The following is a 72,089-nucleotide window of genomic DNA, read 5'->3' on the forward strand; positions in this document are numbered from 1 at the left end:
TGCGACTATCAACTGAATAATTTAATAAAATTTTCAGAGTATTTCTTTGGTTATAAAAAAGTTTTCTTATATAAATTGTGTATAATTTTAAGTATTTAAAGTATAGGAGTTGGAAAACTTTAATTAAAAATGTAACTCATTGTATAACCTTGTTATTAATACAGATGAAAGAGCAAAAATAATGTAAATAGATATATTCATAATTTTTAGAATGTGTTGCTACTCGTAATAATCAAGAACGGCAACATTAATTTGGTTCTGGTTGGTTGCTAAATGTCATTGATGCTATCTCGAGGTATCTAAAATTTGACATCAGTAAAAAGCAAAAAATCATGTCTCGGTTTTTAATAACATCTACGTATTTTATAGCATTATTATTTAAGTATTGCGGTGTAAAATATAGAAAACTGAAAGTAATATTTGTTAGCTACTAAGACATAACCAGCGACTAACGTGTTCGCTTTGAAATGAGTTTCATTTTTCTTTTTTTTTTAGATTACTACTGGCCTCAATCCTTCTTCTATATTCTTTTTTCTTCTATTTCAATACTATGGTTGTCTGGAATAAACTGCTATAAGTGTATGTACAACCATGCACATATTTACTATGTATACAATAAAGAGTTAAATTATATTAAAATAAATTTAAAAAAATAATTTAAAATTTCACATCGTTAGAAACTCTGTATATTTTAGTAGAAAGTGTGCAGACAGCCTTATTCGATTCACTAAAGCTACAGGAGGTAGAAACCGACGACACGACGGGGAGCTCGACACGACAAAGTGAGAAAAATATGGTTGTTCAATATTTATAGGATTTTTATTTCCGTCGTTTAGCTTCGGGTACACGTCGGCAGACGTAGGTAGGGGACAATGTGTGGAATCAAGATAAAACTATTCTCTAGAAACGGTAACGTTGTGCCAGTTAAGTCGGAAATAATGCATCGATCCTATTCAACACTTGTTTTGCCACCGTGAAAATGTTACTAAGATATTTAAAAGTGAGAAATTTTCTACCACAAATTTATCGCAGTTAACATATGAATCAAGTGTATTATTTTTTTGTAAAATTTCATGTTCATCACCCAAAGATAGCCTCAATGAATCTCCGTGACCTTGACTATAACATGAGTCCATCTAGCGGGTGGCATACTCACGCCGCTTCTACTGGCTATTGCTCGTCGCAAGAGAAATTTTCGGCCCCAATGGCTATCGGTTTCACGAGCGATGTGCCCGCCCAGTTACTACAAATGAGCAATTCTTCAAGGTACGTCAGTTACCGTAGTTCTTCTGCGGATCTTCTCATTTCTGATTCAATCTCGCAGCAAACCTTCTAACACCCCGGTACATTACTCTCTGAGTGACGTTGTACAATTATCAACATTTACATTAGTCAACTACAGGTACGGTTTATAATTTGAGACGGAACCGGCGTTATTCACAATCCGCACATGAGATGTTTTAGACCAGACGGCTTGATTTTTGTCAGCGTCCCATGTCCTATTTGCGTACATCAGTAGGTAACCAGAACTTATTCATGCCTAAAATTTCTAATAACATCAACAGTCCGTATATTTATGTGGCAGAATTTTACGATTTACCACATTTGGTTATAAATTATAAGACTGAAAAAAATATTACACGATTTATTTTCTTCAAAACATCACAATATTTGGAACGCTTCCAGTATCGAAACAAATGTGTTGTTTCGTGTGTTGTTTTTCTTGGCGGGTGCATTCATTTGGGCCGGCTTAGGTGGATAAATAATGCATGCGACGAGAGGGGTCATCGGTATTCCGTTGCTGTACTGACGAACTACGAACTGATGCACTTGTTCACAATTGTTGTTACATAAGCACGCCATACTTATCCCGTATTTATTTTTCGCTAGTTTTTGCAAAACAATACTAGATGTCACGATGATCGCTTTAGTTAATAATGACACTGAAACTATATGTATATATAGTAAATGATTTCACGAAAGCTAAAACTAATTTAATTATATACATAGTAACAATGACATCTCAGTCAAAGGTGAAAAACCTATTTAGAATTAAATGTGTTATATTGAGAATGACATGTTCAAATTATAATTAAAAATATCTTTATTCAAGTAGACATTTCCATGAGATATTTAAATCGTCGATTACTTTAACATTACAAATAGTAAGCTACCATAGGCTAGGTACGCTTATCGATTAACAAGAGCCGGCAAGAAACTCAAAAGTTGCTCTTTTAAATGAAATTTAATAATTTTTCACGCGTACTTTATAACATCAATAATGTAAATGAGTTATCAAACCAAGTTACACACATTTGGATGAACTAAAACCTCTTTAACGATATACTCAGAGATATTTGATAAGATACTTTTAATTTTAGATTTAAAACTATGAAAATGTAGGTTTAAAATATCTTGTAACACTAATGTATTTTCGTACACCCAGACCCACAAAAGAGATTGTAATTATGTAGACATACAATATAAAACTCAATATAGGTTCGGCTTAAATAAGTAAAACAGTGTGGGCCTTTGTTACAAATGATGATGATCTATTCGCTTACATAATACTTTCAACTATAAAGCACGTATATAAACGTATACGCACGCATACAGTTCAGAGACTTCAGATTATAGTTATTTTACATAGAATATTACTAGTGGCTTTGTAGGCATGCACTATAAACTGTCCACATGACATCTTAAGATGTTAGTAGTTGCTGAAAACCAGCGATGCTTGGAACTACCGTTCCTGCCAGCACAACCTGCATCTCCTCATTTAGACACTAATAGACTAAATTTATGTTATTATTAGTACACTATGGCAGTAAGTTGATATCATTATAATTATTATTATTTTATTAATGCGCTTCTACCCCTTTCAGAGGACCTCTCGTTCCCCTATCTTAACAACGACAGGGACTTGTACATCAATTACTTTTTATTCTTTATTACATACTCTCTCTACAACGTACATCTCAATTTCATACATTCCTCCTTCTTATATCCTTCACATTATCTATCATTGTCATCGCATCATTTATATTTCATCCATAGCCTCCCGTCCTTCGATAATTAAAAATATTTTATACAACACAACTTTTCTAAAAATTCCTTGATTTAGTTAAATTATTCTTATTTTTTATACCACAATTCTGCTATTATCTTTACTCTACCTTTATTTTGTTGCAATTTATTCGTCACATACTCGTATTACTTTGGTACAAAACCCTTAGAAAATTCGATGTCACTTCCATAAGGGAAGCGATGCTGCCGCAAGATTACATTGTTATTATATGGATTACGTATTACACGTGCTCGTGGCTTTAAACACATTTTTCTTTTACTGTTCAACCGATGACGGAACGCAGAGGAGTATTGAAAATCATTGTTTTTTTCCTCTGGGTGATTCTTGTCACTGAATCATGGCCTAATCAGATTTCACACTACTGTAATAATTTTATAAAAGGTGGTTTTATTTTTTTTAAATAGCTACACTACTCGACCTCGTCACTCTTTTGTGACAACTTCCAGTAAAAGAATTGAGAGTGGTGGGATTGAAACAGCGTTTTGATTATTGAGTCGGAGCTCGGTCACTCGTTCGATAACCATCGAAGTGATAAGTTGTCTAATGGAAACTATGCTAGTTGGCTTACAAGAGTATTAAAAGTGGAATAAAAGTATTTACGGTGCTGTGGATTGGAGTTTTTCTGATACTACTGTGGCACACATAAATTATACCTGCAAAAATAATTTTGTTAATTTTTACTGTTTATTTCGTCAATTCTTTGGATATAGGGCGTAATGAGAACTCAATGGAACATTTGATGGTGCGATGCAAAATGGATGGCAAGCGATCTTGTGGACGCTTTTCAAGACACAGACATTATCAAAACTGTGACTAATAATCGGTAAATTAATGCTCTTGCTCAACTATACACCGAACTACATGCCGAGGCTTGACCACGTTCAATCTGACAAGTCTGGACTATTTAGATTCAAATCCGTATCTAAATTGTATTGCTTTTTTATTTTAATTTAATTTGTTTGTAATTGTTTTGTATGTGTAACTGAATGTGTCATTATGATATGAAATAGATGTTTATCTATCTATTCACATCGTTCTTACGAACACTTATTGCATGAAGAGAATAGTTTAAGTAATCCTCTCCTTTAGCTAATAGCGTCTATATATAGTAACAAATATGTTAAATGTAAACTACATCTTCTTTTATAAGCTTCCTATGACACTGTAAGAAAATTAATTGAAAAATGTGACGTTTTATACGCGCAGATACATAAAAACATTTAAGTGTTATGCAGTGATTTGTCTAGGCTGCGATCGAATCTTGGTTGCGCGCCTCGTAAAAAGGCGATTGCCTTTGGCCTTTCCAACCCGCATCTGCCGATTTCCCACAAACTTCCTCGATGTCGCTCCATCTAGTGGATTGTATTTACTATACTTAATACAGCTCAATTTATTTTATAAATTCGATCGACTTGCGTATTTATAAAAATAAGAGTCGTAAATATAAAAAGGAAATGATCAGTTATTATGTATAATGATAAGATTTTCTTTCAACTGTCGATCTTTTCTTTCGAACACTGTTTCAAATCTTCTTTGATGCACTTTTTTTAAGAAAATATATATTTATTTCTTATACACATTGATTGATTACTATGGCAAAGTATTAGTGAGTTAAATGTATTTAAGATTTTATAATTAAAATGATAATTTTGTATTATAATCAAGTTAAAACAATTCTTAACTCGTACACGCATATATTTGAAGTGTATCAACGTACTTTTTCTTTTTACTATTATTATTGAGTAAAATTATGTTGTTGTACCGCAAAATCTTTATAGGGTTGAACTTATAAGTCATTTAGTTTCAAATAATATATAGTACAACCTCTCCAAAAATAAAAAGTTACAGAAATAATAAATCATTTAATGATATTTAGAAAAGTCGTTTTAAAATATGGATTACTAAATTCATTATTGTTTACTATATGCATCTGCAGAATTCGTACTGCCAGAAGTTATTGACCTGTTGCATTCCAGTAGAAAAATATTCGTGTAACGTCGTTATCATTTCAGCGGTGGGATATTCAATGCCGAATACAGGTCCCCTACCCCCATGGATTTCAATAAGACCAATTGAAGGCTTGTTGAACTTAATAAGGCCATATGAGAAGATGTTCTATGCTGTATTTGCCGGTTGGTGATGTCCATTCTAGAACCTCAAGGTCCTAGCGGCACAACAATTCTGCGCGCTGTCACTTTAACTTACCAATGTGATGAGATATCATGGTTATTATTTATTTAATATTTATTTTGCACGCTAGAAAACATTTACAAAGTTTCATAATAATATAATAAAGATAAAAGTACGATGGACGGTACGAGGGTCAAACTGAAAGTTCTTAAAAAATCAAAAACTAAGCATTCTAGCAAGTTATTAGTTTTATTATAACTTTTCAAAATAGCGTCCGTTTACATCAATACATCGCTGCATTCGATGGAACCATTGAGAAAAGCACCTTGCCCACTCGGCCTTAGGGGTCTCTTCGACGGCGTTTTGAAACGCAGCCACTGCTTCTTCGGCGTCCATAAAATGTTTTCCTCGAAGTTTTTCTTTTATTTTCGGGAATAAATAAAAATCGCAGGGTGCGAGGTCGGGGCTATACCGCGGGTGACCCAGTAATTCCACGTCTGAGGTCGCCAAATAGTCGATCGTTTGCCTGGCGGTGTGCGACGAGGCTAAAGTGTTAGGGTGTAATTAAAAGATGTTTGTAACACTTTATCAATTTATTTAACGCACGAACAAATATTTGTTAACGCTTGAGGGCGAGTAAAAAGAACGTGCATTCGCCGTGGGATCTTGGGGCGCACTGAGCTCCGCGACCGAGCGACAGCGGGCAATAGAACAAAGCTGCGCCTTTGTTGTTTGAAACAAAAGGTCTGCGCCCGCGTCACCGGTGCGTGCGCGTGCCCACTGCACTACGTCGGCACACTAGGCTCGCCCGTCGGCTCCGCTCGCCCACAAAATCTTACACCAATTATTCATCCAGACATCACATTAGCGCATCTACGACTCCCACAGTACTCCCCCGCTGAGACCGAAGGTTACTGCGGTCGATAGTGGTCTGGAAAGCGGACAGTACGTCCCGATTTGGTTTTCCTTACTGGAACGGTTACTTCTGTCAAAGTGGGGTTGATATTTTTAGGAACGGAATTGGCTAAAGTCGGAATCTGCTCGGTTCTGGTTTGTGGTGTCGTGTTGTCATCTCTGGTCATATATGCTGGTTTTAGTCGATCTATGGTAACGGTGGATTCTCTGTCGTTAACAACTATCTTAAAGGTTTTGCTTCCTCTTTCTAGAACTTTATAGGGACCTGTATATGGTGGTTCCAGTGAACGTTTGGCTGCATCTTGCCGAAGGAAGACGAACTCTGCTGTGGCAAGATCTTTCGGTACGTAAAATGTTTTCTTTCCATGTCTGCTTGCAGGTTCAGGAGACAGCCGAGCCATGTGGAGACGGAGTCGTGATACGAAGTCGGTGACGTCAGGAGAAGCCTTGTTAGGTACGAAGAACTCTCCTGGTAGTTGTAGTGTTTCGCCGTAGACGAGCTCAGCTGCTGAAGCTTTAATATCTTCTTTCCAGGCTGTGCGGATCCCCAAGAGTACTAACGGAAGCGCTTCGGTCCATCCAGTGCTTTGATGGCACATGATTGCAGCCTTCAATTGACGGTGTAGGCGTTCCACCATGCCATTGCACGCTGGATGATATGCTGTAGTAGGGCGATGCTGTGTACCCAAGACGGACGTCAGGTTGCGGAAGAGCTCACACTGGAACTGTGTACCCCGATCAGTAGTGATGCGATGAGGTACACCAAAGCGAGACACCCAGCCAGCGATGAAGGTGCGGGCGCATGTCTCTGCCGTGATGTCTGGAAGTGGGTATGCCTCAGGCCAACGAGTGAAGCGATCGATGACCGTAAGGCAGTACCTGTAACCACACGAAATTGGTAAAGGGCCCACAATATCCATGTGGATGGCGGAAAAACGTTGAGAAGGAAGAGGGAAATCGGAAATAGGGGATTGGGTATGCCGGTATATCTTGCTTTTCTGGCAATATGTGCATTCTTTGGCCCACTGCCGACAATCTTTTTGTGCTCCCAGCCATATAAATCTTTGAGTGACCAGTTTTGCTGTCGCTTTTGCGCCTGGATGGCTCAGTCGATGTAGTGTGTCAAAGACCAGTTTGCGGTAAGCAGGTGTCACATATGGACGTTGGTTTAGAGTAGAAACGTCGCAGAAGACAAACGTCTCGGAATCAGGAGCTTTAACCTTTTGTAAGTTGAGTGCTGAACCTCTCTGTATCAGTTCTTTGAGTTCTGGATCTGTATCTTGTGCTTTGGCGAGTGCTTTGTAATCCAGCGTTTGTGTTCCAATTTCTTCTATGCGAGAAAGCGCATCCGCTACGACATTCTGGCTTCCTTTAACATATTGGATATCCGTTGTAAACTGGGATATGTAGTCAAGGTACCGGAACTGCCTGGGGGAACATTTTTCGCGGTTATGGGAAAACACAAATGTCAACGGTTTGTGATCTGTATAAACCGTAAATGGTCTTGCTTCTATCATATGTCGAAAGTGGCGGATGGCGTCGTATATAGCTAACAGCTCACGATCGTAGGGACTATATTTCTTCTGTGCTGAAGTTAAGCGTCGTGAGAAGAAAGCGAGTGGTTGCCAACTGTCATCAAATTTTTGCTGAAGTGCTGCTCCTATCGATGTATCCGATGCGTCTGTAGGTGCCTCAAAAATTGAGAGGGCTTCCGGTCACCTAATTCCTCATGCATAAGCAGCTGCTTTAACTTCTTTTCCTGGGAGGCTGACAGCCGTTTAATCAGCTCCGTTTTCAACTTGAGGAATTTGTTTTCTTGCGGCGGGGCTATTATAATGTCTTTCACCTCAGCGGCATATTGCTGTTCCAGTTGGGATATCACATGGTAAAATTTTGTTGCATCAGATGTGATTCCAGAAACCTGGAATTGGCCTTCCACTTGTGCGAACCACAGTGTTGGTTCCTCGGGCCAAAATGGCGGTATTTTAACACCAACTTTAAAAACGCTGACCGCTCCGTCTGCATTGCGCTCTCGACTACCGCTTCTGGATTCCATCTTAATACTTGCTGCGTTCGTTTCGGGGTCACCAGTAAAGTGTTAGGGTGTAATTAAAAGATGTTTGTAACACTTTATCAATTTATTTAACGCACGAACAAATATTTGTTAACGCTTGAGGGCGAGTAAAAAGAACGTGCATTCGCCGTGGGATCTTGGGGCGCACTGAGCTCCGCGACCGAGCGACAGCGGGCAATAGAACAAAGCTGCGCCTTTGTTGTTTGAAACAAAAGGTCTGCGCCCGCGTCACCGGTGCGTGCGCGTGCCCACTGCACTACGTCGGCACACTAGGCTCGCCCGTCGGCTCCGCTCGCCCACAAAATCTTACACCAATTATTCATCCAGACATCACATTAGCGCATCTACGACTCCCACAAGGCATTGTCGTGATGAAGGAGGATCCTGCTGCGAGGTCGTTTCTCTCGAACTTTTTCCAAGACAAGTGGCAAACAGTTGTTAGTGTACCACTCTGCATTAACCGTTTTCTGATCCTCTAAGACAACTGTCGCGTAATGACCTGTCTTTCCGAAGAACGAGGCCACCATCTTTTTTCCAACACTTCGACCTCTCTTCACTTTAGTTGGCAACTCTTCGGAAGGAAACACCCACTGAGCAGACTGTCTTTTGGTTTCCGGATCATAACAGTAAATCCAGCTTTCGTCACCCGTTAGTATGTCGAACACAGCATTTGAGTCACCTCCGTTAAATTTTTGGATCATTTCTCGGCACCAATCAACACGGCGGAGTTTTTAGCCTCGGTCAAATTATGCGGTATCCAGCGGGCACAAAGCTTCCTGACCGCTAAATGTTCATGGAGGATTTTGTGCACTTGACTCATACCTATGCCTAGACTTGTCCGAATCTGCTGATAGGTCACTCTTTTGTCAGTCTCTATCATACGCCGCACAACACTGATATTGTCTTCAGTCGTCGCTGTAGAAGGCCGTCCCTCACGCAAATCATCGGTGAGATTAGTTCGACCACGTTTGAATTCATTAAACCAGTTGTAAACTGTGGCACGAGATGGGGCTTCATCGTGAAAAGCCAATCGAAGTCTATCATAACTTTCTTGTTGACTTATATGACATCGAAAGTCATAAAAAATCATTGCACGAAAATTTTCTCGGCTTAAATTCATTCTGACGTGCACAGACAATTTTCAATTTGCCGCCAAATCGTAAAACAAATGACAAATGAATGAAATGTATACTCAATATTATTGGTAAAGAGTTCCATTTTCAAAATTTAAACTTATTTTTTTAATATAATGCTTTTAAGTTGCCAGTTCTAAAAACTTTCAGTTTGGCCCTCGTATTACATACATGAAGCAATCTCTTCCAGACAATTATAGCATGGATACAGTAGAAGTAGAAATAATGGGTAGTTAAAGTGTACAAAACATACATATATACAAAAATAAATAAAAACCAACAGCTGATAAATAAATATAAACATACATAAACGTACTTTCATATGTATATAGCATATAATAAATACGGTATATAATAAATAATTTGGTTGTATAAACATAATAATAAATAAACAAATCCAACTGACTTTTTTATTATTTTAAGTGAAAGATGTTAATTACTGCCATGAATAAAATGACTACCTTGGACTACATTTTATTTAATTATTTTTCTTTTGAATTGTCAGGCATATGCTTTTAACAATATGTACAATAATATCTGCTAGGTTATCTAGGTTATTTAGTAAATAATAATAAAAAATAACTTTAAAACTGTGAGAAATACCACAACATGACAACACAACATTTATATTTTAAAAAAGTGTAGTCGAAGCTCTGCTAGAAGTTTGTACATACTATTTTAAGTCACTCCATAAAAATAGCTTGTGAATTCTTGCAGTTTGCCCGTGTCGACGAAATAGTCGAATCGGGGACGAAAGCTTACTTGAAAGTTCCTTTTTCAGAGGAATACTCGAGTAGCTCTTTACAAATCTCTAGATTTATAAACAAATTATATGTATAAATCACCTTAGATACGTTAAAACTAAATATAATTTCTACACTAATTTTATTTTCTATTTGATTTACATGGGAGTAATCTAGTTAAATTAATAAGGCTCAATTGTGTTAATTGCAATTCTTAAAAATATTTCGAATTTTCTATACTTATGATTTTGTTAATAGACGAGGAAACAATGTAGTTTGACGGTTGGAAGTGTAAAGAAAGTAGAAATAAAACAAAAATTCTATTTCAAAAATTCCTTTCCCATACAAACCACAGAATCTATTAAAAAACATATCACTCGATTTCAACCATATGACGTAAGCAAGCAAAAAATATCAATAACCGTAAAATATTACAATAAAACTATATGTACGTTGTTATTAAAGTCTAGCAGTATACAAAAATAAACATTAATATTTCACACAGACTATTTACATCCGTAGTTTATTAACAAAAAATAAATCGATAAATAAAGTGAACACTCTGAAAAAGTTTCAATTTATTTATTTCTTCTCTTAGACTGTATCTGGCCAATTAATAAAACCAAATCTGTCAAACCAGCTTGTTTATTAGTAAAACGTAATAATCATCATAATTATTTGAAGCATAAGAGGTCTATTACTGGACAAGGATCTTTACTATATATTTTCAACAGGATCGGTTAGGAGCGGCCTGCATACAGCGTCTTATCACGATTTTTTCCAAAACGGAAGGACTAAAAATGTTGGCGGACGTGTGGACCATATAAAGGGACTATACGGAAAAACACAAAAATATAAAAAGGTTTTAAATGACCCAGTCCGTCACAAACAAGGTTATCTGTCCGTTGTATAGATAGACGTTCCACAGTATTCCGGTTCGTGGTCTCTACTTGTAGACCTTTAAGACCCTGACGGCCATCTTTTCTGCGCGCCATATAACCCGCCAACTACTACTTCAATTTACCATTTCTCTGGGCCATGCCAGTTACATTCGTTTGTCTACTTTTGAATGTCCCCAATTCTAATTCGTTCTTGTAGAGAAATCCAGAAGTAATCACTTTTTAGTCAAATAACTTTTGTCGATAGACGTTACTTCTAGGATATAACATAAAATTTGATCAGTAAATTGTTTTAAACACTATTTTTTCACCAGAGGTGATTACGGAGCTGTGGTGACTCATCATCGAGAAAGTTCTAAAAGTAATTTTTAGTAACAGAATGGTTCCAACGTGATCTCAATATGTTTAAAATATTTTCGTAATAGTCCTTTAAATTACTATTCAAAAAATCCCTGTTATATTCCTCTATTTATCGATCACAGTTCGACATATTTTCTGTTACACAGGATGATTTGCAATGGGTTTAAAAGGAGTCATTAGTGTATGGGACACCCTATATAAAAATCCATAGTTTCAGACTTAATAGTAATAACCTAATGAAAATATATTTAAATTAATTATTGCTTGCTATCTGTTCTCGCAGATTTTTGAGTACAAAAAAAAATATAAATGGGAGATATTTCGAAGTGACCACTTTATGCAGGTGGATTGAAAATAGGTGTAAAAAAGTATTAACTTTTTGTTGACAAATAAGCATATCTATAACCAATCACCCTGTATATCGATTCTAGAGTTATCTCAATACTGATAAAAGGTTTTTTTTTTTATAATAGTCCATGAAATCCCAAACGAATCGACTCGTATACAATTCTTCTATTTACCCGGCCCGACACTGAAATCGATAGAGTGTCACAGGTGCATTTCTGTCTGATAAAGTTGCCTGCACATATACACGTACGAAAGTATTACATTGAAATGGTATAAAATTTAAATCAAAAACGACTTTTCAATACAACTTTTTACAACATTTGATTTTTTAATACCGTAATAATTCTATGTGAACACGGCTTTCTAATTATGCGTCGTTACATTCTTCAGTCATTATGTTGTTATATTACTGGTATTTTATAAATGATTTAAGTTTCCGTGCTTAACAAAAATGTATGACATTTCTATTCTAGCTTTTGTGACGTAAATTTTTAGACGGGCTTGCAGAAACTGTAATGTTGTTTGACATAAGCAGGGTGACGGGTAAGAAGAGTGAAATTCAAGCGATGAATTTTAGTAATTGCAATTAATCTATAGCTCTCAATGTCTCTTTTACGGTATAGACTATAAAAATAAGTCTATTGGAAAATCTTTCGAGCAGAAGTAGTCACAACCTAAGAATTTTAGTTCCAGGATCACTCGAATTCCTCATCATACTGTTTACTATATCAATATAAGGATTGTTATAATACATTAAGCGTACTTAGAATATTAGCTTACTTACAATATTAACCTGTCTTATTTAAATAATTCTCGTTTTATTTCAATTATTCTAATAAATTGAATTTGCATTGTAATATAGCTGAACCTTTGTTACCATGTTACCGTGGTAACAGTCAGTTTTTAAAGACTTTTTTTCACTGAACTTTACATAAACAGCTATAGTATATCAACATATTATTTTGAATGTTGTAAAATAAATGTAAAACTTCGATTTTTATGCGAATCGGGGTTACATAACGTGTAATATAGATTTAAATCGCCGACAATTTCAGTATCCATTGGTAATTTGCGTGTAATGTAATATTTCAGTAGATTATAATTAAGCCGGTAATGAGGTGAAAGCTTTATTGGAAGAGTTAATTGATAAAGGCGGCTTATTTGTGAAAATCAAAACACTAATTAAAGTGCAATCAGGCATGATTGCTGTTTGATATATATTTATAAAATATTCTGTTTCGAATAACAATTATGCTTTTACACCGACCTAACACAGTAGATTAGCAAGTTGAAGTGAATGAAGGCAGGTCATGTAGCATACAGAGATGGCCGCCGGGGCCTTAACGTCCTGGAGAGACGGAACTGCAGGCATGAAGAGGGATGAATGGGATAGAATAGAAAAGAAAAAAAGATAGAATTGTAGACTGAAAGATAGATAATGTGATGCATGGAAGAAGAGTATGGTAATAGGAAATGGAATGTGAAAAAATAATAAAACAAAAATAAAAAATTCCTGTTCCCACACAAATAAGGCTGGAAGGAGAGGTCCCCAACAGCGGGGCCAATAAGAATAAAAAAAGTAACATTCTGGAGAGGAATTCACGCGCTGGCCAGCACACCGCCGTCCACCCTCAAAGTGAAAACATGACCTTGTTAAAGTCGTATTTCAGATAGGTCTTCACCTTGTTTATTAATTCAATGTCTTAATACAAAAAAAAAAAAACAGTGTTCTACTTCGCTCACTGCAAGATTTTAGTAATAATGTGATAATTCTATAATTGCAATTTATTATGGTTTACGTAACAGTGGCTAGGCTACGTAGCCGCAGTAAAGATGGCTATCTTACCTTAAGTTTCTGGACTCACAATCACGGACCGGAAAGCCCATTGGGCATGCACACAGAAAGTGAACCGATGACTTTGTTATGGTTTTCGGAAGAGGCTGTATAAAGGCTAATTCCAACGGGTCTTATTGAAAATTAATGGGCGGTGCCTATATTTATCATTAAACCTCCTACGCTTAAAATGATGATAGCGATGACTTACAAGTTTTTTTTCTATTTCTCACTATGCATGATTCTAATTATACTGTGAATTTATTTTTATTTTCGTATATATAACTTGAGGTTATTTAATTGATAGCATCTTTTCGAAAATTACAATATTTAATTATACATTAATCTATTTGAAATCTATTGAGGAGGCCTTTGCCAAGCTGTGCCTTTCCTACGATTGAATTGGTGATGATGATGAAATGTTATAAATATCCAGGACAGCATATGTTTTTTAGAGACATGCATGCTCTTATAATAATTGAAAAAAATATATGTTTAAATAGAAATGCCTTAAAACATTTTCTAGTCTAGACGTCGCAGTGTTAAAGTTTGAAAAGTAAATTAGATTTTGTCTGCGAGCGTAACAGAAACCGTTGCTGGCCTCTGCACTTATCGAGATGCTTCGGTATCTCATTTCCATTCACCGATACGGTACGTCATTTTTATATAACTATTTAATTGTACATTCATCAAAAAAAGTGGTTATTGATGATTTATTTATTTCCTTTTAATTTTACGGTACTGAAAAATATATTATATATCATAAAATTCGTTCAGCATATGATCATACTCAGACTGTTTTTAAGATCCTTTTTGATTTTGAATCGATCTGTCAAAGGTGCCGGTTTAAAATTTTGGTACAATGAACTAAATATTTATGGTTAAAATTGTTTACATTTGTGTATGTGTAGGTACCGCGAAACAAGATTTCGATATGTCTTGTGAGTCTTGTAGTAAATCGAACGTAGAACTACAAGCAGATAATTTTGCATATACCAACACTTTACCCCGCCATACAAGCAACGACTAGTATATAATTTACAATGTTATTTCAAATTTGCATGCAGATCTTAGTGAACTAATGCTGCTCAAACTTGCACCGTGTATGGGAACGCCTCCAAGCTGTTCTTACGCAAACATAGAGAATAGTGTGTAGTTTCATCCAAATTAATGATGTAATGCATATAAGTACATTAAGCTTAAATAATTATTATATATCGTTGTTAATTAGCATTTACATATCTACCGGCATGTACGTAATTCGTATAAGATTTTATCACTTAACTAAAATTGAAATGAACTTTTTACCCAAACTACTATTAAACAGAGAAAAGATGTATTTAACTACATAGCAATATTTACATAAAAATAATATTTATGTAGTTTAATAGGTTATTGATAAAAAATACTTTAATCAGATATCGATTAAACAAACATTCATCAAAATCAAAAGTAAATATTGTTCATCAATTTTGTTAACAGTTGGAAAAACACTTAATACTTTTATATTTTATTGTCTTTTGGAACACTTAAAACAACATTTGTATCATAAGTCTTAACTCAGAGAGAGGACATAGGCCATAAACAACTACGTACGTGCTAAATAACTCAGATTTTTTTCTACTAGGATGTATCGGTATTTTCGTGATGATTTAAGGTAGCAATAGCCAAGTCATATGCTATTACATTAGGCTGTTACTACGGAAAAGTTTATTTATTTTTTTTACACTTTATTATACACCAAGATTGACAATAAAAAATAACAAGAAGGATATATAACACACAAAATATATAAATATTAAACAAAAGATAAATAATTTATACAAAGATGGTCAGATACAATAGACTGTCTTATCGCTCGAGGCGACCTCTACCAGACAACCTTTATACATGTTATTTATATAAAAAAATGTATTATATCAATACTAAGTTACATATATTATACTCATCAATTAGTGTTTTACGTGATATGGTTATCGACGAAAAATGCAGATAACTAGATTTGAATTTCAGGTGCAAAGTGACAACTGACAGCTGGTCAGCCTGCCGGGTAGCTATTATTATTGTATATTTGAGTCATGTTATTTATTTATTATATCACGTATAATTCTTTTCGCTTTTTTCTATTGTATTATTTCTTATGTATAATGGAGACAGAGTTGCGTTTCTCGTACAAAACCGATAAGATTCGAAATAAGGCTCTTTTAGAGTCGTTATGGAGCTGTACTACGGACATTGTGATGTTTTTTATGAACTTAATAAATGAATATCTTCCTGTTATAGTTAATAAATCAGAGAGATATTATTTAAAAAAAGATGTCTACTTTGCTTTTCTGTTTTAAAACTGAATTGAGATATTACCGAGCTTTTCCATTTATTATAATTAAAACATTATTAATTTATTAATACCACTAAGGATAATTATAATTATTATCCCTAAAGATCATTTATGGTCATCACGCGTGTACGTTATGAGAACAATGCAAGAAAAGCTTAATTTGATTGAAACTGTAATCAAGCCAATCTAGCCTTTAATTTAAAGTTATGAAGGTTCCAAATACACCCCGATCTACGAAAAAATACAACATACACATACGCCTAGTTCTCGATCAAGTTTACATTTATCCTTAACGCAGTAGTTAGCGTAAATCACTCTCGTTTAGATCAATTATAAATTTGTTAGATTATTTCAGTTAGACAATAACAGATGGCTCCATTAGTCTTTTATAACGCGGTATTGTTTCATTTCTTAAGACGTATAAGAAATTCGTTTGTCATTCCATTATAGAGATTTCCATTATTGACAGTGAAAGTTGTTTTTTCCACATCCGAAGCGGCAATCTTATCTTAATTATCATTTAAAAATCCTTTCTGCTTCATGAGTTGAATAAACTTTTTAAATTTACTGCATGATTATTTAGAGACATTATAAGGTAGTGAAAATCGTACATAGTTGCACATAAAAGATGTACTATAATAATGGAGCATAAAGAAAGATATCAGATATATTAGACTATCTTTATTTCAAGTGCTATATCTACAGCTTAAACTTTTATAGAAAAATATTACCAATTAAAAGTTTTGTAATCAGTTTTGTACTTTACACATTTTGTAACACAACTGAAAATTTGTTAACTATTTTACTTTCGATTTATATTGTTAGTAACCCGAGCATCGATTTTTAAGGCAACCGATGCATAAATTTAGTATTGGTAGCCCAGTGGTAGAGGACTGAGACTTGACCGTAGTTCCGGGACCTAGACCGGGTTTGATTTCCGGGATACAATCTTATATAATTCACACTTTGTTCATTAATTATATAAATTTACATATTTAATGGAATCAGGCGTCACCTCGCGGAAGTCCATCCTAAGTAAGAAAAGGACCAATATTTAGCCACTTACACGTGTTTCACCCCTCCACGGGGCATTTTCAGGAGTTATGTTACACCGATTAGTGCCAAACACAGAGTCACTTTTTAAAAAGTCAGGGGTGAAACACGTGTTGAGTAATTTGGCGGTGGCGGTTGCGTGATTCGCATTGTTTGCCGCATACGCATTTATCAGCGGGCTGGCGGGCGGTGCATTTCATTGCACGTCTACTGCATGTGCGGATAGTGGCTAAATATTGGTCCTTTTCTTACATATAAATTTACCACTGCTCACAATCAAGTTTCCAGAGCATGGGCAGCAGCGTCCTCTGCGTACCATGACACCATGCAATCGTCCATCCGCCTACCGTGAATTAAGGTATATCCCTCCGTAGATATCCTTGGGTGGCTCTATGCCTTGCATTGGGCGTCTATGGACTGAAGCGACGATACATGAACTAGAACAAGAATAAAGTTAATTTGTTACCGTACCTACCTATACCGTTACCTTATCTATTCTTATCAGGTAGTTATAAAAGTATATTTAATTTTATTACATTGAAAAATAAGCATTAATTTATACCAACTTGAATAAGGGCTGAAAAGACATTACAGTTTTTTGAAATTATGCAGTTTTCCTCAGTGAATACACTATTAATATTACTAGATACAATGCTGGTAGCTCACTCGAAGCGCAATAAAATCCACATGAACGAGCCGGCAGTGTTTTGTCGTGTGACGCTTGATGCCGCTAAAGCATTTTAATTTGCATTTTGATTAAACAGAGGCGTCTCGCAGGCGGCTCTAGAACTTCGCTCGTCTAGTCGCGCCGTCATCGAGCATATTCATTGCAATTTATACAACGTACTAAATAACGTTGTACTTAATACTCGCTTATGAATATCATTTACAAAATTTATTATCTTTTAGGATTCTTTAGTATCCTTTGTATGCTTTAGTATCCTTTAGTATCATTTAGTATCTTTTAGTATCCTATAGTATCATTTAGTATCCTTTAGTATCTTTTAGTATCCTTTAGTATCATTTAGTATCCTTTAGTATCCTTTAGTATCATTCAGTATCCTTTAGTATCCTATAGTATCCTTTAGTATCATTTAGTACCATTTAGTATCCTTTAGTATCCTATAGTATCCTATGGTATCCTATAGTATCGTTTAGTATCCTTTAGTATCCTATAGTATCCTTTAGTATCATTTAGTATCCTTTAGTATCCTTTAGTATCCTTTAGTATCATTTAGTATCCTTTAGTATCCTATAGTATCCTTTAGTATCATTTAGTATCCTTTAATATCCTTTAGTATCCTTTAGTATCCTATAGTATCATTTAGTATCATTTAGTATCCTTTAGTACCCTGTAGTATCCTTTAGTATCCTTTAGTATCGTTCTTAGATTTCACTAACCAGTATATAGTGTGTTCATACAATAATTTCTTTTTTTTTTTTAATAAAAGCTCAACCGTATTTTTAACTTATTATAACGTAAACGTCCGTGTGATTGCGTTCAGATAGCGCTCGAATTTTTTTTATTACTAAAAATATTGTGCTTTCTGTCACGTTAACTGAAATGATCTGCTAAAATATTTGTGTAAATTTTGTACCTTTCAATATTATTGTAGAATTCGGCAATTACCTCATGATAAGATCACGTGAATATTCATTTCTTTTTTGAAATTTAATATGTATTCGTATTAAACACTAAAATATTAACGTAGTATTAAAATTAATCAAACTTCTGCAATTCGTGTTGACTTGATTGACTGAAGAGGACATACCGGTTCAGATTATTTATTTATTCATTATTTAAAAAAAAAACTTATAGCAGGGCTAAATTTGATATAGTTTTATAATCTACATCTTTTTAATTTACTTACGGCGGTTTTCAATCATGAAATTAAAACAAATTATCCAGTAAGCAGATAATATTAAATTTCGAGTAGTTAAATCTATATATATAGAAGAAAGTCGTCTTAGTTACACCACTTATAACTCAAGAACGGCAGAACAGATTCGGCTGAAAATTGGTAGGGAGGTAGCTTAAAGCCAGGAGATGGACATAGGATACTTTTTATCCCGTTCGACAGCGTTCCCGTGTGACTTGACATGAAACGTCAGTCACTATAAAACGTGGTATAACAAAAAAGAATCAGACTTGGAATAACAAAACGCAAATGATAGCTATGTAATTGACGTAAAATGACAGCTATGTATTGACGTATGGATGACAATTTGATATTTGTAAGAAATCAATATTAAAACTATTTCTATTAAATAAATAATTAACAAGTGGATTGAAGTGAAGTGAAGTTTATTTAATAATGCCGCGACCAAGACTATCGAATCTTTCCCGACAAATCCGTAATGCAAGAAGAATACAAAATACTGCAAAAGAAAGGACTGAAGAAGAACAAGAAATTGCACGTGAACAGCGATAGTATGGCTCGACTTCGTGCTTCTCAATCACGAGAGCAAAGTGAAGCAGCCCGGGAAACAGCTCGGTTGGCAATGCAGAATCGTCGAGCGAACAACAGAAGGCAACAAATAGATAATGTGCGACGAAGAACAAGATATTTATATGATTTGAATCGAGCAGCGTTTCGATACGATTGCAGCAATGATTACAGCTTGCATCCTAGCGTTTGCATTGGGCAAATGGACGCTGTTTGCGAGTATTGTGGTGCATTAAAGTTTTCCGGAGACGCCTGGATTATGCTGCCTTATTATTAATGGTAAAGTGAAATTGCCAGTGTTGACTACGCCACATGAGTCATTGTATTCATTGCTTTGTGGCGAAACACAAGAATCACGCCACTTTCTTGCAAATACTCGAAAATACAATAGTTGTTTCCAAATGACGTCATTTGGGGCAGACATTATCGAAGAAGGTCAGTCCATAAAATATATTTGCAAATATGTCAAGAAAGGCAGTGATATGGCGGTTTTTGGATTGCAATCCTCAAATACCAACGATGAAATTTCACGCTATCAAGTTGGTCGTTATGTGAACTGTAATGAAGCGATTTGGCGTATATTCGCATTTCCAATTCACGAACGTCATCCTACTGTTATACATTTGGCAGTGCATCTGGAGAATGGTCAACGAGTATATTTCACGGCTTCGAATGCTACGCAACGTGCTGAAACACCTCCAGCAACTACATTGACCAGTTTTTTTGCAATCTGCCAAAGCGATCAGTTTGCACGAACTTTGCTTTACTCGGAGATGCCACGTTATTATACTTGGAATGCTTCATCCAAGAATTTTCAAAGACGGAAGCAAGGTTATGCGGTTCCTGGGTATCCAGATGTGCGTTCTACTGATGCTCTTGGTCGTATGTATACAGTTCATCCAAAGAATGATGAATGTTTCTATTTGCGGTTGTTGCTGGTAAATGTGCGTGGGCCAACTTCATTTGAGACACTACGAACTGTTAATGGTGTAATATTCCCAACATATCGTGCTGCATGTGAAGAATTGAACTTATTAGAAAACGATACCCATTGGGATACGACAATCGCTGAAGCCATTATCTCTGCATCTCCAAGTCAGATACGCACATTATTCGCTATCATAATTTCGACATGTTTTTCATCAAACCCATGTAACCTGTGGCACAAATACAAGGATAGTATGTCAGAAGATATTTTACATCAAAGTCGTGTCAGTTCCAGAAATCACGATATTGAGATGAATGAGGAGATACATAATCGTGCTTTACTCTTGATCGAAGATATGTGTTACCTCATGTGCGGTAATTTATTAATCAGGATAGGAATGCCAGCGCCAAATCGTGAAATGAATGACGCATTTAATCGAGAATTGGAACGGGAACGTGAATATGATCACCAGGAATTAGATTTAGTAGTTCAAAGGAATGTACCCCTGTTAAATTACCAACAAAAGGAAGTTTATGATACTTTAATGAAGGCAATCGCTGCTGAAAATGGTGGTTTATGTTTCCTAGATTCCCCTGGTGGAACTGGCAAGACATTCCTTATGTCATTAGTTTTAGCAACTGTTCGGGCGAGATCCAACATAGCGGTTGCAGTTGCTTCTTCTGGAATAGCAGCCACATTGTTAGAAGGATGCCGTACGGCTCATTCAGCATTCAAATTACCGTTAAATCTTCAAACTATTGAAGAACCAACGTGTAATATTGCAAAACACTCAGCAATGGCCAAAGTTTTAGCGGCATCGAAAATCATCATCTGGGACGAATGCACAATGGCGCATAAACGTGCATTAGAAGCACTTAACCGAACATTAAAAGATTTACGCAATGACTCGAGATGTTTTGGAGGAGCAATGATTTTACTGTCTGGCGATTTCCGCCAAATACTGCCAGTAATTCCAAGATCTACGGCTGCCGATGAAATAAACGCTTGCCTCAAATCGTCAAATCTATGGCGCTATGTGAAGAAACTGCAGCTGACAACAAACATGAGAGTTACATTGCTTAATGATACATCTGCTGAAGATTTCTCGGAGCAATTGCTGACTATCGGTAATGGTCAAGTACCTGTCGATGAATCGAGCGGATTAATATCATTTCCAAATAATTTCTGTAATTTTGTCTCATCAAAAGACGAACTTATCAACAATGTATTTCCAAATATTATTTCTAACTACAAAAATAATGAATGGTTGAGTGAGCGAGCAATTTTAGCGGCTAAGAATAAAGATGTAGATGACCTGAACTACATAATTCAAAATAAGATCATTGGAACAATGCATTCATTCAAATCTATTGACTGCGTCACAAATGAAGATGAAGCCACCAACTATCCAATTGAATTTTTAAACTCTTTGGACGTGCCTGGCTTACCACCGCACAATTTACGCCTAAAGGTTGGCTCCGTAGTAATCATGCTTCGAAACATAAACCAACCAAAACTGTGCAACGGTACGCGTTTGGTGGTTAGTAAATTGATGAACAATGTAATTTACGCTACGATAATGATAGGAAAATTCAAAGGTGAGGAAGTTCTCATTCCGAGGATCCCGATGATCCCAACCGATATGCCGTTTGAATTTAAAAGACTTCAATTTCCGATACGTCTTGCATTCGCCATGACCATCAACAAATCACAAGGCCAATCCTTAAAAGTTTGTGGTTTAAATCTAGAACATTCATGTTTTTCACATGGTCAATTATACGTGGCATGTTCACGGGTCGGAAGACCATCTGCGTTGTTTGTTTTTGCGCCTGATAATAAAACAAAAAATGTCGTGTATCACAAGGTACTTAAGTGAAGAGCAACCTATGTACTAAAATACAGAAATAATAATGAATGATTAATGTAGTTATTTAATTTTTTTTTGTATTTTTTCCAAAAAAAACACAATCTGCTTATTTATTGTCATTAAGGCGGAACAAAGTTCGCCGGGTCAGCTAGTTAAATATAAATAAAGTTTATTCTTAAAACGAATTAAATGGTTATTTTTACATTTGTATTCTATGTTTCAGTTTATAGACGCTCATAGCAAGGCATACGCCTCTCCAAAAGATATCTACAGTAGATATACTATAATCGCCATGATTTGGAAGGCGGATTGGCCATTACAGTGTGGTATTATGGTACGCATAGAACACTGCTGGAGATCCACTTGAAACTTGTTTGTGGATTGTACTAATCCTATATATTTAATGCATAAAGTGAATTATACAAGATTGTATTCCGAGAATTGAAGCCGCGACCTAGGATCGCAAGTATCAGTCACCTGGTACCGCATCTACTACCGCTCAGATATTTATATTAATCTGCATAAAATACGTAAGAAAAAGACTTATATGCAGAATACAGAGTGACAACTCTCAGAGTAAATACTCTGTGTTTGGCGCTAATCGGTGTAACATTATTCCTGAGGATGTCCCTTGGAGGAGTGAAACACGTGTTGAGTGATTTAACGGTGGTAGTTGTGTAATTCGCATTGTTTGCCGCATGTGCATTTATCAGCGGGCTAGCGGGCGGTGCACTTTCTTGCACGACTACTGCTACATAGCGGAAGCAGCTATATATTAGTCGTTTTCTTACTTAGAATGGACTTCCGCAAAGTAACGCCTGAATCCATTAGGTATGCATAAAATACATAAAAACTTAAGAAGTCTTAAAAGATAAAAATTTAATAATCCATATGTTGGCAATAGTACCAACCAAAAATGTTAGTTCTTGTCTATGGTTTGGAGAATTTGTAATATATTTTATCTGTGCTCGCTCTCTCTCTGCTCCCTGCCGCCACCGAGCACACGTGTCTCCGCTTCCTTGTGAAATTAAGTGTTAATAAATTAATTCTTTCTCTGGACCAAGACCTTTTAATTAATACAGTCCACTAAATTCAATCCCAATCTTAAACATGGTCCTCTCACCGGTCTACGATCGTAACGTAAGTGCAGTGCAACAGTTTTTACGCTGAGTTTGTCAAACACGTGCAGTCTCCTACGCCGTGCAACTAACAAGCTCGTGCAGTCATTCCTGCACCTACGCAGCAAGGGAAGGAAACCGCAAAGCCACGCCGGCGCATCATTTTATCGCCGAGCAGTCATCAGTGTTCGGAGTGGATTCGGGCAACTTCAAGCAAAGAGCATTCAGAAAACGCCGTGCAGTCACATACGCCGTGCAGTCATATACGCCGTGCAGGCACATACGCCGTGCAGTAAGTAAGCTCGTGTAGTGCTACAAAAAGAAAAGTGCATCAGCGGTGCAACGTTTGCATCAAAGATTCGAGTCATCGTCGCAGCAAGCGAATTCGCGCATCACAAGTGTGGGCAGGAAGCGGGGCACGAGACGGCCGACGCCTGTACCGGACGAATCCTGCTGTCAACACCGTAACGCCGTCCGCCATTTTGTGTCGGAGCTTGCAGCGCGCGCGCAATCGTCGCTTAGACGTAGTAATCTAGTAATAGTGTTCAAAAGTGTAAAGCGTAGCTTTATTTATAATTAATTAAGAATTGTGTACAATGATGAGTGAGTTTAAGATGGAGCTGTCGGAATTAGTGGCGGCCCCAGGCTATATTAAAGGTTCTATAACAAGAATACATAACTCTATAAACCTTAAAGGTGCGTCTGAAGCCTTGAAGACGCAAAGAGATAGGCTGATGACAGCGTTTAAGGAGTATGAAAGATACAATATTGCAATATTATCAGCAGATCCCTCTGATGCTGAAAAGTTTGATGAGTACGAAACGAAATATGTGTCCGCGTTGTCAATGATTAACGAGGAGCTTAACTCCAGATCAGACGCCGCGTCAAACAGTAAACCTCAAGCCCATCTTACGCCCACTCACAACCAGATTCGGTTGCCACCTATTGAGATTCCTGTGTTCAGTGGTAAGTTTATGGAATATATGCCATTTATAAACTTGTTCAACTCACTAATCCATGACAACCAATCTATTGATAAATTACAAAAATTGTACTACCTGCGTTCTTACTTAAGAGGAGAACCACTAGATTTAATAAAAAATTTGCCATTGAGTAGTAGCAGCTATGATGAAGCTATTAGATTATTAACAGACCGATTTAGCAATACTGTTAAAATTGTCAATGATCATATATACACTTTATTGGATTTAAAGCCAATGACTAGGTCCACATCAGTTAACCTCAGGGACTTTATATCTATTGTTAGGCAGCAATTGGCTGCGCTGTCAAATTTAGAACCAACAGTCTGTCATTGGGATGCTATAATACTGTGTGTGCTCACTCGCAAATTAGACCAGTATACTGCACGAGCCTACCACCTCGAGCGGGATTCCAGCAAGAAGCCTTCCATCAACGAGTTCCTCGACTTTCTGGGTAAGAGGGCGTTAGCACTAGAGAACTCTGAGCCCGAGCGTCTCCAGACACAACAGGGGTCAGCGGGCCAGTTTCGCCAGCCTGCCTCCAGCAAGATGGTCGGCCACTTAGCAGGAGAGAAGGTGCAGCAATGTGCTTACTGTAAGTGTGATCACAGGATATTTACTTGTAAGGCATTTAAATTATTAACATCCTCGGAGCGGATCAAATTTACGAAATCAAAGAGTTTGTGCATGATATGTCTAGGGTCACATGCCGGCAAATGCAGGTTTCATTTTCGGTGTGCAGAGTGCAAACAAGCACACAACACTCTGTTGCACTGCGAGAATGTCCCTCCGGCTATAGTGAACCCAGTTTCTCAAGCTTCGGTCCCGGTCACACCGACCGCAATAAATCAGGCCGCAGCCTTTCCTGCCACACAGACAGGCAATAAACAAGCTTCGGCTCCGGTCACACCGGCCGCAACAAATCAGGCCGCAGCTTTTCCTGCTGCACTGGCAGGCAATAAACAAGCTTCGGCCCCGGTCACACCAGCCGCAACAAATCAGGCCGCAGCATCTGCTGACGCATTGGCGGCAGGCAATATTAATAACAACGATGTGCTTCTTCCCACAGCAAAGGTCAAAGTCATAGCTAGGGACGGCAGAGAGGTACATCTGAAGGCACTTTTAGACAGTGGGTCACAGCTGTCCTTCATATCAGAGAAGGCGGTACAGCTGCTTGGTTTGACACCCACTCCAAATAATACTAATATAATAGGGATAACTAATTCAAAAGGTCTAGTAAAATATTGCTTACCAGTGGAAGTGCAATCTTTAATCACTCCATATAAAGTTGAAACTACTTGTCACGTTGTTAAAAACATTACTTGCAAATTGCCCCAATACAAATTTGATTTGACCGACTTCACAATTCCTCCAAATATCAGACTAGCTGATGAGGAATTCAACATTCCTAGTGAAATAGATTTGCTAATGGGTGCTGACGTAGTATTCCAAGCTCTGCTGCCAATGCAGCCTTTGAGCAGCGAGCAGGAGCAGCAGGCGACGCTAGCCCAGCCTGACAGCCTGCCGCCGCAGCGGCCTGATGTGGAGCCACGGCCTAACATCATCAACACGCAGTTCGGTCACGTCATCGGAGGCAGCATACCCAAGCATAAGTCCCCCAAAGTCTGCAATAAGGTTTCTTTAAAATGCACAACTTGTGAGTCCGAGATCTCCAAGTCCCTAACACGCTTCTGGCAAGTCGAGAGTGTCCCTCAGATTTTCAATGAAAGGTCTTCAGAGCAAGAACTCTGCGAAAAGATATTTAGAGAGACTGTTCAGCTGAAGGACAATCAGTTTCAAGTGGCGCTACCACTCAAGATACCTCTAGATGAAGTTAGGGATACGTTAGGTGATTCATTTCATTTTGCATTAAAACGATTTCTGAATCTGGAGAAAAAATTTCATCAAAATCCTGATTTCTTTGCAGAATATCAGAAATTCATTCATGAATATCTAACGTTAAATCATGGGCACTATGTGGACATAGAAATGTACGATTTAAATAAGGATGCTGTTTATTTTTTGCCGCATCACGGCGTTGTCAAGGCTGATAGTAAAACAACCCGTCTGCGATCAGTGTTTGACGGATCCATGAAGACTAATAAAAAAGTCTCTCTTAATGATTTATTATTAAATGGGCCGATAGTTCAAAGAGACTTATTTGATATCATATTGCTATTTCGCTTTGGTGATTACACATTTACTACGGATATCAAACGAATGTTCAGAAACATACGTTTGGTTGAAGAGCATACTTCATTACAGAACATACTTTGGAGGGATTCCCCCAACGAGAACATAAAATGTATTAGGCTTGACACGGTTAGCTATGGATTGAAAAGCTCAAGCTATCTAGCTACACGTTGTCTCGATGAGATTGCTACTAGGTATGAGCGCGAACTGCCGCTGGCATCGTTCATTATTAAAAATAATACATATATAGATGATATTTTATACTCTGCAAATAGTTTAGAGAAGGTTATTGAGGCGAAATCACAGTTGCGCAAACTATTGAGCTTAGGTAGCTTTGAAACACATAAGTGGTCGTCTAATAATGGCTTGGTTTTGGGTGACACTCCTTCAACTGAACAGCACTTCGACGAAATTGAATTGCAGAAGGATAGTTGTAGTTTAAAGGCGCTAGGCCTTCATATAGTCACGAAGGAAGATCGATTTAAGATGTCTTGCCCTGAGCCTTTCAATCCTAATAAAGTAACTAAAAGGGACATTCTCAGCCATGTAAGCAAATTTTATGATCCTTTGGGCCTAGTAAGTCCCATCATAGTAAAGGCAAAGGCTATCATGCAGAAGATATGGTCGACTGGCACAGACTGGAATGCTGTACCCCCAGAGGATATCAAAAAGGAATGGATAGAGTTTGCTTCTAGTCTGGCGGTAATGGAACCAATTTATTTTAATAGAAATGTCCATGTGAATGATTCAGATACAGTCCAGATCATAGGATTTTCAGATGCGTCGAGCTCCACTGCCTACGGCTGCTGCGTTTACCTGCGTGTCACTGACTGTAAAGGTATAGTTACCATGCACTTGCTCTGCTCAAAATCCAGGATAAATCCGCTTCAGAACAAGGGCATGACAGTCCCAAGATTGGAGCTAAATGCTGCACTTCTACTCTCAAAACTTGTCGCACGGGTTCGCAGCACGTTTAAACTAAAAATTAACGTTCACGGTGTTTATCTCTTCGTCGACTCACAGATTGTGCTTGCTTGGATGCGTACTGAGTTGACAAGGTTGCAGGCTTATGTGGCCAACAGAGTTAAGGTAATAAAAGAGCACACAGCTGAATTTAATTGGCTTTATGTCAATTCGAGGGACAACCCCGCTGATCTTATCAGTCGAGGAGTCAACCCTCAAGAGCTTGGGGCATGTAGCTTGTGGTTTGTTGGGCCTGCGTTTCTACATGACAGTGAGTATAAATTTAATTCAAATCTAGACATGCCAGCTGATTTACCTGAGATAAAAGCTGCAGCAGCCAGCAACCAGGTTTCTGCTGGACCAGCTGCGCACGATAACGTATTCGAGAGATTACGCAAGTATTCTAGCATACACAAAATGACAAGGGTTCTAGCTTACGTTATTCGATTTTGTAATAATACCAGGGCAAATAAACCCGCATTGGTCACAGATTTTTTATCAAGTAGCGAATTGCAACATTCTACTATGCTCATCATTAAGTATGAACAAAACAATTTATTCAGAGACGAAATAAATTCTCTGCAAAAAGGTAGTCCTGTCAAAGGAAATTTAGTCTCGCTTCACCCATTTATAGATGGAAACGGGCTGTTACGAGTTGGTGGCAGGTTACATCATTCTAATATTCCCTATTCACAAAAACATCCAATCATTTTGCCCAAGAGCTCTGTAATAACTAAACTCATTATCACTAGTGAGCATTTAAAGCTCTTACATAAAGGTCCTAGTTTGGTACTCACTAATTTAAGTCAAAAGTATTGGATAATAAATGGATTAAATGAAGTAAAAAAGGTCACTCAAAAATGTATATTGTGCTTCAGACAGAAAGCTGAAGCAGCAAGGCAGCTGATGGGCTCCTTGCCGGCCGAGAGGGTGACTGCAACTACTCGTGCGTTTGTCAGAGTCGGTATTGACTTCGCGGGTCCTATAAGCGTAAAATTGTCACGTGTTAGAAAGTCAGTAGTCGGGAAAGGCTACATTTGCGTTTTTGTATGTATGGTCACCAAGGCGGTCCATCTCGAATTAGCTTCAGACCTCACAACCGATAGTTTCCTTGCTTGCTTAAGAAGATTTGTAGCAAGACGCGGGTATCCCAGCGATATATACTCTGACAATGCCAGCACCTTCAGGTCCGCAAGGAACCAATTAGTTGAACTGTATAAGTTGCATTCTTCCCAAGTCCACCAACAGTTGGTCCAAAATTATAGCGCGCCTAATGGCATAAATTTTCATAACATTCCATGTTATTCGCCCAACTATGGAGGTCTCTGGGAAGCTTGTGTTTCTCTAACAAAATATCATTTAAAAAGAATACTGCAGAAAAATGTTCTCACATATGAACAGCTTAACACTATGCTTGTAGAAATAGAAGCTGTAATCAATTCTAGGCCTCTTATACCTATTTCAACCGATGTCAATGATTTTAGTTACCTAACGCCAGGTCACTTTCTAATAGGAAATTCTTTGACTATGTATCCTGAAACAGACTTAGTTAATAAGCCTCAAAATATACTTAAATTTTGGCAGCAATGTACTCAGTTAAAGCAGTCATTTTGGAAAATGTGGTACAAGCAGTATCTCAACACGCTTCAAAATAGACCTAAATGGCGTTTAGTCAATAATAATGTAACTGTAGGAAGGCTTGTAATATTAAGAGAGGATAATTGCCCGCCTATGTCGAGGCCCATGGCCAGAATTACAAAGGTTTACCCTGGTCATGACGGACTTGTGAGAGCAGTAGAAGTTAAAACCTCCAATAGCAAGGCTCACACTCGTTCTATCACCAAGATAAGCCTCTTACCTTTAGATAATGACTCATAGTAATAAGTGATTTGAATATATTATGTAGAATTTTATTTCAATTTCATGTGTCGTGCAAACATGTGATAGATGCCGCTAAAGTTAGTTTAATGTAATTTTAGTTAATTGTATTTCCTTTTGCCTTCGGCTGCGCCCCGAACATGTTGGCAATAGTACCAACCAAAAATGTTAGTTCTTGTCTATGGTTTGGAGAATTTGTAATATATTTTATCTGTGCTCGCTCTCTCTCTGCTCCCTGCCGCCACCGAGCACACGTGTCTCCGCTTCCTTGTGAAATTAAGTGTTAATAAATTAATTCTTTCTCTGGACCAAGACCTTTTAATTAATACAGTCCACTAAATTCAATCCCAATCTTAAACACCATAATTATTTAATATATCCCTCAAATATACAATAAATTGCAGAGTATCAATAACAACAATAACAGACGTAATATATAAAAACCAATAAACCGCAATACAGAAGGAGTCTTGAGAGGAATGAGAAGAAATAATCGAGTAATAAGCTTTCCTCGTTCACAAGCCATTCTTATACCAATTATAGAGTGCCCAACAGAGCAGTACTCCTGTCTCACTGACTTGAAGTTCCAATTTGTCATAAAATGTATTACGCCGGACGAGCGCAACAAAGACGCGGGTTTGTCTTCACATTGCGCATTCTGTTCCTTTCATTGATTCACAGTAAATACTTTCATTGTTACAGCTTCATCTGCAGGGATCACGTGTACTTGTTCATATTGTGTAGGTTAACTTCTATTAGGCTTTATTGTGCTTCACTTGAACGTAAATAATGTGTTAATTTTGTAAATTGTTTTTTCTAGATAAATAACCCTTAATATTTAATATATAAACTGATTCTTGTAGAGATAGCCTGGTTTATTACTGATTTACAATATTAACTTGTTTTTCACTGGACTCCTCTTTGTAAATAACTAAGCGTATACTTTATGAAAAGAAAATAAATGTTTCAACAAAAGGTACATAGGCTATATATAGGCTTAGCAATAAATAATTAATTCAAAACTTTTGATATAAGTATATGTATATTTTGAGAACAAATGAATCTAAATTTTTTGGAAATAATCTATTATTTTTAATACAAATGAATTATATGTACTTAAAATAAAGGCTCTTTGAATATGATTTGCTAAAATTAAAGTTAATATTAATTGCAAACTTCAACGTATCTATTTATAATTATGTCTTTTAACATATGTAAATGTATCTAGATTAAGTTTTAAATTGTCGTCGTTGTCGTTTTCGTCCACAGACATCCAATACAGGGTATAGTCCTCCTCCTCAGATATCTATGGGGGAAATATCATAATCGCCAAGCTTGGCAGACACGTTGGCGATGACTGTAAGTTATTATGGTACGCTGAGGAGGGTGCTGCCTATCCTCTGGAAACTTGTCTGTGAGCAGAGGAAACTGTATAAATTAATGCACAAAGAGTGAATTACATAAGATTGTATAATCGAACCCGCGACCCACGATCGCAATTCTCAGTGCTATACCACTGGGTTATCACTGCTCACAGTTTTAAATAAGACCACCTATATTACTTTTATTGTTGTTATAACTCTGTTTTATTTCTGTTAAGTCTAAAATAAAATGTTAAATTTTATTATAATTAAAATAAAGTTTTATATATGTCCCTCAGTTCGTAAAAACTCTTGTGTTCTCAATGTTTGAACACAAACCTTACCAAAGAACGAAATTAGCTTGAACTATCCTATAAATTAAAAAAAAAAACATTTAGCAGAAACTAATTTACATGTACTTAGGAATTGATGAGCATTCCAAATGAAGTTCTGCTTACGTTTTAAAACACATTGAATTTTGCCCACAACACAATGAAACCGTATCAAACCTTTTGTTTGCTAGCCTGTGCGCCCCTTTCTCATATTGTTTCGCACGAGTGGTTTCATATGTGTTTGCTGGATCTAATTGCTATTCAGTCATGGTATGCATTCATTGGGTTGAAATCATATTGCGGATGGATACCCTGCCTGTTGTTTCATTGAAACGTTCATGTTATTTACACGTTGAATTATTACTTTCACCTGAAAATTTTATAAAGATTTAGAGTTTTAATCGTCCTATCAAATTGAATATATTAGATAGTTTACAGAGTTGAAATGGTATTTCGAACAAAAAAAAAACATTCTATTTATTACTCTCAAATACTGTGTCACTGAAAACAATAATACCTAAACAGCCTTTCCTTTGATTAATAAATAAAATACATTAATTTATTAAAAACGTTGCCGAAATATATTTATATCGATTTTTTTTATTGGCCTGGTGGTGAGATTACGAAAACAAGTTACTTTTCTTCTCCAAAACTGAAATTGTTCGGATTGATTACAAATTCATTTCTAGTAAAAATAAAAGTTCTAAAAATAAGTCTAGGCTGATTATTAACTAACGGGATAAAGATACTTAAGAAATAAAACTAATGAGAATTTTAAATCTTTTTCTTTTAAGGTCAACAATATAAGTAAACAAATCAAGTTTAATTTAGTTAGAATTTAATAAGATTGTATTTGTAAATATAAGCAGACTATAAAAAGCGCAATACATAAAAAATTCTAAATAGGTTTATAGTGTTTTTGAAAATTATGTACCTATTTCTTTTTCACTTGAGACGATCTGGCAGAATTATTTCCAAAAGTGAGCTATTCTTAGATTTTATGTTATTTCTTAGTAACTTTGTTAGTATTAATATTTTCAGGATGTACTTAGGGGTATTTACCAGCGCGACGTTATGCTTGAGTCGACAATACGCTTCTATCTTAGTGCAAACTTACGAACATAGGATGAATGGAGTTGACATATTTTCAATAAATATTTTTGGTTTTTATTTTTTTATGTTTCTTTATTAACTTCAACATCATAACAATACGTATATATACAAAATTTAGATATTTAGAAATTTTTGATTTAGTACATTTTAATAAAAACATTTTTATTCTGATTTTGTGCATATTGAATTTATACATTTTTTGCTCTATTCCTTTTTTTTTCAAAATAATTTGTCAATACAATGGTATCCCTAAATACAACCCATGATTGGTTTGAGTACATCTAGAAATTTGCTATGCATTTTTGTAGTTCTCTTTGTAATTTTTGTAGCTTAGTTCCCATATACTTACACATACTTATATAACTTATATGCAAGGCAGATTTTTTTTGCCTCCAATTAGGCTATGGTGCAACTCTCCTACATAACAGGGCAAATTAAGCTTCCTTGCAATCCATTGGCATTCACTTTCACTGATCAGACTCCTTTCCTTATGTGTAAACTTTTAATGATCCTATAAATGCTGATTTACAATCTCGTTCTATACTATAGAGGTTACTTACCTGCGAAATATCTTTATATCGCATATAATATCACTATGAAATTGCTCCTAGTCATTTCTGTCACTATGTTGTAATACCTATTTACCTTGTGTGGTCTTTGGGATATATGTTTTCCAGAGAACTGTAATCATTATAGGCATATAAATAAATTAAATAAAACTATTTATTGACTACTCCACACATTGTCCTATTTTCCACTTACTCGTTTCGTGTTATCTTTATCCTCGTACTACGTACCGTTTAATTTAATATGCGACGTTACGAAGTGGGTTAAAGGAATATTCCAAACAAAGTATTATCTCGGACGACACCACCGCTTGCTGTAACGCGTGCCTTTGTGAAACATTTTAAATTTAGTTTTGCAGCATGTTTAAAATAACATCATTAAAGCAACGAAAACTTAAAACTCTTTATAACGAACATCATGTTTATTCCTGTTTTGCAGCATTATTTCGTATGGGATACTTTTATGGAGTTAAATAATATTTGTGATTTATATATTATAGAAGAGAGCTATTCGTATAATATGTAACAGACATAAAGACTCTTCTAGAAAAACATTAACACAGTGTAACAACCAAGTATTAAGTACTACAATTTATTTCCAACATATATATCGGAATATTTTTCTTTAATAATAAAACCATTATTAAGTATTGTTATAGGTTTGAAAGTTTCAAAACGGTTAATATGTAACACATTTGCTGTCAATCGATGTATGATAGACCCTATAATAATAGTTTCAGATATAATTTCACATATATTGATATTGCAATGATAGAATAGATACGTATTAAAAGTTTTATTGTTAACTCTTTGTCCTTGTAGACTTTGTACTATTGGAAGCTACTGCCTGTCGGGTTCTAGTAAAAAAAAGATAAAGTATATTTCAAAGTGATCATATTATATAGGCTGACTGGAAATAAGTGTAAAATCCAAGTTAAACTACCTTTTGTTGACAAATAAACTGAACATTCAGCACTTTAAAGATTTTGCACTAATAATCAATCATCTTGTATAATAAAACATTCTCAAAAAGAACAGCGTTTAAATTCGTTTTAAATTAAATATTTATCATTAAAATTATCATGCAACATTTTTTAAAAATAATATCTTCATAGAAGAAAAACAAAATTGTTATTAAAGTTTTTGTGAAAGTACAGTTTGGAATTGAATAAAGACATTTTTCATTTGATTACAAAAATTATACCAGAATAAGTTTGCGGATCAGGCTGCAATAGAAACTTTCGTAGCCCTCTACATATTTAGTTATATCCATTGAGGGTCGAATTGATAATTCACAGCTAAAAGAAAATAAAGTACACCGTGTCGCTGTTTATTGAAAGATTGATGGAAATGCCTTTATTCAAGTAAGCATTTACACTTATGTTTAAATCATCAAATTTATTTAATGACATTATTAGGTCAGTATAGTTCGTGAGTTAGTTACCACCAGTTCGTAAAGCTGATCTTTTGAGAATAGCCGAAATTAGACAGTGGCTTGGTGTTTAGCGACAATATTACATTGAATATTGTAAGAATTTTTTTTATAGTCTAATCCCTTCTAAGAGCTCCTCGTGACCTGTGATTATATAAAGCATCTTAAGATCCTGACGGCCTTTGACTACTGTTAAATATTAGGGGGACCGGAAAGTAATGTCGCTTTCTTAATTTAAATTCACACGGCTATATTTTTAACAAGTTTTTATTTCTAAACAACAACATATTTACTTTCGTTATCGACAACCTTTTGCCATCTAGCATACAAAATTTTCAATGCTAAAGTGGTAAAAAGCAATCGGTTTTTAGGAAAAATATGTCGATAGAAACGGCATTACTTTCCGGCCCCCCTAATACATACTGTAATGACTGAGCCAAGGGTCTTGAGACACTTTAAACATTGTTATTTTAAAGAAGTTTAACGCGAATGGTCCTAAATTTATTTACATCAAAGTAACTGAAGGTGGAAATTCCAAGGGAAAAACAATATGTGTCAATAACTAGGAAACCAAGTATTAACATTTCTAATATATAATCGGCTTAATTGGTTTGCCACTTCCTCTTAAAGTAATTAACCGCGACCTTTACACTGTAACGTGGAAGTAATTATTCGGTGTTGTTGACAGCGTAAACAAAATTCCACTAATTGAAATGCTACTCACTTGTGACGATGTTTTATTAACATTTAACTTAAATATAAAGTGTGTAAGTTCAAAATAACATTTACTATTTTGGTTTATGTCATTTTATTTTATTATAAATGTGACAGCGCAGGAGGACCTTAAACAGAATCCATGTCAGGTGGGCGTGGTCATGTGAGGTTATGAAGATTTAAATATTTAAATATAAATATAGATAGATTTAGACCAAATATAATAAAGTAAAGAACTCTTAAAAACTAAGATTCACCTCATCTCTATAATAGTGAAATAATTTAGCATCAAAAATAACACGCAATAATGGTGCCTTGTGCACAACACTCCAAATAATGTAATTCAAGTAATTTAGCGTTATCCTCCTATCAAAATACGGCGACGTAACGATCCTTAAGTACAGTCGGGGAGAATATGTTCAGTTCAAATCTGCCTCAAGCCTAGATTAAGTCGGCTCAAGGAAGTTTGCCCACGGCGGTTGGGGCTCGGGAGCTAATAGTCGGGCGGCCATTAAGAGTTCAGATGTGGGATCATGTGAACCCGAACGGCTCTTGTGTGGTCTTTTGTAAAGCTCAAATTGTCTGCCCAACGGACGTGGGTTAGTGAAGTACTGCTTTTATCGCCTCTCCACACTCCACATACATTGATTATAGGGATAGCTGACACGTGTCGGAACGCGTAAAGCCTGGCTGTTGGACTAGACCAATATGTGTACGTTTATGTATCGTGACATATATATATGATGATTGAGAATAGATGTAAAAGCTTTAAAGGGATGAATGAATAGCTCATTTGTTGTCGTGTATAGCAAATCGTTTAAAAAGAAACGTTGATTTCAGATGTACTAAATAGTGTTACGATTTTAAAATTCAGATTAATACATATCAAAATTATTTGTTATTTACTATCCAACCCTGCAGAGTTTGCAATCAAAAGTTATTGGCTTGTCGCATTCCCGTAAGAATATTAAAATAATGTTACTTATTTTAGTGATCATCCTATGCAAATATTAGGGGGACCGGAAAGTAATGTCGTTTCTATTGATATATTTTCAAGAAAAACCGATTGATTTTATCGCTCCAGCATTGAAAATTTGTTTACTAAATGGCAAAAGGTTGTTGATAACGAAGGTGAATATATTGTTGATTTGATATAAAAACTTGTTAATATTGTAGTCGTGTGAATTTAAATTAAGAAAGTATCATTACTTTTTGGTTCCCCTAATACATATGTGAGACGTCACGAAAAACACTACGTAACTGGTTCTAGTTTTAACTTAATAAACAAAGTCTGTATAAATGCAGGTCATCTTTTGTCTGTTAAGCATCAGTTCATATTTTTTGTCTCATCTGTAATTACTGTCATCTCAATTTTATATGTATATGTGTGTGTATATATTTATTTGTGTATAACGCATATTCATATATATATATATATATATATATATATATATATATAAATTCAAGGAAGTCATTTACTACGTATCAATACTATATATATGAACGTAGTTAGTTAGTTACAGAGCGAACGTAGCTGTCTAACTTTCTCTTGAGTTCATTATCTTCAAGTCTACATAAGGATCATTATTATTTCTTACCGTAGCATAACGAAATATGTGACCAATTTTAAGTTTACATTAGCAGCGAGCAGATGTATACTGAGGAATAACTATTTCTTTATTATATATACTTTAGTTTTTCATTTACCTTTTGTTCTAAATTTATCTCGATTATGTCGCTAGGAACTACACCTCATGATCTATTTATTTATATAATTATGGACATATAAAAGGGCCAGTTAATAAAGTTTACAGAAGCATGAAGTAATTTGTAGCGTACCGTCAGCGTGTCTTGTGTGATTTGTCTCAATATTCTAATCAATTCTCAGTAAAGCGGCGCATTGAACCATTATACTCGTATATGATTCTGGCTGCGCGAAATGTAATATGCTGATAAAGCAGTGATTGTGTTTATAAACGTCGTGATAAGCTTCAATTCTTTATAAAATTGTTGAGGTAACCGCTTCTTTATTACTTGTAACGTAAATATTATCGCTTTTATTTTATATCTGTATGAATGTTTATCTATTTATTTACACCTGTGTACACCTTAGATAATAAATGCAAGAAAAAAAAGGAAATAAATTATATGGTAAGAAAAGGACCAATATTTAGCCACTTCCGCACGTGCAGTGGTAGTCGTGCAATGAAATGCACCGCCGCCAGCCCGCTGATAAATGCGTATGCGGCAAACAATGCGAATCACACAACCGCCACCACCAAACTACTCAACACGTGTTTCACCCCTCCACGGGGCATCTTCAGGAGTTATGTTACACCGATTAGTGCCAAACACAGAGTCAACTCGGCACTCTGTGTTTGGCACTAATCGGAGTAATAAACACTTAAAGTGAAACAAGTAACAATTTGAAGATAACAAGAATTATGGATGTCTGGAAAAAATTCCCTCGTGTGATAAAGTAGTTTTTATTTACTATTATGCATCTTTGTGTATATTTTTGTGTACAATAAAGAGTATTAAATAAAGTAATGGTTAAATTAGGTCTGTCATACTTTTATTTACATAATTAAGGATCCTCAAATATAATAGACACTATAAATTTTAGAAAACCCATGAAAGTCAAAATAAAAAGAGAATGAAAGGAACACAAACATTTAATTTTTTCAAAGTAAACAGATGAGTACAGTTTCATCTCAACACGATACTTTCACTTGCTTAGTGTAAATCAAAAAAGTAATTTACGCGCTTTGTACATCTCCTTTTATATACTGGTTTTAAATAAATCGAGATCTAAATAACAAAAAAAAAAAAATTCTGGCACATCGTTACACGAAAACTCTGTAACTTTAGTCAAAAGAAGTAATAAATATATATTGAAGAGTTTTCTATCAGCATCGCTAAAAATTAAATAAAGGTCATAAATTAGTCAATTCGTGGAAATGAGGATATTCACAGAAGGATCAAGATCACCGACGTAGCTCGAAGATTTACTCGTCTAAAGTGGGCGGGTACATCGTTTCTGGAACCGATGGCCGAAAGGTTCTCAAGCGGCGACCATGAGACGATAGAGGCGTGAGTAGGCTACCAACTTAGTTCGGAAAGGCCTATATCTTGCAGTGGGCGTTCATAGACTGAAAAGAATAAGAAGAAGAAATGTAGTTGGAACATAACCGCACCACAATTTCAGAACATTTCTCTCAAACAAAATCTGTCCATGAAAACAACAAATCAAATTTTTCATATCGAATCAAAATGGAACTCCCTAATAGCCGTTCATCAATTTAACTCAAAATTGATTTTAAACCTTTTCTGTTTTGCATGTAACCGCATAATGTTCCAATTGACTGCTCATTGGCCCATCCAATGCAGGTTGCCCTTCCCTGCCTTTTGCAGTGATACCTGAATGAGCCACAAAACGGGCGTGGAGTCGTACACGAGGAGGTCTGGTTAGATCAGTCACTTTCATTTATCTCTTGACATTTTAAGGAAGCGGGAGTCGTGTGAAACGGACCCCTTTTTGGGGCGTGAAATTGAATCCTGTTCTGGGTGGAGGGTTCGCAGAAAGCTTAAATATTTATAGACAAATTGCTGTCTGGAGACGTAACACGACAATTGAAGTGAAGGTATTAATTTTACGTGTCTTTAGTCAATCTTGTTATTGAGTTGAGCACTTGAATAAACAGCTTTTAAGATGCTAATTAAAATGTCTCAAAGCTAGAATAGTGTTTGCCGTGATTGTGAATGTTATTATGAAGTTTTATTCTATATTCTTATAAAACTTCGTTATCTATTCAAAAGTTTCACAAAGTTAATAGAATACCTAAAGGCATTACTTTCCAAGTTCCAATTCCAAATGGACTCCGTGTTAAATACTCGCTTTTATTATAATATATCATTACCTCTCCTGTGCGTAATGGAAAAATAGATAACTCTTAATAATTACGATTTTTTTTCATCACTTTGTTTTTTTTAACTGTGAATATTAGTTAAATCAAAGTAGGTTACACTACGCTTTCTTATTAAATACTACTTCGATATCTCTTCCGATACATCTTTCTTGACTTTAAAAAAAAAACAAAGTTATTGTTATTTTTAAGCGTAACATAAACATAATGCCATTGCTGTCGATATAATCAATTTTCGGTGATTTTTTCTATCAAATAAAATAGAGAATCTTCACATTTTCGACGGACAGCGTAGTAACTTCTTTAGAGATCTAAATGTTAGGTTCAATAGTCCAAAAATAATAACTACCAGAAAAACAACCATATGAAAGTTAGTCAAGAATATACCAATTCCTTAAATGATGTTTTGTGATTTTTGATACCACAGTATATATCCCATACGTATGTACCAGCGTTATTCGATACTGCAGCTGCGCTATCTCTTCTGGATGCAGGTATAAATCTTATCCTAATAACTTAAATATAACAACACGAAGTGTATTAAAACATATTGTAAGTTCACAATGTAATACAATATAATAAGCAGAAGATTAAACAAGAGCTATATACCTAAGACGACCTCATCGAGTTAGTAAAGTCTTGTATAGCAAACTTTTTAACATTGTTATCTCAGATAATGTTAATAAAGTTATAAAAAGCTAATAAGTGTTTAAAAGTAACGCCGCTCAATTAGAAACTCTTGAAAATGAAATCTCTGTACATTTGAGAAGAGGAAATTACTTCAAATTATTGGTAACTTATAGTTTTTTTTTTCAGCCAGCCATAAGTATAACATTAGAAGGTGAATTGGTTGTATGTATTGGAAGTCGCTCTTTCAAACGACGGCTGTTGAAACTTAAAGGCTCTTCAGAGGCGATCACGATCTGGTTGACGCGGCGTGAAAAGTCGACGGATACAGGTAGCGTAAAATCTGCCATCGAAGAAGACGATTATATACGAAAATTAAATTGAATGATCTAAATCGCGGGCTATAGCTCCGGGGATGCTAATAACTTCATATATGTAAATTCTAAATCATAATCTTTTCGTACTGTGGCATCTGCTGACATGATGTTGTTGATGAAGAAAATATTACCGTAGTAGTGACCAAGATATTATTTTTTTTTAATTATTTCCTACCGCTAGTCACTATTAGTACAATATATAGTGTGCTATTTTTATTTATCTATCTATCAGCAGTAACCCCATTACTGTTTGGTTTAAACAGTATAAACGCTCAGCGGAGCTCCCTGCCAGGAAACTTTATTCGAGCCGGGGCTCCGGGTTCAATCTCTTGGGAAGTCAATTTCATTAATTCTGCGGTTGTCGGGCACCACGCGTCTCGCGAAGGGGAAGTCTTACATTTTTAAGTACATTAACCTTAATTGAATACCTGCTATATTATGCAATAAATTTGGATTAAATTGTTTCACGTGATTATATAATGGAAAGATTCATGGCCGCGTGTTTAATTAAATATGTTGATAGAGTATCTATTTTGATAATAGTGTTTTTTCTACTTGCTACTATACAAAGGCTATAATAGCAAATAGTTTTTCACATTACAATACAAAAATATGACTCTATCGCGATCAATTACAATAATTATATGTTATTTTACCGCGTATAAAACCATATTGGTAAGTTTTATTTAAAAGTAATATACAAATAAATGACACAAAAACTGACGAGAAGAATGTGCCAAAAATATTGAATGAAAATTATTTTATATTAATAACTTGTTCAAATTATATATTTATTGCTCACAATAGACAGCTGCTAGAAAAGCTATACTAATAACAAATAGACGCAAACATAAACATTTCTTAGATATTCCGTACAGAATGGTATGCGTGCATGTACGATGTTTTTGTAAATAGTGTTTGGAGTAAGTAGAGTTTGTACATATACGCAGTTTTCTACTATCTTGAGTTATGTATGAGTTATTTTATTATCTATTAGTTTTCTTACTAAACTGTACAGACAATAATAGTAATAGAAAAACTATAATTAACATAACATATTTGCAACTTTATATGTAGATTAAATATAAAAAAATAATAATTTGTTATCAATGAACATAGACGCACGAATTTCAAAACGAACTGTCAAAAGCGTGAAGTTTAAAACAAATTCTTTAACACGAGAATTTAATAGCGGATTGACGAATGTGTAATATGACATTCAATTTTTAAATTTTATAATTTGGTTCACAAGAGTCTTCTATAAAAATGTTAGAAAATTAATAAAAATAGATGAATGTAGTTTATATGAAATTATTTCGTGGCCACGAGAAATAAGTTTTAGATTTATTTATAATCTATGTTAAAAATAGGTATAATTGTCAAATAATAAAAGGATAGACATTACAATGCAGTTTTATTAATTATTACTTATATGATTGAAGATTGCCGAGTACGGGGGGTGTTAGACCGTTACATAGATATATTATTGCTTTAGAATAAATCTAGCTCACAAGAGTCTTGAGCAGATGTTTCAAGGAATGACCGCGTGTTTTAGAAGTTCGAAACCCGGATTGATTGTTGCTATTTTAGAAATAACTTTTGTAATATATTTTTATATCTTTTTCTGGTTATTATTTTAATAATGTAGTGAGATCTCATTTAATGTTTTAAAATTCTTACGTCACTACAGCCCCAAGATACACAATTCAAGGCTTAAGCCTCCCCCAAAACATATATACGGGAGATATACCATAATGCCTACGCTTGTTAGGCAGGTTAACGATCGCTGTGTGATATGGTATGTAGAGAATGCTGCTGCCCATCTTTTGGAAAAACTTGTAAGCAGTAACAGTCCTTTATGATTAACGAACAAAGTGTGAATTACAAAAATTGTACCCTGGAATCGGAACTGCGATCGTAAATCTCAGTCCTCTACCGCTGCGGCTACTAAAACTGTATAATAATGATCACTTAAATATTTTTGTCATTATTTATATTTATATATAGCAAAAATGATATTTGTCATGAAAAAATATTTGTGAACTAGACAGAAAAGAGGGCGTATTGTTTTTTTTTAAAGAAACTGAAATATTGCCTTTGTTGACTATTCTTTCTCAAAGATGTATCGTACAATAAAATCCGCCTTTTAATTTATGAAAACGAACACGAAAATTAAAATTTACGATACACTTAAAGCTCCTTGAGTAACAGGTGCAAAATAAATTTTGCAAAGGATCCCTAATTAGTAAACATTTTTTTTGTATTCACTTATTCTTAAATCCATCTAAGTAGAGACACGATGGAAGTGTAAAAAATGCACAAAGAAAATATTAACCTTAAAGAATTTTTGTTTCTTATATAGTCTTAAGAGATTACTTTGAAACATTTTAGGGAGAGCAGAGGGTGTTGGGGAGAAATATTTTTATTCTTGTTATGGAATTACTCTAAAGACGTCTAGTAGACGTATTATTTATGACTTAAAGTTGAATATAAGCTTTGTGATGTAAAGTTTCTGTTCTGTTTTTTCCTTCATTTAAAGTACTTTTAACAGGATCATAAACATACAATGTCATGTTTTAATTTGACTTAAAAATCGTAAGGTACAGGTTCATTATATTAGCTATCCTGTGATATACAAAATTTAGTTGATAATAAACGAAATTGAGAGATCATTTATGAATTTAGTAGAGGATAGATCTGATGCTATAGTATGTTATCAACATCAATACAGTCATAGGACTGTTGAATGAAGGCCTCCTGTATATTTTTCCAATAGTACCTTATGATCTTAATAAAGGTCGTCTGTCCACCTTGTAGATAGACTTTGAAGGCTGCGCTTGTCGGTTCTTGGTCTCTATTCCAGAACATTAACGCCTAACCGGTGCCAGGTGGTCGATTTTTGTTTTTAAACTTTAATTAAAAATGTAATTTAAAAGATCAAAAAAATATTGAATGATGGAATAAAAATGCGGATTTATTTCATAAATAATATTTTTTTACTAAGTTTCAAAACATGTTATTTTTCAGTATATTCATCCGCATGCAATTAATATTACAATAATTTTAAGCAAAATTTTTATAATCTGTATGTAAAGTTTATTTTAATAATAAATATATTAGATAAACAATTTAAATTAGATAAACATCTTTTAAGAAATATCTTAAAAAAAAATAGAATAATCTTGTACTTTCATACGTAAAGATTACCTGATAAGATTACCTGATTTAAAATGTAGTAAAGAGTTTTCAGAGGTTCTCAACAATGTTTATAGCTGTTATCAATATTTTTGATATGATGTTGAAATAATTTCTTATTACAGTTATTTTGAAACTAAATATCACAATAATCTAATCTATCATAGATTATTGTAGCGATTTAGGGATAACCTTATCGTTTAGACATGATTTTTTTTTGTGAAATTTCCAAATATCTACTAGTTTAAAGTACATCGCTTAAGATTTAACACATTGTGCAAACATAATGTTTTCTTTAACTATATATCTGTGTTTTTTAATATCGTTAGCAGTAGCAGATTTACAGACGGTTAATGGAAGAATAAAGATAACTGTTGGAACTACATCAGGTTGTGGAGATACCGTAAGTTTTATCAACCAACAGCTTGTTCCTGCGTATGAACTGTACGGTGACTTCCTGGAATTAGAGATCGTGCCTTGGGGACGGACAAGAAGAGATGGAAACGGTAGTTTGATATGTCAGTTCGGTGCAAGAGACTGCTGGGCAAACCGACTTCATAGATGTGCTCTGCATTTATTAGAATCTAATCAGGATGCTCAATTACAATATATGGTGTGTGAATTTTCAAGTCCTTTTCCATCGTTTTTACTAAACAGCTATCAATGTGCAGAATCAATTGGACTTAGTTTGAATGATATCGATACCTGTTTTTCAACGTCCAGTGACGTTCTTGAAGACATTGCTGAAGAAAAATCACTGGTTCCTATGCAAGAAATAAATTTTGTGCCGTTTATAACTTTTAATGATGTCATTGATGTGAGCTTGCATAATAAAGCAAGAATAGAACTAAGCAATGTAATATGTAATGCATTGGCAAATGACTCTGCCACCGGTATATCATGTTCGGATAACCGTGAATAGTAATATGAAAATTGTGATACAGATTGAGAACATAATTTTTTTAAAACTTTATTGCTTTTATTTCTACACTTATAATATAATTAGAATTTAAAACGAAACCATCAGAAGGGTTACTATAAGTCTTCAATGAACGAAGAGGACAATTCTTAATATATCAAAAATTCAACTTACTGATGTTGATACAGTACACTGACTCTAAGTACAATGTCAAGATGTTAACATGCCATACAAACGGGACGATCATAACGACTTTAAAATAAAAACTAAAAGCTGCGGTATTAGTAACAAAAAAGGGATATTCAAAATTCCTTAGCTATAATTACCACAAAAAGCTCGTAGGGCACCTTTTAATGACACTTTATTGTTATAAAATCTTTATTCAATTACATCTTCATTATTTAAGAAGTCACAAAATGTTGTAAAATACAAGCAGTGCTCTGCTAAACATAGGCGGAAGGTTGAATTCTGTAACACTTCTAAGTCGAACCTTTATTGATTTTTATGAGATATACTAGTAATACTGAGTCTAATTCTTATCTTGGGCACAGTTCATACCTGTGTCAAATGTAACAAATTTTTAGAGTCTAAAGAAATACCGGATTCTTCACGATGGTTTCCGTTTATGCGGAAAATAGCTTATATTATCTTATATAATTTATATTAAATTATTTTCCTCGTTAGAATTGACCCCGTAATTTAAAGATATTTATTATATCTTAGGTTTGTTTTTAATCGTCTATATCAAAAAATTATAATAAGATCCTAATTTTTATTTAATCACATTATAGTAAATTTAAGATCTTTAACATTGATCACTAATTGACATTGATACCTGAAGAATCCATCGATGGCCTTCTATGGCATGCTGCAAATTAAAACTGTAAGGGTTCCAAATGCGGATTATTTTTGTAGTCTTTAATATACTCCCATGGGCTTTATAATCTCACAAAAAATTCTTCACACTGTGAAAGGATTATCGTAAAAGTTTTTGTTGAAGAAACTTTTTTATTACTTTATTTTAGACATCTTTAGCATTGGCAAATTCATAATTCATTAAAGCGTTTAATTTTTAAACAGTTGGTGCTGTAAAAGTTTTATCTAGTTCACTCTCGACGATCAAGACGTTTCGTATCTCAAGTTAAATTCCTTCGCTCTTGTCATAATTGACAAACTTGAGCAATTGGACAATCGTCGCGCTGGAATACCTCTAATAACATTGTAATTCACAAAGATAACCGTTAATGTTCCAATTTTGTTATTTTATGTGATTCGCAAACGACCGTTACAACTTTATGCTTTACTTGTACAAGTTCTCTGTTATATTTTCATAAATTTAATAAATACGGTGCTTTTACGGTAAAATTTTTTATGTTTATTATTACAAGTTATTATAAACATATAATATATAAAATTATAGATAGAAATATTACACATTATATGATACATGTGTATTACCAGTGACGACTTATTGTACAAAAAATATGTTCTCTCACTTCAGGCTTAACCAACAAGCACACAGTTGCTCAGTAAGACTTGAAGAAGGCTTTGTCCTACATTTGTATAAAATACCGAATCAGGAATGTGAAGAACCATACACGAAAGAAATTACTCGATATAGCCCAGTAGATTGACAAGTTGAGGTGGTAGTGATCGCGGGAGCGTTAAGGTTCTGGTGGGGAGCCATGGATGAGCAAGGGCAGTTGTATTACCTGGTTAATGTCGTCGGAAGACGGTGGACGCAGGCTGCTCTCAGCAGGTACCATTGGTCTGACAGTGGACGTCCTGCGGCTGAAGTAATATATTTAAAAAGATTTACAAGTGCAGTAGCTATTGGCGCTATTAGCTATTAGATAATCAGTAATTTTTCTTTGCTGAACTTGATCTAGTATCAGCGTGCTGTAAAATATTTTCTGGTCATCAGAGGAACGCATGGCCATCTGATAAAGTAGTATTTTGGCATTTGTAATAAGTCTATTAATGGTAGAGTCGCTAAACACCGTCAAAGTCAGTCAAAAAGATTTTCGTTTTTATTAAAACGTTAAGAATATAACTTTATTTATCTTATCAACTGTTATACGTAACTAATTAGATCTGTATCGCTTTACAAACAAATTCCTAGCTGATTAAGTGATATTTGTGTACACATAATTAGTGATTCGTGCGCGAGTCACGAACCAAAGGTTGTTTACAACTGTAATACGATGTAAGCACACGTATTACTCAGTAGGCATCGTTATTGTTATGTAGATGATAATGGGATGGCATATTAGCTGTTATGATGCTTATTACTCATTACATGGGCTTATATGCAGTTGAGTAGAACATTTTGGGCTTACTGTCTCATGTAGCGTGCAACAAACATTTGCAATTTGAAACAAACGTACATATAAACGTAAATAGTGATGATGATTTTGTTCTGCTCTCAAATTATTTTGAAATTATTTTTTTTATTTAAGTGTTTCAAAAAATGATTACACAGGAAATGATTACAAAATAATATTGAAAAAATTACATACATCGTGGCGATATTTGGAAAGCTTCAGAAGAAACAAGGTCAATGACCTAACTCGAAGACGTGCTACGTCTAAATAGGAATGGATAGGGCACATTCCTTAGGTGATCAACGGCTGTTGAAGCTGAAAGGTTTTCCAGTGGCGACCACATACATTTGGTACAGCGATTTCGGTAGCACAATACCCGGAGGAACCTTTTGAAATTATAATGTATATTTTTGGATACATAAATACAGGATGATTGGTTTTATAACCATATTAATTTTTTTAAAACTGTAAAGGCTTAAACGTATAGGTCAATTGCTTTCAATTAACTTTGAGTACACTCTATGTGAAAAACAATGGATGAAGAAATATTAAACTACGCAACGACAACACATAGAAGAAAAGTCTATAAATTCGGATTACTATGTGTTAAAAATAATAAGGGCTTATTATTTGACCATGCAGACTTTGTACTGTCAATATTTAAAGACCTGTCGTATTTTCATTTCCAAAAATTATATAGATTTTTCAGGGTAATCACTTTATGTAGTGTATGTGATGTGATTGGCAATAGGTGTAAAAACTTCAAATAAGCCACGCTAAGTTTTAAAACTATTACATTTATAGCCAATCCTCTAGCATAAAGAGATAACAATTTATTTTCCTATAAAGAGAGAGGTAAATAATAATTACGTAAGCAATAGAAAGGAAAAACTGACGTCGGGAGTCCGAGATCGAGAGAGGTAAGAAACAACGTCCAGTGAGGTAGTGGGCAGATGAATAATTAAAGAACTACGGTCTCATGCATGGGATCGTCTAGCTGCCCGGTCGATACCGCCTAAAATTCACATACCGTTGACCACTGTCAGTGTATCGTCTACATTATACGTATTTACGGGCGTGTACGAAGCTCTTTTTACATAAAATCAAACTGTTTTTTATTTTATTTATTAATTTATTACAAGAAAATCTTAAAAACGAATCTATGGATAAGTAAACGAATTTCTAAATCTCTTAATTGTTCCATATCTCTGGGTAACAGTTAATTAATCGATTAAAATCTTAATCTAACTTTTTCACCAAGAACAACTTCATAATTATACATAGTGGTTTGTTATAATTATCAACCAATATAAAAGCTTAACAAGGGTAAATTTATAACACATCTGATATCAATTAATATTTGGTACAGTAAGCCCTATTTCAAAAACAATAGCTTCAGATACAACGTAATGATTGTATAGTAAAAAAAGCATTTTTCAAAAACAAAATCCAAGACTGATATAATTATTATTACACATTCAAATTAATTATTGTTAACTATCTGTCCCTGTAAACTATATTGCTTAAATTTATTAGCCTATCGCATTGTAATGTTCCATATTTCAGGGTGATCACATTATACAGGATATTTGTAAGCTGTGTAGGTGTAAAATGTTTCAAAGATTTTTACTGTAATGAACTACCAATCATTCATCAGTTTTGATGAATTAACAACTATAACTAATAATCTTGTACATAGGTGTATATGGTGTCATATATATAGGCTCGTGCTGAGAATTCCCGGCGAGCCGTCGAGCTTCGCTACCTTAAAACAGGTTTTAGACAAAGCGCCATCTGTGCCTTACAACTCAATACTCGCGAAATCTTCAAATGTAACTTAGATACCAATACTAGTCACATAATAAAACCTCCCACTACTTCTCAAATACCGTACTAATTTTTATGATGACTGATTTATTTCGATAATAACATTGCAAAGCCTGTTTCTTTCATCTTTTTACCCCCTGCAGAAAGTTCACGGCACAGGGGGGCTTTAATGAGAAATGATAGCGACGCTTGTAATCTCGTTGAGGGTATGAATTTTATTAGACCATTAACATCAGTAGCAATATCTATAAATATATAACCTGAACCAGCGCTTTTTGTTTGGACAATAATGACGTCGGTGTCAAACTATCGATTTACTTAGTAGACCTTTTAGCTTCGATGTTTACAACCAAACCTCGTACCAAAAACTTTGGCCTTGGACAGACACTTAGACATTAAGAATTTCGGCATGGGGACGCCTGAATGAGTCGAACTATGACTTCTTCTTTTCAGCGGATGGATGCCAAAAAATCGTCACGATGTCCGGTCTGCACTGCTCGTACCCAGAAACTTCCCGCAACCTTAACTCAGTCCACCTAGTGTGGTAACTTAGAATTGGTCGGTTGCTATTGATTGGATAACTTAGGTAACTTTCAAACAAAAGGTTATACACAAACTAGTTTTTGTACGGTGAATAGAGACAAAATAAAAGATTACGCATAAATAAAATCGCAGAAAAAATATTGCTATCACAAATAAAAACTATTTTAATGCGGTGAATAGAGACCACAAATAACGTAAGAAATGTCATAAAACCTTACTCCTTCGCTATTTGACAATATGTGAACTTTATTGTGGTTTAAAATCTCTCGAAGGTGTCGCCTTTTACTCATTTAGAGTTGTCATATTTTTAGTTACCAAGCGGTCGTTCATCAGTTTTTGCCACAACTGTTTTTTACTACACGTTTGTTATGTTTCAGTATCTTAGTTTATTTTACGCCTCATATTCAAGATCCTACTTAATATATTTCTTAAGGAATTTCATCAATTTAACATTATTTTAATTGAAATTGTAGCACAAATCATACAAGAAAACCGCATAACAAATTGGATTATACGTAAATGCAATCTGTGACTGAATTCGTTTTGTCATATATAAAATTTTAGGTAAACTTTCTCAGACCGTACGTGTGAATTTGACACAAAATATTCGTAACGAAAATAATATCGATGAAACTATCTGTTCAGTCATCATGAATACAAGCGCCTACAATAATAGTACAAGCAATTTTTTTGTTGAGTTTTTTTGGCTGTATACATACATTTATGGCGAAGTTAATAAAATTATCTATTATAGAGAAGACATGTATTTTGTTATGAGTGCACTTATATTTTTTTTTACAGTACATTCATTTCTGTTGATAGGTGCCTGTTGATATAGGCCTGAAATAGGCCTCCCATAAAGTTCGCCAAAATGACCGGTCTTGACATAATGAAGGTTGCAGGAAGCCGTTAGATGCAGGTAGCTCATGTCTGCGTATATTCATTTGCATAGCGCATTATATATCAAGCTCGTTTTCTTATGAAATGGAATAAACGCGTGAAAATTCTTCTATCATGTTAATAATCATGTTGCAAATATTATCTCTATTTATTTAATATTATCTCCATTTAATGTTAAAAGAAGAAGAAAGCTGTTCGTAATAGCACATTTACATGGACTCCCCATGTAAATGTGCTATTACGAACAGCTTTCTTTTCTTGAAGTATAAAAGAAGTTGGAAAATACTCGTTAATAAAAATATGAGCAAACTCGTGAACGCAGTCAGAAGTCGGTCGCTTGCCGATATTGAAATAGTAAAATTAAATTACCCGACTGTACTGCGGACTCCTATCTTTTGAACTTCGTCCAATACACCGATCGTCAATTTAAAATAAATTTTTACTTGATTTTAAAGTTTGAAAATTTTTCACCGTGTTCACATTGGAAAATAACAAAATATAATATCATTAAGTACATTGAGGAGATACATAGACAAAACAAAACTTAAAACTCTAGTTGCGTCAAGTTTAAGGATGCTATTAGAAAGGAAATCATGGCGATTCTGGTTTCTTATCAAAATAAGAGTTTGTTGTGATTTTTCTCCAGGGAAAGAATGCGTTTGTAACACTCTTAGCTTTTACGAGAACACAAATTGATCATTATCTGTTTATAATCTCTGATTACAGCCGAATTGGTCTTAAATAACCATTTAAATTTTATTCTGATAAATACAACAAAAATTAAAGAATAAAAATGTCTTTGTTAATGTTACAAAGAGATGAGTCAAATTGGGGATTTAGTTAATCAAATTTAGTCTAGTTTTATGTAATAAGCTATTTATTATAACAATATTATAATTTAACTCATAACAGCTATGAATTACCATAACGCTATTTTCGATACGCTATAAAATCGTTATTTATGATAAAGCTCTAATATATTTTTAGTGGTCAACCTCATAAGCGATGCCCAAATAATGTGCGCGGACAGAGTTATGAAATATCGTTTGGATAAATGCCCATCTGGAATGTAATGGTGTAGCAATAGTTTCCAATAAGCAATATCTTCCAAATGGCTTGCTTTTTGGCTTCTCTAATTTATTTACATGTTATTCTCATTTTGCGAACTTAATGTATAAACTTTTTTGATGTTCGCTATATTTGTAATAAATATGTTTTATCGGTTAATAAAAATAAAGGGAAATTGAATGTACATAGTGACATTATTATTTAATGGTACATTGGATATAACGTACGCCATCATTTTTGCTTTATGCCAGTTTCGGTTAACAGTTATGGTCTGATCATAGTCGGCTAAGCGAAGAGGAACGTATAGGTTGGCTCGAAGTGTAGACCTTGTCTGAAGCGTTGACCTGACCTCTAGCGAAGGCACACCCAGAAGTAGGCCTTGCAGGAAGTTAGACCGGGAAAGAAGTATAGGGTTAGCTAAAGTGATATGTAGAGTTCATATTATTAAATATAAAATTGTACATGTCGCGTTATATGGGGTCATATTAAAGTGCCCTATATGTATTTTCGTTTCACATCGTTTTCCTATAACGCGGAAAGAATCAACCTGTGTCCAATGTAGGATTACTACGCATATTTTAATGTCAATATCTTTTGTGGTAAGTTTCAAAAAGTGATAATTCTAAATCCGTCCCCTGACAAAATACGCCCCTTATTACAAAACGTTATGTAATATTTGATTCGAGTTCGGGTTGTAGCCGTGCATTATATAACACGATTTTCCCTTAATTTTCCGTGCCAATAGATCCTCTTGGTGCCTGGGTGTGGTTGAGCTATTGCCAATAAACAATAACTTCCAGCCGGGCGCGCAACGAACGTGGATCTGCTAATTAGGGACACGGCAACCGATCGAAAGAGCCTTTGATGCCAAATTGAAAAGGTGATAATGATTTCTAGTCGGCCGAGCGTGCTTAGATACAACGTAAAAGATTTGAAGCTACTCCGGAAATTGGATAATCTCTGTTCAATAAATGTCGATATCTCATATTTTTTTCGTAAAACTTAAAAAAAAATATATTCGAAATCTTCTTTTTAAGTAATAACGGATGTTTTTGATATATCTGTATCTATAGTATGCATAATCAGTCGATCAAAATACATGCGTGATGTTAGCATTCTTTTTAAACGGTTTTATTTAGTTCGACCCGTACGGAATTTATTTGGATCAAAATAAGAAATTGAAATTTAAACACCTTCCCGTTGTCAGATTGATCTGAAATTTGGTACACACATTTAAGTTAGATGACAATACAATATAATAAAATCAATAACATTATAAATCTAAGATGGCCGCCGATACAAAATGGCGGATTACGTATTTTTCCTTAACCCCCTTAATATGGGTATCAAATGAAAGGGCTACACTAGTAAAACACGTTGATTATGTCAAAATTTCAAAATCAAGATGGACGCCGTTCCAATATGGCGGACTAGGTACATATTTTTCCACAACCACCACAATATGGTTATCAAAAAACCGTTTAACTTAAAAGTTTTTTAAATGTATTTATTTTAAATATGGTAGTCTAAGTTGCCTATTTCAGGCATTTACGGTTGTAATAGTTTCGTTGAATTGCAACATGATCATCATATTAGCCGTAAGAAGTCCACCGCTGAAAAAAGGCGTACCCCAGAGGTTTTAATAGGAAGTAGCTTGTACCCAGCGTCTTTCGATCGCCCTAACTATATCGCCTTGTAGGTGGGCTTTCTAATTCTGCACTTCCGATCCATGGTCCTCACTTCTAAAATCTAAAGGCTGTTGAATTTAGAGTTTCGTTTTTTTAGTTTCGTATCCGTATCTTAGAAGTAACAATTGTATAACCTTAATAATATCTATTACACAAATAATAAAAAAAAAACTCTCTTACGTTTTTTTACCTTTTGTTTTATGTAAATTTAAGAAGCATAGTCACGTTTTGTTTCACTTTTTTTCCGGGTCACGCGCTTTCATGATTATTTTTTTATGTATGCAATAGTATTGCTATAAACTTGCTTCTGCAAACTTATACCTGACGAAGATATTTGCGACTAAAAGTATTATTTTTCCGGGTACGAATATATTTAAACACTCAAAAATTAGTAAAACAAATGGTTTATCAAAAATTGTTCTTAATGCTTTCTCTATAATGAATATAATATTTTGAAGAGAAACTAATCCTAATTATATTTTCTTTTTACTACTTCACATCGTTTTACTGTTAACAAACTTTAAATATTTTATACACTTTAATAAAACTGTAGTGACTGAAATACATCGCCTCCGTGATCTTAGTAAATGTAAGAGACATTTCACAAATAGAAAATAAATAACAGAAGAAGGAATCCTTATTAAATCTCTCTTTAAACTCTTGTTAAATGTTTTTCTATCTTCTTCTCTTTTCAGTCTATAGACGCCCACGCCCACTGTAAGGCATAGGCCTCGCCGTGATCGCCATGATAACAGTCTTGCACTGCTCGCATATACCGACTTCCCGCGACCTGAATAATATCTTCTATTCACGGGGTCTACCAGCTCCTAGTTGTTATACGAGACCCTTCCGACCTCATATGGCCACGAAAAAACAAATGTTACCGCACCATAATTATTAATGATAATTTTATAGTACATGAAGAGATTATTATCATCAATTAAATGCAAGATGTCCACTGCTGTTCATAACATTCAATCTTCCGACGACTTTAACAAGTCTGTTTATCGTCCATAAACAGTATCTTATGGTTAACTATATATCTACGTACCGAAATAATTATGTAATATTTAAATAAGTACCCTATTTTAACTTATGTAATATTTTCGCCATAGTAAATTAACTTTTATACACCTGTAATGGGAGCGTGGTCCCAGAAGAAATGCAATATATTTTATATATATTTAATATAGGGTATGTTTCAGTGAATACCAGATAAAAATGATATATTCAAATTATATATAAACGGTGGAATTATTATAAATTGCTCTTTTTATTTCGATCATCTGAATATAATGCAATACCTTCCAAATAAGGAGATGGGAGTAACAATGCAGATAACGTGCGAAAAACTTAATATTCCGCGGCGCAGGAAGAATGAACATGCATCTTATTCACTTAAAGCGGAAAGGACAGGACGGGGCGTTACAAGAAATACATATTTTACACTTTTGACAGATGTGTCTCAACCCCAAGATTTATTGCGCGGGGAATATGAAGTAGCATCTCTCGGTGTTTCAACACGAATAATCTTCCATTTTCGAAAAAGATTTCTCGTTGTTTTCCTCGATGGTAATATTCTCGCTATGTCACAAATGTCATAAATAATAACGACGTTGATATAAATCTCCGAAACTTAGACCATTATTTTTATAACAAACAAAATGCTTGCAGCTTAAATGGCCGACATTTGAAACTCAAATAAGTTTTGCATTTTTCATATAATTTCTAAACTTATAATTCATTTACTATAATATAACATTTATTTAATTCTAACGACTATATTTATCAAATTTAATTAATTGGTCATAAAATTAGTAAATCTTTTCATTTTAAAAAGTTCATAAAAACATCCATTCCTTTTTTAATTTGAAGGATTTTTAGGTAATAATAAAGCTTGGAAATAGAAATTAATCTACTACTGTATTCAGGAGGTCATAAAAGTGTTAAAAAATTACCCGCCCGTGTTTCGTTTGATCTCTTTCAGATCAAGGCGCGTCTGAAGCCCTCATAGCTTTTAGATGAAAGATGCAAATATAGAGAGTTCAATCTGATTTCAGTTTGTATCAATTTTGGGTTCTTCTTACAATCTTCTTATTATTCTCCATGTTCACTATAAATTATTCAACATGGAGAATAATATAAATAAATTAATAAATCTACAACCGTATTTGAGAATTAAGCTTTAATATCTCGTTACCAGTAATTGGTTCTCTAGTTTGAAATTAAACTACGTCTCCCGTTTTCCGGTTTCCTGACACTCGTTTAAACTTCGAACGAATATTCATAAAAAACACTTCTCTTTTGTCAAAAGTTTATCGACCGTTAACGATCTATTTTCCGAACTTTGGCAACTTCGACTTCTCACGTGAATTATGTGCAAACCGTTCAAATATATTTTCATTCTATCGATTGGAAATATTTACAGGGTTATTGAAAATCAAACGATTATTAATTAATTTACTTACAAGATAAACAAAAAGTTAAAAATATTTAAAATAGATTGTGTCCATAGTCCAAAAATATGTTTAAATAAACCTAAAAAAGTACAAGTCAAATTAGCTACGGTTGAAGCGTGTAGTTTTTTGCAAAAGCACAATTATTATGTAAAAATTTACGTCAAAATTATGGACGCAATGTCATTAGTTGTAAATATCGTCAACACGGTAATATTAAATTTTCATATTATTCTTATTTAATTTATTAAACCACACATAGATAAAAACTTTCATAAATATTTAACTTAAAAACCTATGATCTAATTTTTGACAAAAATAACTTTAGTTTGTTATACTAAAAATTCCTTAGCTGTACAATAAATATATAACTTAAATATTACCATCAATTGTAACAAATTCTTTAAGATCCTTATAACGAAGGAGAGAATAAAAGAGCTTGTATCAAATTATATTAATATATCATAATAATTAATGCACGAAAGCCTACTTAGAATACCCATAATTTGGACTAAAATACTGTGATTTGTCTAACTACAAAACTTTTCAAAAAGATAGTAAAAATTTAATACAAAAAACAGTTGATTCGCATTCTCTGTGTAAAGAACGCATCAATTTTCGATGAAGAAATTGAGGCAGAATAATAATGTTATGTTATAAGTATAATAAAGTAAAATCTAATTCTAAGAAAATCTAAGAAAGAGGCAACAAAAGTAGAGAAAGAAGATTTAATTTTCCGACCTACAATGGAAAGTATCGCTACCGATGTCTCCGATATTAAGTTCTCTCGGTATCGGAGCAGCGCCTACTATTCATAAATCGTGAAGGTACTGCCTACAACTTTATTGCGGACTTCGATAAGGGACCGAGCCCGGGGTAGCGAAAGAAATAGTATAGATTGGATTATGCTTTTTCTGTTATTGAATTTGTCAAGTGTTTGTATATTCAAATTTGTTTAACACTTACGTTTTTTAGGCATTCAAAAATTTCTACAATTATTTTACAAATGAAATTCGACACGATTACAAATGCGAATTTATTTTAATCGCGTTGAACATTATATGTTTTGGTAAATTCTTGAATCTAGTAGCCACTTTTCTATTCTTACAACTACGTTAAAGGTTAGTGTTTATAATACAATAGTCTAGATAGGCGAGTATTTTTGTGCTAGACCAGTAAATTATTCTCAGTTGAAATAGATTTTTTTTACTACTGTAAGGAGTTGGTCATGCAGTATATAATATGAATGCTAAACACAGTCTTCGAGAAAAGTTTCGTAAAGATAATATTATTACAATTTATTTAGTTGCGTTATTTGAAGTTGGCACTAGAAATTTAGATACGCTTTATTATTTTTTATACAGGCTTTCTATGAGCTCTATTTTTCTTTTTATTTATATTTACTTTTGTGTACAGTATTATAATATACTCCAGTGTAGTCTCTAAATTATTTAAGAATAAATTTAAAAGGTTTATTTGATAAAAAAATATAAATAACTCCAATTATACACTCTCAACAATAGCGCCGAATTATCATGAAAATAAATTAAAAAGTTTGCAGCGCTGGAGTTTTTGAATTTTGCTGGATTATATAGTTATTTGTGTCTATAACCCCGTCCGAATATAAAATTGATGCCTTTACGGGAGTTCTTGAAAAGTCTGTGTTGCTTTTTGAAACCAGACGTAATCGCAGTAAACGTTCGTTATTTATTATATACTCTTTTAAAAAAACGTAAAGCAAATAAAGATAAAAATGAAGCGTGTCCACTGTCAGACATTCAAGTAAATGAACAGCGTATAATAAGAAAAGTTGGCCGGTGCCATGTCAGTAATTTAAGAGAGCCCATAGAAAGTTTTGTAGCGAAATTAAATTTTGTTGCGCTCCGTACGAGCAGGCTTCGTTCGTATTCCCGCTATTTTTGCGTTATTGCGAGTTCCTTTGATAGTTTGTCCACTTCGCGAAAAAAACTTTATTTGGCATTCGATTAAATATCTTCAAGGTTTATATGCTACGGCAAACTGTTTTCCAAGAAATCTATTACCAAAGAAAAATCAATTACTTTTCTTACTGATTACTTGCTTTTGTGATTCGTATAGGGCAGGGGTGGCCAAACTGCGGCTCGCGAGCCAAATGCGGCTCTTTTAACAATTTTTTTGGCTCCTATTGACTGTCGAATTGTTTTAATATTTTAATTTATGTTACCTATGTCAGCACCTGTTAAATCGAAACAAATCAGGGGTGTGAATAATTATTATTATTCATCCACCATAAAACTATCGAAATCCAATTACCGATCATAACAAATTAATTTGTGTCTTAAGTATTATTAGGAGTTCTGTCATAGTCGTATGCCATTACATGTAACTTCAATACACATATTTTACACTTTTGTTTAGATAATTTAAATAAATATGATTTTTTAAGAAAACATTCATTTTGCGTGTTTCAAATGCGTATTAAATTGTGGCTCGCAAAAAATTCTAATTTTGAAAAATGGCTCGCACTATCAAAGAACTTTGCCAACCCTGGTATAGGGTTTATATTTAAATATTATTTATAGACTTACAGCGTCTAATTAAAAGTCCACGATAAAACTAATAACTCTTGTTGGCAACGGCCTTACAATAAACCGCTGCGTAATATCTTTGTATCAATATGTTACATAATTAATATAAAGATTTATAGACAAAAACAGTGCGAAAGTAATTTCATGTAAAAGCTTGAATAATTATTTCTTTACTACTATAGTAAGAATTTTGAAAATGATAAAAAAAACATGTGACTTTGTTGTGGGCTCTTCTCGTGTGCGATCAGGGCGCGTTAGGAATCCTTTTCTATCATTTATAGACGAAGCATTTGATCTTTGTCTCGCCTGATGTCAAGCAATAACCAGATTTACGATGCTTGTCTAAAATAAACCTATTCACTCTTATATTAAAGACTCCTAAGTTATTATTTTCTGGAAACTATGAAACCGTTAGGTCGTTCCATTACGATACTGTTCTCACTACAGAAGTGTTACCAGAAACCTTAGTTTGGGTAGAAGGAATTTCAACCGCGAACGAATGCCGTGAATCCGTGCGTCTTATTGTCCGATGAAAGAAAGGAGACGGGCGAACTATTTGGTATAGTTCCAGATAAAACCTTCGTAGCTTGTAGACTACCATAATAAAGGAGATCATATCTGATTCTAGTTTCTATGAAATTGATTCTTCTGGTATTCTTCTCAAGGTGTGAGTAAGTAAATCATAAAATTTTCTTTTATTTAGTATTTACATGTTAAATATTTCAGTGGACAAAGACATACTATAGGACCCCAAGGAATTAAATGCCCAAGTTTTTGAATCATTTGTTTGTAATTATAAAAATGATCTTGGTTATGACTTTTTAAGATTATTATCTTTTTAATAACAATATACTTCTGTATTTTCTATCACTGCGTTTTACAAATATTGTGTCGAATATAGTATACAGCTATATTTTCCGAATAAATTTAACACAGCGCTTTCTACTGTACATCTGTAAGGTGGACAAGCAAGTGAAAGGGGAAGATGATTGTAGCAGCCGTGTAAAATATAGAGATGCGTTTATATGTTTTATACTTTAGTTGCACAGGTAACTCTATATTTTATCTATAAATACCTTAAAGAAAAGATGTATAGTTAAAATTTGGTCGTTTCTATAAATATGTAAATGCGTAGTTAAGTGTTTTTTGCTCTTTAAATTTTTGAAACAATTTGATTTAAAAACGGTTTCATAATTTTACAATGTAACTTATTTTACGTAGCACGTATGAGTTCTTTGTTTGAGTGCAGCGTAGTCCTATTCTAATGTTTTGGTATATTGGTATTAATAGTTTGCCGGAGTAAAAATGTTGTTCGTCGTCGATAATTCAATTTTATATCAAAACTATCTACTTCCATTTCAATGAAACGTTCTATAACGTTTTATTAAAGTAGTCAGTAGAAAATTTAAACAAGTTGAAACTTGTCTATCCACTTCTGCGGTTAGAAAAGTCGCTATATTTGTCGCGCATCATGCTCTTTATTCTAGACATTGAAAACCATAGATCGGCTGAAGGGCCTTCCGAAAGAAGCATTTCAGAATTACTTCCAATCCTGGCATCAACGTTGGAATAAGTACATTGCTACCCAAGGAAGTAACTTTGAAGAGGAACAATTTAAATTTTATTTAAACTTGTTCCAAATTTAAACTTGTTTGAAAACGAAATTGTTTTTAATTGTATTACTACATTGCTTATTTACATATATTAGTATACTTGTCAGTTTATATGATATGGGTATAAAAAATTGACTCAAGTGATAAGGCCATCCATTTTTTATGTTATAAGTGTCAGCTTTTTTTGATTTTGGATACTAAAGAAAATAATAAATAAAGTGAAAATATTTGATTTCATCTTGGTTCAATTGGTCAACTATAAAATAATATGTAAAAAATAATATATTGTATTCAATATGTTTAGACATATTCGAATTGATATCTTTTTGTCACATTCTTTTGACGTAAATATACGCAAAATGATGGGCGAGAAGCATGCCATGAATAGAAAATACGCACCGAAAATATTAAATATGAACCTAAAAAATGTATCGTAAACATATTCATGGATACAGAAAAGATAAAGTAATATCATTATACAAAATGTCCGTTTTGAATGTTCGCAAGATGAAAGCTATATTCGATTATTGTAAAAGGGTTTCGACGTGTACGGATAGTTCGAATTGAACTGGGGTCGATCCCTTTATCTGCTAAAGTATGTACATCTGAGTTGCAAAGTTAGATATATATCGGGGATCCCAATTGGAACGAACTTTCAAATATTACATTGGAAGCTTTAACCTATTTCATGAGTTCGATTAGAAACATTTCGCATTGTAATTTTTTTTATAATATCTAATTGTACAGGTGATTGGTTAAAGGTGAGAAAATTTTAAAGAGTAATATGCAGTTAATTTGTCCAAAAACTCTAATTACAATCACCCTCAATAAAGTGACCATTGTGATATGTATTACAATAATTAAATTACGCGAAAATCTGTGGTTTCAAAAATAATATAGTTACGTAATCATAATTTATAACATAGTCATAAAAAGCGTTTTAAAAGTTCGGATTACTACATATTAAAGTTATCTGCTGTTTGTTGTCTTACTGTGGACTTTGTACTGTCAGAAGTTGTTGGCATATAGCATTTCCATATAGTTTTAGAGTGATCACTTTATAAAGGATCATTGGAAATAAGTAAAAAGCTTTAAAACTTTTTTTCCTGATTAATGAGGTTGACATTGACTCCTTCAAAGCTATTAAATTAAACCTATAACTAATTACCTTGTGTATTATATTTAAAATACATTTTAGCAGACTGCAATTCTCGCAGACGCTGTCTTGAATATTATATTTTTATGGTAATAATAATAATTTATTTTGTTAAGTAATAATGCAGCTTGGTTAAGATGCATACTAAGTTTATCTTGTATCGTAAATCCTCGATAACTTGCAAAATAATTATAAAATTAATTATATTCTAGTTCAGGATTTAGAAAAAAATAATAATAAAAATAAATGAGAAACGTTTTTACAAATAATATTAAAACTTTTGGAAGCAGTTTTGACTGTTTTTTGAATCGTATCAAATTATCTTTATTTTTTTTTAATAATGTATAATAAATATCGTAAAAAGACATCATAATTGTTTCGTTTTAACTGCCATAGAAGAAAAGAGTCGTTAATATTTTAATGAGAGAACATATTTTTAAATTCCAACGAAAATAAATTGATACGTTACTTTGACAAAACACATAACAAAGAACGGTACTTTGATACACTGTTGCAAATAAAAATTAAAAACTTATATAGTTCGTCTCACCGTAGACAGACGTTTTAATAACTTCTTTTGCGAGTCTTATTACGTTTTTTCTACTTCTACAGAAATAAGACAAAGAGTATAGCAGACATGAAAATTAATATTAATATATTAAATAGTTGAAAGTTAATTACGGGATTCTTTTTAATTCAAAACATTTTTAGAATTATTTGGCAGAATTAAGTTTTAAGAGAGTTTGAAGGGGTAGGACGGGTTCGTTTAAAACAATCCAGAGCGGTCCCTATTATCGGAAGCTCAAGGTCTGTACAAAGAATCGTTGCTAGGGAACAGTCCGGAACTTTAAGCAAAGGGCGAAATCGCACCCCAACAGAGATGACTAGCGATAGCTAATGGCGCATCGGATGAGAGTAAAGAACAAAATGGCGACATTTCGTGTGATAAAATCGAAAAGATAAATTATAGCCAAGAAAGAAAAAATGGCTATAATAATATTTTAGTGTAATATTTTTACTGTTGAGTAATAATCAAACACGCGTTTACAAGATAAGTTTTATTTAATTTATAATTATTTTTGGGGGAAGTCTATATCCAGCAATGGGTCTCCTATAATGACGATATTTTTTTTTATTTTACTTCATCATCATCTTTGACGATGACCGATTTCGCGTTGCTCGTATTGAGTCTTTCCTCAACTTATATTGTCGGTCTACCTAGTGGGTAGATACCACCCACGCCGCGTCTGCTGATTCTATTTAATTATAACATTTTTTTTAAACTCTTCATAAGGATTACACAGTTAATTATTAAAAAATAATACTGTATATCTTTATCTAGAAAATTATAAATATTGTACAAGAGTGTGCTTAGATAGTCAAATAGGAGTTATACAACCAAGGCAAGAATTAGATTGTACTGTGAAAATAAAAAAAAGAAAAATTAAAGGAAACCTATGGTGATATTTTAGGAGCGAGGGAGAAGCAAGAAACTTGATGTATAAAAGAAAACAAGAAAGCCAGAGGAACATGAGATATTTTGAAGAAAAACATGAAAATAGAAGTTAAAAAATTTAAATCTAGGGAATGATTGTATGCTACTGATGGATTTTACTTATTAGTTAGTATATTCTGTTTTACTTTACCGTTATATGTTATATGTTCCAAAAGTACGTACATCTCAGGAATTAAATTTGGAACTATGGCGGCGTCAATTCATCTATTCATCGCGAAAAACAATTCGTGTATATCACATTGACTTAATTAGGTAAAATCTACACGTCGGTCAGAAAATATGTCAAGGATTTACCCTAGAGCTGGCGATAATATCTCTAAGTTCTGGGGATACGATACGACCTACGATAGTAAGCTACAAACTTAAAAGTACTAGTGTATCACGGTTCAAAAATTAAAAATTAAAATGTCATAGTCAAGCCTAACTCATCAAACTGTAAGAAGTTTCTAATCATTTAAAAAAAAAAACTATTCGCCCCGAAAGGTTACATATGGTCAGAAATATTGGCCTGTGGTTGCCCAAAAGAAAAAAAAATAAAACTTTTTATTTCAATTATTTACTGTTATCTTTTTATGCATGTATAATAGCAGATAAAATGCATTACAGGCACTCCCTACCAGTCAACTCAGAAGCAAAGTTGAACTTATAAAAATCTATTTATTTTATATACACGATAAATGGTATAATGTTTTCGATTACTTACAAAAATAAACATTCTATTTTGTTCATTAAAAAGCTTCAGGGATAATGTTAGTATAGTTTTATTGCAACACAACTTTTTTATTTCGATTAACATCAAATGTTTTAGACTTTCGGATAGGAATTTTGAGATAAAAGTATTCATTTTTTACTATTTCTACTGCAAATTTCTACATTTTTCTCTACGTTAGAATTTTCCTCGTGCCTGAATGAAAATTAAAAAACAAAATCAATTAAACTGTTCGAGCTATTCAAGAATTTTTTTAACTTATATCGAATTCTTTTATAAACGTATTCCTTACCTCATCCGTTTATTTACACTTCATTGGTAACGAAGAGAAGTTTGTCTGAATGCGGAAAATGAACCTCAGACTTATTTTCTGAAGGGGAGCTTCGAGTGCAACAGCTGTCCCTAAATGAGGGAATGCTTAAGGCGATTATAAAAATTTCTCTGCACGAATTTAAAATAAAAATAATGTTATAATGCGATTTTGAATGTACGTTTTCCTTGTAAGGTTTCAACTTTGAGACTTTTCGGTACACATGGCTGGCACCGCGATTGACTACGGAATTTTCTTTGTAAATATTATGCTCGCGATATAAGTGCAACGTCTGTAAAAGTTTAATGTTTCTGACATTTGTAAATAAGACTTTGAAGGTATGGGGGAAGGGTGTCGGCATAAAATGCAGGAGCTTACTACGACGTTCAAACAAACACGTGAGGCGACGTCTTACATATTATATTCTATTCACATTTATTTATTATCGTAATGTAATAGGAGATTTTATCAGAGACAAGTTGTCCTGTCAGAATTTGTTTGGGCTGAAGTTATTGCCCGGTATTCGTAAAAAAATGTAAAGTAACATTTTTCAGAATGACTATTTTATTTAATAATTAAAAGTGAAATTAATTTCAATCATTATTGACGGAATAAAAAATAGTCATAAACAAAATAAACGGCTGTAACTTTAATTTATTATTTATAGGTGAAAATATAGATAGTAATTTTATGCAGGTACAGATATGTAGTATTGTCGTCATTGTGTATACGCAGTACAACCTCATATGGCTCGTTGTTTTGATTTAAACTCGTCAGAGGTCTCCGCAACTTAGACTCCGTAGTTTCTACCTTTCGAGGAAAGAGCCCTTTATTTATATTCAACTAGCAGTTCCGACAAATGCTGTACTGTCAGTAGTAATTGGCCCAACGCCTTAATACAAGTAAAAACTTTTTCGATGCAGCTGTGAAACGACTATATTCACTTGCAGCGCATGAACTGTCGAACACGCGAAATTCTACGCGAAATGTCAAATACGCAATTTTGCATTTTTCTTTCCATATAAACCTTCTACAAAGTATTATGAAACATGAAAATGTATATTTAAACAGATAAAGTCGTTCTCAAACTATGGCGTTACTATGGAAACAGATATTTATTTCTATATATACAAATCTTAAAGTATACAGTAGTGAGTATATAATAATATTACGTATTTTCGAACAACCTAAAAACATATTTAGTTTAGTCTTAATATTTCGGACCCTTTGTTTGGATTAAAAAGGGTCGGTAAACTATTATCAACATTATCTTTGTACTTAATTTTTAAAAAAGTGTTTCTTTCTTTTAAAGTCTTCAATGTTTATAATTGTTTAACAAGCTATAATATTATTAAAAAATAACCGCGACAAAGTTAGAACATCCTTAGTAAGTAACTCTAATATCTTTAAGTTTATGTAAAGATTGTAGAATTTTTTTTTAAAAAATACTGCCGTTCAAAAAGACAAAACTATATACATCGATGATTAAACCCATTTATTTTATTTTGACCAGCATCTCGAACATAGTTTATTCATTATTTAATACATAAGAAAGGATTAAGAATTCTGTTGTATTTAATTTCATTTAGTAATTAATATTGATTAAAATCCAATTATATTGCAAAACAAATAATATTTCATTAAAACTGCTTCATAATTATTAAAAGATTAGTGCACTTTTTTTTTTTGTGCTTTAGTGACATTACGCATATTTGTTATCATGTATTGTCTAACGTAATTGTCTTAACTTTTCCTACAAAAGTTTCTCTATAACATTGACAGATGGCGCTTTTATAAAATTGTATCTTACTGTAATTTGTCATAATTTTTATTTTGGATATTTAAACTTATTCTCATCTTATTTTATACATTTATTCCATTGAACAATGCATGTTTCATAATCTGACGTTTAAAGAATATCATTAAAATATCGACAAACGATTGTCTTTATAAAGAGACGTAAATAAGATGTGAAAAATGATGTATTCACAAAAATAAAATATATTTTTTTCGTTTCTTTATGTTGTCTCTACAGCTTTAGAAGGTGAATATACAAGTCATTTACTATCAGTTAATGTAAGGTGTAATCTATTAAAATTTTAGCGGTTTCAGAAATGATAAGTATAATAATATATTGATAACACTGTAAGATATTTTTTTTTCAAAATTCGTATTACTACATTTTTTATTTAAAAATTGTTTTCTATCTGTCCCCGCAGAATTTGTACTGTCAGAAATTAGCTTGCCTTTTGTATACCAGTAATAAAATAAATTAATATAAGATCTTTCTTAGTGATTACTATCAACCGAAATTAGGTGCAAAGGCTTTACAGCCTTTAGCTGTTAAATTTGGTATTAATTAAACATTATGCTTGTTAACATTATTGCGTTGAACCATAATCAATTTTAAAACAGAAATCAGAAAATTACAGTACATCTTACTTACTTACTCCGCTGGCTCAGTGACCCAAAGTGGGTCTTGGCCTCCGAAGCGAGAGACTTCCACTTTCCTCTATCTTGCGCCATCGTACATTACATTACAGTACATCTAGTTTTTTTTTTAAATTCAGTCATATTGTTATGTTCTCTTTTTAAAAAGTTATTTCGTTCTTTACAAATTTTGTTGTGAATTAAAAATTTGAATAAAGAACAAAATGTAAGAAATAAGTGGGAAAAATCGTGTTTACTCTGCCGTCTTGGAACATCGTATGCGGTTGCTCACATTCCTCAGTTTTCCATATCGCGTCAGTTTATCGAACGATCTGCGCCCCCCGTCGGTCTCGATGATCCATCTTCGAGGGAGGGCGCCAACTAAACGAGCGTTTAAAATACTAAAAAAAATATTCATATTTTCAAACGTTGTTTTTATTTATATGCATCAAATGAGTTAAGCTTTAATTTTTTTTTTATTTTGTTAAATTATTAATTAATATATCCATTTGAAAAGATATCAAACATCGTATGACATTTTATTTATATTGTTATTCACTTGGCTTACAATGTGGATACAGACGACCTTGTTAAGGTCGTCGAAAGATGCTGGATGCTTACCAATATGGACTAGTCCTATTGGAAATCCACAGTGGACGTCCTACGGCTAAAATAATGATAACGATGATCTATGTACAATAATTTACAGTGATTGATTGTGTACCATATGGAGAGTGTATCAAAAAAGCCCAATTTGAAAGAAACTGATATTGAAGTTCCCTGGCATTCTTTTTAAAGCCACGAGGATTCCATCGTACTCTGATGTGAGAAGAGTCCACGTTTTTTATTGCAACTTGTAATCAAATTTTAAACATAGTTTAGCTTCTGAAGTTTGTTGTATAATTTTATTTAACGTATGAAAATGAATATTTGCGTTAGAAATTCTGCGTTTGAAACGTTGCGTTTAAAACGCTCGTTCGAAGCGATGTTGTCGCGCGTACCGCTGATCCATCTTCGTGAAAACAAGCGCAGGCGACGCGTGATTCCACCAACAAGGGTGCGACCGAGGGCATTGTGGAATATTTATTTTTCCTTCCGACAATAACGCCGGAGTGAAACTTACAGCGAGCAGTAAAGTCCAGTGTGTAATGGTCTATTAAACTATAAACGCTGAAAATATTATACGAGTATACGGAAAAGAAATTTGGTTGATAATTTTTTGCAAATTTTTTAATAATTTTTTATTTTTTACAGTAATATGCAAAACGTATGTAAATGTATGGCTTTTACATTTACTTTTTCATATTATTTTTCACTTTTTTGGCATTCTTCTTATTACTTACACAAGTGTCCCACAAGTGTACACAAAAATTCCGGAAGAGCGTAATTTGATAGAAAATAAAATCAAATTGAACTACCCAATAACGAAATCCTTCAATTTAGAGCTACAAGGGTTGCAAACGCGCCGTGATATGACCACTACTAACTCAGAAAATATTTTTTTAATGTCATTTTAACAATGTTTGTAATGCAGTAGCTTAATCGTTTATCTCTTTTAAACCATAGTAGTTAAATAAAGAGCGACGTTTTTTAATAGTAAACTATTAATAGTAAACTATTAAAAAACGTCGTTTTACTATTATTAAAGCAAACAAATGACATTTCCTTGGAGGAAATCATTACTTGCAATACAAATGGCACCTTAATTCAATATAAGTGTTATCACGTCGTAAAATCGAAGCATTTAACTCACAACCTTACCCTCAATGTCGATAAACGTTAGGCAATTAAAACTTTGAAGTTCATATTTTCGGGTTATTAAGCAAGCTCTTTCGCATACCCTCCACAGTCGGTTGCTTGGAATAATTTTCACGTCGATTATACCGCAAACCTTGAGTCACGCATAAGTTACCCCATTGAATCATATTTAAATGCACATTACGCCATTTCCTCGTAAGTGATCTTTCATAGCGTTCATTAATCATGTTTTTGGGTTCCGTGCGAAAGTAAACTGTTATCTTACGGGTTTTTTTTTGACACTAGACATTCATCATGTTTTTAATACCCTTTTAAATATAATTAAAATGACTTTAAAGTGTTTTAAGTAGCGAGTTGTCAGCGTAACATAAGTAACATTATGTTGGTGAAGAATCAATGTGAATTTGAGGCCTTTTGTGAACCCATTTTTGTCGACGAAGTAGATACTAGCTTTGCCGACAACACTAACATTATTCTTCAAGTCTCTCATTTCCATCCAAATGTTGTCTGATAGAGATCGCCTCGAGCGATAAGATATCTATAAGAATTTTTTTTGTTATTATCTTTGGTGTACAAAAGATTTAAATGAATAAAAATAAACAAATTAATTATTTTGATCATGAATCCGTTGACGTCCCATTGACGCAGTAGTTAGTATCGCTAGTTGTGTTTTTTATAAGTAGAGACGTAAGTATTGAGGACAACACTAACATTAATAACTTCCAACACAGCACTGATTCTAGAGAACTTTCTTCTATATTGTTATCAGAATAACAATGTTTTAAGTGATTCGAACGCTGTTCAAATTACGACAATTTTATCTTTGCCACCGATGCGTCCTTTTGTCATCCTACAAGATTTAACAATTAATTTTCAGCAAACAGGTTATCTCCACCCGATTATAAGTATATCCATTTCTTTTTTCTATTTCTTTAATTTACTCATTAGCCGTTAGTCGAAACTTTTAGATTATTTGACGTAGTATGGATGTTTTTTAATAATGTAAATAAAAAAAAATTAAATGTCTTTAACTAAATGTGTAACTGTGTATTGTATTATGTGAGGTACTTGATCTACATCATTATCTCAGCCGTGGGACACATAATTCACCGCTGGACAAGGACTAAAGTACTCTCCCCTAAATCTCCAAAAGGACCGATAGATAGCTGTTTACACGCAGCATTTTCCAACGATCTTATAAAGATTATCTGTTCAACTTGTGGGTGAACATCACACTTTTAGTTATTTGTCCCAGTGGCCATCTATGCATTATGTTGCGTGTTCACTACTCCAATTTGCCTGTGGTGGTTACTATTTTTCACCTATAGACCACTTTATTCCGAAATCGATCTCGTAGAAATTTCTAGAGCATAACTATCTCCCGACTGTAAGCTTTTCAAGGCTTGAAGAGGGAGACCACGTTTCAGATCAATAAGTCATCACTGGTAACACATAGATGAAGAAATTTCAATAACTTTAAACATTTTAATTTAAATAGAAAGATAGATATTGTTAATTTTGTTGTTATGAAAATATTTTGTATTATTAATACGGCACCCATTAGTGTTATAAAGAAATCACTCTTACTAAAGTTTTCGTTATTTTGACGTGTCTAATGAACGCGAAAAACAGCTAGATCAGACGGGTGGCACGCCGGGGAGGGTACATGGAGGGTCATAAGTGAAATGTCAGGGGTCGATGCGAATTGATTTTCCACCATCAGTCATAACTCGAATGCGTGCACAATAGAAGCCTGTTGTATACAATTTTATTATTTTCCTTCATCGTGTTTACATTTAACAAAGGGTATACAGGATGATTATTTATGGTTGTAAAAGCATTAGACGGTTAAATTTATAGTTGATTTGTCAGTAAAATACTTTAAAGCTTTTACAATTTTTTCTAATCTCCCTGTATAAAGTTACTACTCCATAACTATATTGGAATGCTATAGGCCAATTACTTTTATCAATACAAATTGTGCATGGTCAAATAGTATAATGGGTTATTTGCTGTCAATTAAATAATTGATAACGTAAAACATAGTAAAAAAAAAATTCTAAAATTTCTCATTTATTACTTATTAAAATATATTATTGTTCAATAAACAAAAAACTAAATTAAGTTATTGGCCTGAAGCATTCAAATTGAAAATTTAAATTTGTGTACCATCTTTCAGAATGACACCTTCAAACAGAAAAAAAAGCGTTTTGCTTACAATAATTACTAACAGTAAGTTATACACTCTCCGTTTTTCAAGCTTTTACATATTCTATAGGGTCACAAATGATAATCATTGTTTCATTAACTAGATTATTATGGTCACTGAATCACCTATTTTATGCTTTTACGACGCACAAATTATATGTATGCTGAAATACCGTTAAATGATGAATGACGTTGAATGATGTGTTCATTTTGTATGTTGCGTTGAGAGTAGCTTTTTTATCTTCAGTTATATATATAAATATGTTATTGTGAAGTGTAATAATTGTTTATGTATCTAATAAATCAGTTTACCAGAGATATCTCTGAGGGATAAGATAAATATTATTTTGATAAGTTTTAATCAAAACGTAACGTTACTTACCAAAGTAATATTTCACGATTTAATCCGATTACTTTAAACACGTCATGGCGTATTTTTTAAAATAAATGTGTAAAATATGGAATAAACATAAAAAACGAAATTTACAATTATTTACTTTAATGAGGTTATGCGAATTATATTAATATTAATTATATTACTCGTATATTAATTGTATTAGAAATTTTGATAACATATTTTTCTTACAACATTGAACATCAATATGGTGATTAATGATAAAAAGGTTCTATGGCTGAAATGATGATGATGATGGAACGGTAAAAGTACGACAATTTTAATGTACACAATTAATGATTAACTCTATAAATTAATTTCATACATTCATAATTATGTATTTACTCAAATATATGCCTGTGTATTGCATGTACAAATATTAAATTACTTGCTATTCCATTTCTTCCTTTATTTTCATAACACATAATAATTTTTCTGGGAGTAAAATCTTACAGAGTTAAGCAGGCCTATTGTATTCCATCTTAGGTTTATAATCAAATACTTATGTTATGAAACAACTATTGTATATCGTTTAGTCCGAAGAAAAAGATCTGTTGAACTCATTTTTGATTTATAAAGGAAAGTTTTTTTTGGTAAATATTATTTTAATTTAATGCAATAGAATTTATGCAACATATTATAGTTTTAAAGTGTTATTTGAAAACTGAGCTATCAATGTAAGATAAAAGTTATTTTATTAAAAATTATGATACTTAATTTATTATTGATTTCAGTGTCAGAACTTGTATGACTAAGACAGACATGTGGCTAAGAATTTGTTTTTTACAGTATTTGTCGTAAAGTGCTTCGAAAGCTTTATAATTACGATAGATAAAGATAGTACTTAACAAAATCTAACCTTACCAAATACCTCATTCTTATTTCCGACGTGCTAAAATAAATGCCTGATAGTATATAGTGGTCAGGTTTACCCATTTCGGCATGTAACTAACTACTCGATCGATCGATCATTCGATTTCTTTCTCGTTTTCCGTCGCCGTAAACTCGTCCCAAAGCGATACTAATGAAGTAGGAAATCCAATTAGCAACCTCGCCGGTAGTGGGGATGTCGCAGGGGTTCGCGCGAGCGGGCCGCGCCGAGACACCGACAGAAGCTTTACGGCCCGAGTTTAATCGCGAGTCGCGATAAAACTGTTATAAATCGATTCCACCAGGTTAAAGAATTAAATGGATCGTAAAAATTAATAGGCCTCTGTCGCGGCGGGATCGCGGTGGCTTGCTGCGCCGGAATACCACTTCCAAGTTTATAAATTACTCCGAAACTTTATGACGGCTTTGTCAGGCAAGGCTTTTTACCCGCGTCACGTGTTGTAGACGGATGTGAAATTGGATTTTTTTACGCGGAGAAATGTTACGATTTTAGGCAAATATTCACCAAGACCCATGCAAAAGAATTGTGACAATTTTATACAGAGTGATTTGTGTAAAGACGGGTGGAATGTGTATCTCATTTGTTAACAAAAACCATTAGGTACCCCTACCTGTGTAAACTGATCATTCCGAAACCTGAAATATCAGTAGCAAAGTTGCATTATCAAGAATTAAGAAGTGATCACAGATCAGTTTCAACACGTTTGAAAATAGCTTGGTATCCAAAAAAAAACTCGATATTTGTTTACCAAATGAGATGATGATTGAAAGAAACCTAGTGAACCGTGTGCATATTTGTTATTCTTTATCCAGACCTAAAGATGAAATTGATAAGCGATAGTGAAAAGCGGATCACGTACGACAAGAAATTGCGAAAAAAATTGTCTTCGAAGATCTGTCAGCCTTCATAGGAAACAAGAGTTAGTTCGTAATAATATAATTCTATGTGTATGTTGCGGTTGTAAAGAAATTAATTATAATGAAAGTTATTAGCAAAGCAGAACCATCGATTCGGATATTTACTGCAAAGGAATGGAGTATCCGCCGTGTAATTCTAAAATTACAAAGTTTCTCTCAAATTTTCTACAGCAAAAAGTGACCATACAGAGCAATATTGTTCGCTCTCTAGTTGTTTGAATTTGGATTTCAAAATTATAACAATGACAATGAAAACTACAAAAAAAAAAACAACTATTAGTTAGCTTCTTTTTTTAGTTTTGATAATACAAAAGTATGTGTTGCAGTCTTGAGAATTAAAATCGGTGAAATAAATAATTCGACCACCCAACCTTGATGTAATTTTAATATTGTTAAAAACATCAATTCATCTGTACACGGTTTTGGGCAAAATGTAATTAAAATTAAAATTTAATTTTAATAAAAAGTTAAATTTAATTTTAATTTATGAAACAAAGTACTGGTTCAATCCGATAAACACAGCACAGATTTCTCACAAATTAAATTTTGTAGAAATAATTTTCTTTCCATTGTGAATATACGGTATATCGATATAAAGACGTTTCCTAAAAATATTTTTGGTATTTCCAATGTGCGAATAATAGAAACACGTACACGGTACCCGAGAAAAAGAGAACGGTATCGCATATTTGATCTTTATTCTATGCATAAATACCGTATGCCGAGATGCTACAGAAACACTACTGAATTGTTAAAGTAAATGTTTTTAAATGCGCATCAATGAAATATTATTTGAATATTTTAACGATATATCTGTAATAAAATAATTATTAAATTTTTTGTCAATTATTGAAACAGTATATTTATGTTTTAAAATAAAAAACCTTTTATTATTTACAAAATCATTGATTTTCTTCGACGTTTCATATTTTTTTTTGTTACTTTCAAGAACATTTAACTAC

At 33.7% G+C, this 72,089-nt stretch overlaps 3 protein-coding genes across 3 annotated transcripts; 2 read left to right on the forward strand and 1 right to left on the reverse strand.

Moving 5' to 3' along the window:
- Positions 1-7,793: 7,793 nt before the first annotated feature.
- LOC137918509 (uncharacterized) lies at positions 7,794-8,189 on the reverse strand. The gene has a single exon (XM_068761330.1). It carries the CDS (start codon positions 8,187-8,189, stop codon positions 7,794-7,796), a length of 396 nt encoding a protein of 131 aa, XP_068617431.1.
- A 15,638-nt stretch (positions 8,190-23,827) lies between these two features.
- Positions 23,828-29,289, forward strand: LOC137918510 (uncharacterized). Its single transcript, XM_068761331.1, has 4 exons — positions 23,828-24,241; positions 24,629-27,809; positions 28,290-28,401; positions 28,996-29,289. Exons 1-4 carry the CDS (start codon positions 23,872-23,874, stop codon positions 29,287-29,289), a joined length of 3,957 nt encoding a protein of 1,318 aa, XP_068617432.1. The 5' UTR covers positions 23,828-23,871.
- Positions 29,290-43,191: 13,902 nt separating this feature from the next.
- Positions 43,192-43,854, forward strand: LOC137918511 (GILT-like protein 1). Its single transcript, XM_068761332.1, has one exon. The coding sequence runs from the start codon at positions 43,219-43,221 to the stop codon at positions 43,852-43,854; it is 636 nt and encodes a 211-aa protein (XP_068617433.1). The 5' UTR covers positions 43,192-43,218.
- The last annotated feature ends 28,235 nt before the right edge of the window (positions 43,855-72,089 follow it).

The sequence above is a fragment of the Battus philenor genome, unplaced genomic scaffold (genome assembly GCF_028537555.1).
Source record: "Battus philenor isolate CCGP_79_NKW_IND1 unplaced genomic scaffold, ilBatPhil1.0.hap1 SCAF_14, whole genome shotgun sequence".
NCBI classification, from domain to species: domain Eukaryota; kingdom Metazoa; phylum Arthropoda; class Insecta; order Lepidoptera; family Papilionidae; genus Battus; species Battus philenor.

Excerpts from the sequence above, each read along its gene's own strand:
- LOC137918509 (XM_068761330.1), bottom strand. The coding sequence starts at position 8,189 with ATGGAATCCAGAAGCGGTAGTCGAGAGCGCAATGCAGACGGAGCGGTC.
- LOC137918510 (XM_068761331.1), top strand. The coding sequence starts at position 23,872 with ATGATGAGTGAGTTTAAGATGGAGCTGTCGGAATTAGTGGCGGCCCCA. Across the intron at positions 24,242-24,628 it reads TGAGATTCCTGTGTTCAGTG|ACCAGTATACTGCACGAGCC; the intron begins GTAAGTTTATGG and ends CTCGCAAATTAG. Across the intron at positions 28,402-28,995 it reads ACTTCGCGGGTCCTATAAGC|CAATGTACTCAGTTAAAGCA; the intron begins GTAAAATTGTCA and ends AAATTTTGGCAG.
- LOC137918511 (XM_068761332.1), top strand. The coding sequence starts at position 43,219 with ATGTTTTCTTTAACTATATATCTGTGTTTTTTAATATCGTTAGCAGTA.